This window comes from Bos javanicus, chromosome 8, assembly GCF_032452875.1.
Source record: "Bos javanicus breed banteng chromosome 8, ARS-OSU_banteng_1.0, whole genome shotgun sequence".
Taxonomy (NCBI): domain Eukaryota; kingdom Metazoa; phylum Chordata; class Mammalia; order Artiodactyla; family Bovidae; genus Bos; species Bos javanicus.
The window spans coordinates 23,413,614-23,485,702 of NC_083875.1; the positions used below are offsets into that span (position 1 = coordinate 23,413,614).

General features: G+C 41.9%; 2 protein-coding genes and 1 long non-coding RNA gene across 3 annotated transcripts; 2 read left to right on the forward strand and 1 right to left on the reverse strand.

Moving 5' to 3' along the window:
- Positions 1 to 6,111: 6,111 nt before the first annotated feature.
- LOC133253385 (interferon alpha-G-like) lies at positions 6,112 to 7,091 on the reverse strand. Its single transcript, XM_061427030.1, has one exon. The coding sequence runs from the start codon at positions 6,988 to 6,990 to the stop codon at positions 6,304 to 6,306; it is 687 nt and encodes a 228-aa protein (XP_061283014.1). The 5' UTR covers positions 6,991 to 7,091; the 3' UTR covers positions 6,112 to 6,303.
- Positions 7,092 to 17,146: 10,055 nt separating this feature from the next.
- On the forward strand, positions 17,147 to 47,712 carry LOC133252532 (uncharacterized). The gene is made up of 6 exons (XR_009737961.1): positions 17,147 to 17,286; positions 18,993 to 19,078; positions 22,772 to 23,087; positions 33,687 to 33,804; positions 33,985 to 34,110; positions 47,185 to 47,712. It is a non-coding gene; the product is annotated as an uncharacterized LOC133252532 (long non-coding RNA).
- Positions 47,713 to 49,950: 2,238 nt separating this feature from the next.
- KLHL9 (kelch like family member 9) lies at positions 49,951 to 52,008 on the forward strand. Its single transcript, XM_061425163.1, has one exon. The coding sequence runs from the start codon at positions 50,041 to 50,043 to the stop codon at positions 51,892 to 51,894; it is 1,854 nt and encodes a 617-aa protein (XP_061281147.1). The 5' UTR covers positions 49,951 to 50,040; the 3' UTR covers positions 51,895 to 52,008.
- The last annotated feature ends 20,081 nt before the right edge of the window (positions 52,009 to 72,089 follow it).

Consider the following 72,089-nt stretch of genomic DNA (forward strand, 5'->3'; position numbering starts at 1 on the left):
GGGAACATGGTAATTTTCATTTTCTAATTGTTTTAATACACTTTTACTTCCTTTTTTGATTTTCATTTGTGTATTCACAATATGATCAAAGAAAATGTCTTAAGTTTAAAGTAGTAAATTTACGTATTTCCCAATAACTTCAAATGTACCCATCCAATTGGATATTTGTCACTCAAATGAGAACGTTTTTATTATTCAAGACTTTTACTTAAACTGTTCAACACTTTTCTGCTCAGAGTTTCTGAGCTGGAGGAAGGAGATTCAGTGATGATGTCTCTCACTAGAAGCTTATGTCACAGAGTCTAGAGAGTTTCAGTCATTCATTCAGGCCATTGATTCCACTGGGTATGTTTGTTCCTCTATCTCTTTCTCCCTCTGAGAACGAAGGACGGTGAGAACCAGGCTACTGGTTCAGGGAGAAATAGCCTTCTTTCCTTTACTTGAGTATAATTTTTCACTTAGTTTCTACATTCTTTTAGTGACTTGTTGACCAGGCTTTTTCTTGCTGCTCCTGCTCTAGTTCTAATTCACCTTGAAGTAAGAACAATAAAGCGAAGGGAAGAAAGGCAGAGGGGCTGTATCTCTATCATATTTAAGACTTTAGTTTTTTTGTTGTTGTTGTTTCCCTTTGCTACTTTCCTATAAAATAAAACTGCACAGTTGTTTTGTGGGCAAAAAGAAAACTAATCTAAGTCTGAACGTCTGAATATGAATGAAGGGAAGTTGTTTTCCCCAACACAATGATATCTTCTGAGTTAGCAAACTTCAGCGCAGCACAGCTGGGGATGAGGCTGTGGCAGAGGGGAAGCATGAGGCCAGTGTGAACAACAGAAAGGCTGGGCCATGGCTGCTTCTGACAGAAGCTCACGAAGGTCAAGTCCAGGGTCAAGTGACTGTCTTTTGCTTTGCAAGATCAGCTACCTCATTTTTCTTTCAATTAATGCATGAGGATTAGTTTCAGGAGAGAAGGAAGAAGTCAAGCCCATCACCTAACAAGAGATGGACAACTAGAATGCCAGTTGCTGGAATACTAACCTTCGCTGTCAGTGTCTTGGAGACCAGCCTTACTGAGCATCTGTCTAGGTAGTAAGTCCACTCAGGCAATGAGAAGATGCTTTGAAAAAAACTAGAATGAAATAGAATTAAATGATTCCAAAACATCCTGAACTTAATCTGGATAATAGTAATTATGATATTAAAAATAATAGCTGAATTTTATTGCCTGCTACTAATGGAGTGTTCAAGCTGGTTTTAGAAAAGGCAGAGGAACCAGAGATCAAATTGCCAACATCCACTGGATCGTCAAAAAAGCAAGAGAGTTCCCGAAAAACATCTATTTCTGCTTTATTGACTATGCCAAAGCCTTTGACTGTGTGGATCACAATAAACTATAGAAAATTCTGAAAGAGATGGATATACCAGACCACCTGACCTGCCTCTTGAGAAACCTATATGCAGGTCAAGAAGCAACAGAATTGGATATGGAACAACAGACCGGTTCCAAATAGGAAAAGGAGTACATCAAGTCTGTATATTGTCACCCTGCTTGTTTAACTTCTATGAAGAGTACATTATGAGAAACGCCGGGCTGGAAGAAGCACAAGCTGGAATCAAGATTGCCAGGAGAAATATCAATAACCTCAGATATGCGGATGATACCACCCTTATGGCAGAAAGTGAAGAGGAACTAAAAAGCCTCTTGATGAAAGTGAAAGAGGAGAGTGAAAAAGTTGGCTTAAAACTCAACATTCAGAAAACAAAGATCATGGCATCTGGTCCCATCACTTCATGGGAAATAGATGGGGACACAGTGGAAACAGTGTCAGACTTTATTTTTCTGGGCTCCAAAATCACGACAGATGGTGATTGCAGCCATGAAATTAAAAGACGCGTACTCCTTGGAAGGAAAGTTATGACCAACCTAGATAGCATATTGGAAAGCAGAGACATTACTTTGCCAACAAAGGTCCATGTAGTCAAGGCTATGGTTTTTCCAGTGATCATGTATGGATGTGAGAGTTGGACTGTGAAGAAAGCTGAGTGCCGAAGAATTGATGCTTTTGAGCTGTGGTGTTGGAGAAGACTCCTGAGAGTCCCTTGGACTGCAAGGAGATCCAACCAGTCCATTCTGAAGGAGATGAGCCCTGGGTGTTGTTTGGAAGGAATGATGCTCAAGCTGAAACTCCAGTACTTTGGCCACCTCATGAGAAGAGCTGACTCATTGGAAAAGACTCTGATGCTGGGAGGGATTGGGGGCAGGAGGAGAAGGGGATGACAGAGTATGAGATGGCTGGATGGCATCACTGAGTTGATGGACATGGGTTTGGGTGAACTCTGGGAGTTGGTGATGGACAGGGAGGCCTGGCGTGCTGCGATTCATGGGGTTGAAAGGAGTCGGACACAACTAAGCGACTGAACTGAACTGAAGTGAATGGTCTAGTCATTTTCAAGCTCTTTATAATTTTAACTGAATCGTTTCATTAACTCTTAGGGTCCCACTTACTTATACTCCTGGAGAAAAATATAAATCTAGACAAATGAACTATTCCAATCATAGCAAAATTCAAGAGCAAACCTTGGGGGCTTTGATTTGTCTGAATGATCCAATTAAAAAATAAAAAGGAAGGATTCAAATGAACATGACATTAAGGAACCAGTGAAATAAGTGATAGGGGGAGAATGAGATGACAAAGACCCCTTAATCCATTTCAGATGCCAAAGGGTCACGACCTATTATTTTGTAGGGCCACAGTGTGTGGTCTGCAGTCTGCAAAATTGAGATCTAATTATAAACAGTCAAAATCACTATTAAGTAGTTGGAAGGGAGTAGATTGTTCTGCCAGCTAAAAGAAAAGCAGGAGTTTGCTCATTATCTAGTGGTTAGGATCCAGCACTTTCACTGCTGTGACCTGATTTCAATCCCTGGTTGGGAAGTCCGATCACACAAGCCTTGCTGAAGTCTAAGCTTTTATGAGTGGTTTCTTCCATGAAATATAGTAAAATGATTTTATTAACCCTATGAAAGGTAAGCCCTAGTTTCTATGTATTTTAATCTTTTGCCCTTCTTGTGAGCTTAAGAACAAACAAAAAGCATCTAACAGTTTCTTGCCACATGAGTTCTGATGTTTCTCCTTCAGGATGACAATTAAAACATCTTTCTGCATCAGGTTCTGCAGAATGAAGTCTCTACCCACTGCAGTCCCTGACCTCCAACATGTCCTGATAGGAGTTCAGGGTTGAGATCAGGAACAAGGCACTCTGTGCTCTGGGGAAACTGACACAACAGGCCTTCTGATAGTTAAATAATTTCTAGAGAAAATTGACTAACCCAATTTTACAACTTCTTATGGGTAGAAAAGCTCTAAAATCTTTCAGAGAGACATCTGTTCCTCCTGATTCTCAGCCACTTTCTCCCAAGATGTGAGCTTATCGGCAGGTCACCCCTTCACCACAGTCGCATGCATACTGACCTCCTCTACATCCGTGGAGCAGTTCCTCAGAGCTGGGGGGAGGCTGTCCTCTGGCCTGTAGTCCTCAGCAAGTCCTCCCAATAAAAAGAACTCTCGGGAGTCATGTTTTGGGGGTTTTTTTTTGGTTGACAAGGACCCCTTCCAAGAGACCTCCTCAGGTAACCTGCTGTTCTCATTCTAAAGGAAGACACCTGCGTTACTCACCTCCAATCCAGCTGGGTCATCCTGGTGTCTACTGATGGAGTTCAGTGAAGAACAGCTACTCTGTTTCCCAACTTCTGGTCAAGATGTGGGTGTTGAGGAGGCCTGTGTGCGACCAAGATGGAAGCGCATGTGTGCTTCCTGGACAGAAGCAGTGAACATTTTTCTCCTTGGCAGGGAGAAATGGGCTTGAATTGTGAAGTAAGTCTCAAGGCCTTGTATAGTTATCTTTTTAAAAAATTTCTAGCTCAACCTATTAAACATCATTAAGTAATACTATAGAACTGACATGAAAAGGTTATTTAGAAAATAATTTGTTAATGAAACGATATTTTTAGCAGTAATATCAGAATGTTTTTTACTTGTTTAGGACCCTAATCCTCAGGAAGGTTTCCAAACCTCTCAATGTACTTTACATGTTCCCTGAGGGGCTTCCATGGTGGCTCAGTGGTAAGGAGCCCACCTGCCAATAGGACCACATGCGGTCCTAGAGGATGCACATGCTGCAGAACAGCTGAGCCGTGTGCCGCAACTATTGCCCTGTGCTCTAGACCCCAGGACCCCCATTACTGAAGCCAAGTGCACCGGAGCTTGTGCTCCCCAACAAGAGGAGCTACCACAGTGAGAAGCCTGTGCACCACAACTAGAGAGGACCCACCTTTGCCACAACTAGAGGAAAGTCCAGGAGGCAATGAAGACACAGCACAGTGAAAAATGAATAAATAAATAAAATTATTTCAAAAGTCCCTCTGACTTTACATATAGCTACTGAGTGCTGTATGTCCCAACTGGAAAGAAGAGAAAGATGACTGATCCATCAATGTCCTGAAGATTGCCTACATTAAATACATGAATTTCCACAAAGATCTTTGTTACTTTGAGAAATTGTATTCTTCCAGTGTGCATGTTACTAACATACGTCCTACAAGGAAAGCTCTGTCCCACTGTTGCTAAATGTATTAAAATCCCTGCCTGTGCCCCTTCTATTCAATCTTGTTTGATCTTTTTTGTCTCTCAGAGATACAAAGACACCATGATGGAATTTAGGAACTTCCCTGGATTGCATTGTCCCCAGGCACCTCTTGCCCTGCTGTGTGATAACTTGCTGGGTCCTAAGGAAGAAACAAGTCTGCAGCTGTGATGGGAGTGGCCCTCGTGCCTTCCAGGACTCTGCAGGCTGCTGTGCTGTGAACGTCAGCCGTGCTGGGGACACAGCTGGTGGCCAGGCATTCATGCTCTGTCTCTGTGCTCTCAGCATTCACTTCAGTCTTCTCAGTCTCTGAAAAGGAATGTTGTGGAGAAGCACTTGCCTCGGTGTAGTTCATCTGTGTTGTTCTGTGTCCCGAGGACCCGCCGCTGCTCCACAAACACTTTAAACATCTCTGTTCTCCTTCCAAGTTCTCAAGCTGCTGCTGACTTTCAACCCCAAGTTTCCAGTGCTTTGGGCTTTTCTCAAATGAGATTCCTGAACCAGGTGAGTTCCTCCTGGTGCAACCAGTGCATGGAATAGCCTAGGTGGACGCTCAGAGGAGCCCCTGGTGTCTCCACCATTGTTCACTGTGGGGCAGGGTTCCCTCTATTTACTGTGTTTCTCTGGGAGGCTGGACAGTCTGGACCTGCAGTGCTTGGCAGGCAGAGCAGGTGAAGTCTTAGGAGAGTGTCTGACAGATCTAAAACTTTCACTCAAGTTCTGCTTTTAGTTGGTGGTTTGCAGTCATATGGGGAAATTGACAACCAGAAACCGTAATGGAGAAGGACACAGCTGTATAAATGGAGAGGACACTTTCATGCATAGTGAATGAGGAGAGAAATGGGGATTTCTACACTGGGAGGAAGTGAATGATGTGATATTTGAGTGTAAGGATAAGATATTCACCTCACCTCTCGCCAACTGAATACCATGTCTTCAAGCATACCTACAATTTTTTCCAAGGAAGAAAATTCCACCACAAACAAGAGGCAGAAAATCCTTCACAAGAATTCATCAAATCCTGAAGCATGGATTTTTTTTTTTTTTTTGATCGTTGTTGTTAGGTTACTTTTTTTGAAAAAAATCAGAATTACAAAAAGCGTTGGAGTGGTTGTGTTCCCTTCAAGGTCCTCAGAGCAACAAACAACATAGCTAGAGCTAGAGTATTTTTACTTCTAATGTGTAAATCCTAAAGACGGCTCAAGGAATCGTAAAATGCATTTTTTAATCAAGCTGCCATTTGGCTTGGTGTTTCTGTTTTAACGAAAAAACAAAGTAAGTCTTTTACATTAAGAATTTAATAAAGGAAGAAAAATCATAAACTGACTAAATACAAAAATACACATTTTCCCATAAGTATACATACATAATATTTTATCAACAAAATAATTTAAATATTTATAAATAGTTAAATAAATATTAAAATAAATAAATAAATGTCCAGGTAGTTAAATATGTAGATAGATCAGCTTCGGCATCTGTGAGGAACCAGTGCCTATAGAGTTGAACATGATGTTGCTTAATATTCCTGAAAACATTTGACATATTGATTCAGTTCAGTGCATGATGACAGCAGAAATGAGAGTCTTCCACATGGCAGTGCAGGAGGAAGTGTTGTCTGTTGGTCCATGAGAATCATTTCCGTGTTGAACCAGGTGTGTGTCAGTCCTTTCTCCTGAATCTCTCCTGCAAGTTTGTTGAGGAAGAGAAGGCTCTCATGACTTCTGCTCTGACAACCTCCCAGGCACAAGGGCTGTGTCTCTTCTCTTGCAGATAGAGAGTGAGTCTGTGGAAATATTTCCTCACAGCCAGGCTGGAGTCCTCCTTGAGCAGGGGAGCCCCTCGCAGCCCCTCCTCCTGCCTCAGACAGAATTGCAGGTCAGTGAGCTGCTGATCCAGTGCAGTGCGGAGCTTGTCCAGGAGGCTCTCGTCCCACGTGATGGCCGAGCCCTCTGTGCTGAAGAGCTGGAAGGTGTGCTGGGTCATCTCGTGGAGCACAGAGATGGCTTGAGCCTTCTGCAACTGGCTGCCACCCAGCGCCTCCTGGGGGAATGCGAAGTCATTTCTGTCCTGCAGGCAGGAGGAAGGGGAGACCCTCCTCAGTTGTCTCAGGAGCATCAGGACCCTCCTGTTGGCCAGGCTGTGGGTGTGAGGCAGGTGGCAGCCCAGAGAGCAGATGGCATTGCAGCTGAGCAGCAGCAGGGCCAGGAGGAAGGACCAGGCTGGGGCCATCGGGGACCTTGCAGATGCTTGTGGCCTGGGGAGGTGGGTGACTCTGAACCTGCTCTCTAGATTCTCTGAAGACCTTCCTTCAGGCCTGTGTCTTAAATAGAAGCCAATGGTTTCCATTTTCTGAAAGTTCCCTCTTATTTTCTACTTTTGTTTTTGCTTTTCAATTTGCACTCTCCAGTGGATTAGGGCAGCATTTCTCAATCATTTTTTTTTTTCAAGTTGCCCTTCTTTCTTCTGCCCACAGAGCCTTTTTAGATATTTTTTTCTTAATTGCTCTGCACTGTGAAATTTTGATAACACAGATATACTGTGTATGTATTTTTTTACTCTATGAATATCTTTTCTCTGTACATAGAAAAAGGAGGTGTAAATCTTACTCTTTGTATTCAGTGTAGTTTAGAATTACATAAAATTTTAACCTATAATATAAATGTAAAAGCTACTGAATTTTATTTTTTCTTTATAAACTCAGTTTTCAGAGTGACTTTTAATGTCATATGTTTACTTTTATAAGTAGGTATATATCCAATTACACATTGAAATAAAATTTACATAAATACTTTTAATAATACCAAGATATAGACATACTTAAATGTCATCAAAGCTGCTCAAATCATTGAATAACTTTAAAATAGTCCTTTAATATTTATTTTAAGTATTTATCATTGAATTTTCTTCATGTCAGAAAATAATTTTTAGTTTTACTGCCTGCTAGATATTCATCTGGATATTATCAACATTTTTTCTCTTTAATACTTTGACATGTTGAACCACCTTTGTAGAATTTTGTAAGAAAAGATAATATTTTTTGTATTTTATTTACAAATAAATTTTCCATTTTTATTTAATTTCTGGAGCCCAGATCACACTGACCTTCAAACGTAAGCAACATGCATGAGACGGACAATGGTTTCTCAGAAGTACAGAAAGGGCAACTCTCACAATATGACTTGGAGATCAAGCAAATGATGGAAAGTCCTCCCATGAACCATCTAGTCACCTTAGGTTGTAATACTGATCTTGTATACAATTTGATTATATTCCATAAACTCAATCTCAATGCTTCTCTTATGTATGATACACAGGAAAGGCCAAAGACAGAAATAAATACTAAGGGGTTAGATTTTGTTGTATCAGGTTGAGCTTTGACGTGTAATAACTAATCATTGTAATGACAAGATTTGTTCATATTCCAGAAAACTAATGTCTGCATGCGTGGAAGTAGCATTATCCCCAGTGAGAAAGCATGATTTAGGAATCACCATCCATGTGAATCTTTCTCTCTGTTCCTTTGCATTAAATTTCAGATTTCCCAAATGACTTTCAAGTTACAATCCAAGTCTATTGTTTTCAAAAAAAGGAAACCATCTTTGTAATTAATCCAGAATGGGATAAATATTTATTATTTCATGGGAAGATTTAACTTTTGGCTCTGCTCCTGAATTCTTCTGATTTTACAGTGGATTTTATGTTGTCTTGTCCCCTTATGTTCCAAACTTCAAATAAGAGATATGTGACCATCTTTGGCAAATCAGCTCTGTAGTGACTGAACTCTGTCTTCTTCTCTGTGGTATCTTCTGTACCAGGCCCAGTGTAATCACTCAACAAGTTGTTTTCTGGTTATTTATTTACTTATTCACTTCTGGATGCACCGGGTCTTCACTGCTTGCCCGGACTTTCATCAGCTGTGGCAAGTGGGGATCGCTCTTCCTCGAAGTACCCGCTTTACTTGCTGTGCGGTCCTCCTCAGGCTCTAGCGTGCAGGCTTCAGGAGTTGCAGCGTGTGGGCTCTAGAGCAGGGTCTCAGTAACAGGGGAGCACTGTCTTAGTTGTTCCGTGGCAGGTGGACACTTCCTGGACCAGGGATCGAATGTGTCTCTCCTGAGGAAAGATTCTTCTTCACTGCACCATCAGGGAAGTCCTCAACAAGTAATTGTAGCTAAAGCAGTTTCTCAGATTTCCTCCTACTACTGGAAGGCATTTACAAATGACCCAGCTATTTTTCTTCATCTGGGCCCTATTTCCTGTAACTATAATAGACAGCGTCTGGTATTTCCACTCTATTCCTGCTGGTACCAGTCATACTGAGCTTTTTGCTAAAACCACTAGGAGTCTCCTTCCTTGAAGGCACGTGTGGTCTGGGGATTCAAGTAGCAAGTGCAACACAGTTTTCAGCCTTTGCCCAGCACTATGTTAAACTCAGGAGGATGCCTCACCCCTAATTGTCCTCAACTAGGTCATGATTCCAGAAAACATCTACTTCTACTGCATTGACTGGGCTAAAGCTTTTGACCTTGTGAATCACAACAAACTGTGGAATATGCTTCAAGAGAGAGGAATACCAGGCCACCTTACCTGCCTCCTGAGAAACCTGTATGCAGGGCAAGAAGCAACAGTTAGAACCAGACATGGAACAAAAGACTGCTTCCAAACTGGGAAAAGAGTACACCAAGACTGTATACTGTCACCCTGCTTATTTAACTTATATCCAGAGTACATCATGTGAGATGCCACGCTGGATGAAGCAGAAACTGGAATCAAGATTGCCAGGAGAAATACCAATAACCTCAGATATGCAGATGACACCACCCTTAAGGCAGAAAGGGAAGAGGAGCTAAAGAGCCTCTTGATGAAAGTGAAAGAGGAGAGTGAAAAAGCTGGCTGAAAACTTAAAACATTCAAAAAATTAAGAACATGGCTTCCTGTACCATAGCTTCATGGCAAATAGATGGAGAAACAAAGGAAAGAGTGACAGACTTTATTTTCTTGGGCTCCAAAATCACTGCAGATGGTAACTGCAGACGTGAAACTAAAAGACACTCGCTCTTTGGAGGAAAAGCTATGGCCAATCTAGACAGCATATTAAAAAGCAGAGCTGTTACTTGGACCTAAAGGTCTGTATGGTCAAAGCTATGGTTTTTCTAGTAGTCATGTATGGATGTGAGAGCTGGACCAGAAAGCTGAGTGCCAAAGAATTGATGCTTTTGAACTGTGGCATTGGAGAAGACTCTTGAGAGTCCCTTGGATTGCAAAGAGAACAAACCAGTCCATCCTGAAGGAAATTAGTCCTCAATATGCACTGGAAGGACTGATGCTGAAATTCCAATTCTTTGGCCACCTGATGCGAAGAACTGACTCATTGGAAAAGACCCTGATGCTGGAAATGATTGAAGGCAGGAGGAGAAGGGGACAACAGAGGATAAGATGGTTGGATGGCATCACTGACTCAATGGACATGAGTTTAAGCAAGCTCCAGGAGTTGGTGATGGACAGGGAAGCCTGGTGTGCTGCGGTTCAGGGGTCATAAAGAGTCACCAATGACTGAATGACTGAACTGAACTGAGGTCCTGACAGAAAAGAACTTGCTGGGTGTCATACGCAGAGCCATGTATCTGAACTCAAACTCTCCTTGATGCTCATAGCGCATAGCAATGAGCAGGCAGTTTACCACAGTACTCTCTGGTGGATCTTTACCGATATGGCAATTACTACTACATTGACCTGAGATACTTCAGAGACTCCTCACAAGGAATGATGAATGATCACTTCCATGCTCTATTTTATTCCATTGCGTGGCTGGTGAGCTTCATTTTAGATTGGTTTCCTGTTTTTGACATGTAATAATTAAAGCCTTACAACAGGTTGAAAATCTAGAGTTTGGATATGAATCCCTGGTCTCCTTATTTTGCCTACTAACCTGCTCATTCTTTTTTGCTCAGTGTGACTATTTTCTTCCTTCTACATGCCAAGCATGTAGACTTTAAAGACCTTTATGTTCTGAATGGTTAGGACCCCACCAAAGTCATATCATGAGGTCTTAAACCCCAAAGTAATGATATCAGGTGACAGACCTTCTGGGAAGTGATTAGGGTGTGAGGATAGAGGCCTCACAAAAGGAAATAATGCCCTTATAAAAGAGGTGGATAAAAACTAGTCCCTCTCCTGCCCTGTGATGATACGAGAGAACTCTGCAGTGTGAGACCTGAAGCAGGCTCTGACCACGACTGGACCAAGCTGACACACAGTTCTTGGATATCCAGACTCGAGAACTAACTTTGAGTAATACATTTCTGGTCTTTGCAAACTACCTAGTCTATGCTATTTTGTATACATGCCCTGTTTTATCCTCAGAATACCTCCAGAGTCTGTAAAATTTCTGAAGGGAGAGAAATTATCTTACTGAACACCATTTCCTAGACGTCTAGTCTGGGCTCTAACATTTCTTGAGCTCAATCAATATTCAAGTAACATCAGTTCACAAGGATGGTAATGATAGGAGAAACAATAAACCCAATATCTATGAGATATATATGATGTGAGAACACAATGATTTAGAGATTCTTCATGTTTCTACAAGGGAAGATATGATGAAATATTGTGTGAGATACTTTTTAAAGATCATTTGCAGAAATATTTTATTCAAGTTTGCATTTTCAATATTTGGAAGGTATGGTGAGTGGAGGACTCAGTGTCCACTTTTCGTTCAGTGATTCTCAAGTGCTTGCAAGGGGCTGCCTGATCACTCTTTCCTTGTCTCCCTCAGGCAGCAAGGAAACACCTTGTCTACACTTGTAGATGTTTTCCTCATTGGCCTATGCCTTTGGGACTCAACCTGAATGCTTCTTTCAAATTGTCTATGATCCTGTGAACTCTGAGTGACAGCTCTGTCATCTTCCCCAAGCTGAAACTGTGAAATAAGAGTTTAAATTAGACTGTGTACAAGCAAGAACATTGGTTTTCTCCTTGCACACCCACCCAGAGCTCCATTAGGACAAATAGTGCAAAAATGAAAAAATGGTCTTGTGCACTGAACTTGTCTCCTTCTGTCTTAATCATCCAATTATTTCCAAATTTCCTTGCAATGAGACTGCCATGAGGATAAGCCTGGGCCGGGTAATGTGAGCAGAAGCGCTGTTACCCCCGTGTAGTCCTGGCCCTTGGAAACACCCCATGTGATCCACTAATCTTTTCCCTTTGCCTTCAAGGAGAATAGACTCAAGTACTACAGACAAAATAGAAGTCACGTGTTAATGATGGAAAAATTGCAAGACAAGGGGACCCATTTCCCTGACTCACTTTTTGGAGAAGAGCAAACTAGAAGATTCACTTGATCAAGAAGGCCTGCATTGTGCTCTTCAAAGAAGGAAAGAACGGTTTCCATTAGAATCAAATTCCTGACACTTTTCTGTTTACCTCTTACAGAGGCTAAACATTAGGCTAACTGACAAATACCTTTAACAACATACTCTCCTAAAAACTTCCATAAAAAAGTAAACTTCAGATGTTGAAAATAGTAAATACCCCCAAATACATAAAGATCTTTTACATTATGTTATAAAATCGTTTATTTAAGACAAGAGACTTTGTTTTTATGTCTAAATGTTTTTGTAAAACTATGATTTTTACTTCAGATATTTTTCAGCTTGTAAGCAAACAGAAGTCCAGATCCCTTTGGAGAGTTAAGAAAACAACAATCTGATTGAGTAGAGAGTTGTCACAAGTATAATTTTCATTTTATCTGTTGACTTTTCTTGAGGATTCTTACATGAGGGAAAGGCACTTTTCAATTTCCACTCTGACAACCTCCCAGGCACAGGAGCTGTATTCCTTTCCCTTCAGGTAGAAATGGATTCCTCAGAAATACTCCCAGACAGTAATTTCCAAATCGGGAAAATCCAGAGTCACTTCTTCCAGCTGTTCCAGGCTCTGACCCAGGCTGGAGAGTAGTTTGTCGAGGAGGGTGTTGTTCAAGTGGCATAGCTACTCTCCATGGTAAAGAGGTTGAAGATTGCTGGAGCATCAATTGGTGATAACAAGTGCCTTGAGTCATCTGGATTGGGCTGATATTCTCTCTTTTCCAAGGAAACGTGAAGTCATGTCTGTGCTCTAGGCATGACTGGGAGGGGATCGTTTTCATCTGTCTCAAATGTATGAAGATTTCTTTGTTGTCAAGAGGACAAGCAGGGATGGAGCAGAGCATCACTCCTGCCACTAGCAAATAGATCTTCGCCATAGAGAGTTTCCGTGATTCACTGGAAGGCCAACAGGGGGCGCGCGGACACCACTAATCAGTGAGCGAAAGGTTTCTTGGCCAGGTTCTGGGAGAGCGGTTCTCTAGGAAGCCGCAAGAAGGCGGAGGATGACTTCTTACCGGTTTTCTTGGAGTTTTGCTAGTTCTGAGACTTCGTTTCAGCGGGTTTGGCAGCCAGAGAGGAAGAGCGTCGCTGCTCAGAGACCAAGCTGGTGCGGCTTTAATAGTGCACTAAGGAACTTTCAGCAGCAAGAAACTTTGGTTTCCGAACCCTCGCCAGAGGCATTTTTGTGCCCGGAACCTTGCGTCTTCTGCCTTCCCCTGAGGTTTTTTTTGTGCTTTCTTCTCGCCCAGAAACTTGAGCGAGGCCATTTTTACAAAGGTTTTTCTTTCATGGTGACTCAGACGGTAAAGAATTGGCCTGCAATGTGGGAGACCTGGGTTCGATCCCTGGTTTGGGAAGGTCCCCTGGAGCAAGAAATAGCACCCACTCCAGCATTCTTGCCTGCGGAATCCCCATGGACAGAGACGTCTGGTGGGCTACAATCCATGGAGATTTCAGAGTCAGACAGAACTGAGCAACTTGGCACGTCGTTACAAAGAAAATACTTTTACTAAGGGGTTTGAGGCAGAGAAACAGAGCGAGTTAGGGCCGATTTTACAGATTCCGCCTCGTTTCTGGCGCGATGAAGGGGCAGCTCAGGGAATGGGGAACTTGGCGGCGGCGATGGGACGACTGGACCGTGTTGGGGACGCCCTGGAGGTGAGTCGGAGTGCGGTCCCCACCCGGCCGAGGACGGGGGAGCTGTGCGCCCCTGGAGATGCTTTGGGACTTTCAGGGTGTCTTTTAAGGTATCGGCCTTGAGGTGGGGGAGTAAGTATTAATTAACTGAAAAATGGGACTATTAAAACACTCATAGCACTGTATTTATATATATATATGAATTTATTAATATTTAGATACAATTAATACTAATCGTATTTAACTTGTTTAAAATGTTTATATTTTGAATTATTTTAATGAATATATTTAAATATTTGCTATATGGTATTAAGCAATCGTGAACCGTGAACTTCCAGATGCTCAAGCTGGTTTTAGAAAAGACAGAGGAACCAGAGTTCAAATTGCCAACATCCGCTGGATCATCGAAAAAGCAAGAGAGTTCCAGAAAAACATCTATTTCTGCTTTATTGACTATGTCAAAGCCTTTGTCTGTGTGGATCACAATAAACTGTGGACAATTCTGAAAGAGATGGGAATACCAGACCACCTGACCTGCCTCTTGAGAAACCTATATGCAGGTCAGGAAGCAACAGTTAGAACTGGACATGGAAAAACAGACTGGCTCAAAATAGGAAAAGGAGTCCATCAAGGCTGTATATTGTCACCCTGCTTATTTCACTTATATGCAGAGTACATCATGAGAAACACTGGACTGGAAGAAGCACAAGCTGAAATCAAGATTGCCGGGAGAAATATCAATAACCTCAGATATGCAGATGACACCACCCTTATGGCAGAAAGTGAAGAGGAACTCAAAAGCCTCTTGATGAAAGTGAAAGTGGAGAGTGAAAAAGTTGGCTTAAAGCTCAACATTCAGAAAACGAAGATCATGGCATCTGGTCCCATTATTTCATGGGAAATAGATGGGGAAACAGTGTCAGACTTTATCTTTGAGGGCTCCAAAATCACTGCAGATGGTGATTGCAGCCATGAAATTAAAAGACGCTTACTCCTTGGAAGGAAAGTTATGACAAACCTAGATAGCATATTGGAAAGCAGAGACATTACTTTGCCAACAAAGGTCCATGTAGTCAAGGCTATGGTTTTTCCAGTGGTCACGTATGGATGTGAGAGTTGGACTGTGAAGAAAGCTGAGTGCCGAAGAATTGATGCTTTTGAGCTGTGGTGTTGGAGAAGACTCTTGAGAGTCCCTTGGACTGCAAGGAGATCCAACCAGTCCATTCTAAAGGAGATCAGCCCTGGGTGTTCTTTGGAAGGAATGATGCTAAAGCTGAAACTCCAGTACTTTGGCCACCTCATGTGAAGAGTTGACTCATTGGAAAAGACTGATGCTGGGAGGGATTGGGGGCAGGAGGAAAAGGGGACGACAGAGGATGAGATGGCTGGATGGCATCACCGACTTGATGGACTTGAGTTTGAGTGAACTCTGGGAGTTGGTGATGGACAGGGAGGCCTGGAGTGCTGCGATTCATGGGGTCGCAAAGAATCGATCACGACTGAGGGACTGAACTGAACTGAACTGACTGACATTTCATACTTAAGAAAAGTCCTTTCTTAGTTTACCCGAATACTAACCCAAGAAATAGCTTTAGAAGTCCTGTTGCCATCTTCCCTGGATGAAAGTATAGGAATGTCCCGTTTCTTGTCATCCTCTCCCCTGGCTCATTACATTGTATAACTGATTTCCTGATCTCTTTAACCCTTAAAAAAAACTTTGTCTGAAAATAATATTACCAGAGGTGGTCTGAGACTAACTGAGGATGAGGTAAGGGACAGTTTATCTCATTTGTATTCTTCACAGAGCAGCCATGGTTTTTTTTTGTTGTTGTTTGTTTGTTTTGTTTTTTGTGGGTTTTTTTTTTTTTTTTTGACAATTTTCTGAGGTGCTGGTTCTCTGCAAAAGGATTCAAGTGCTGTAAGATTTTTTTCCAGAATGTTCCAGGCACTTCTCTAAGACTGGAATCTTGGGCTCTGGTTCTTCACAATCCTATGGGCAGCCCCCTCTCCTAGAGTTTGCACTGCACTCAACGTGCAGACCCCTGACAGTGTTAAGGGCCTTACAGTCAGAGCTTCTCCTGTTTGAACTGAGAATGGACTAAGGACCTTACTGTTGATTATATTGATATGAAAGGCTACTATCATTCATTAAGTTCAGATTCTCGGCCTGTAATTTGCAAACTTTATATTTGATGAACATGATATCCTCTGTGACCACTACTGAAGTTGTCTTGGTTTTTTAGAAGAGGAAGTGAAAGTTTGATGTCAGTTACACTCAGGAGTCCCAGATTGTCTGAAAGTAGAGCTTTCTGCTGCTCCCAGTCCCTCCTCTTCATCAGCTTTGAGTACTGGCCCTCAGATGCTCTGACCTCCTTCTGCCTCATTCCTCTCATCCTGCCTCCGATGTCCTCGCCCCTGCTCCCAGAAGGGCAGTCACCATCCCTGCCTGACTGTCCTGGAATCCACATGGATATTTATGCAGTCAGCACACTTTGGTGACAGAATGAAGAGAATTGTATGAATTAACCCATGTTCAATATTATGCAACTATTATCTGTAGACCATCAGAAAATGAGAGCTATGGTCCTGTGAATAATTGTGGAAGAATTCAAACCTTATGTATTAGATCTTAAAAAGGAAATACAGAGAGTTGTGGCTAGATATATTTTGGTGCGGAAACTCCAGTACTTTGGCCACCTCATGCCAAGAGTTGACTCATTGGAAAAGCCTCTGATGCTTGGAGGGATTAGGGGCAGGAGGAGAAGGGGACAACAGAGGATGAGATGGCTAGATGGAATCACTAACTCGATGGAAGTGAGTCTGAGTGAACTCTGGGAGTTGGTGATGGACAGGGAGGCCTGGTGTGCTGCGATTCATGGGGTCGCAAAGAGTCGGACACGACTGAGCGGAACTGAACTGAAAAACTGTCAAAATAGAGTACGGGGTCACACCTCTTAAGTTTTTTTATTAGACTTAAATAAGAGAGTTAGATTGAGCTTTGGGTTTTATTTCAACCTGAGTTGACTCATTCAGATGCATACATCCTGTTGGACTGAGACTTTTCCATGAGTGTATTTCATTTCCAGTGTAATAACACAAAAGAAGCATCGAAGTTGTGACATTCTCTGATGCCAGAAATAGACAGGGAAAGTTTTTAGGTGCAAACAAAAATGAGAAAAGTGCCGAAAATGACAATTCTGGCCTAATTAAGCATCTCATTTGCAGGAAGTTCCTCAGAGCAGCTGGATAAATATGCAGCATAATCAACACCCCCCCCCCCGGGGGGGGGGCGCTGCCAACCCCTTCACAACAAGAACAACAAGACAAGATGTTCTCCAGCCCTGGAGAATGGTGATCATCACCATTGCCATCCTCTGAGAGACCAGGAATCCCCAAACTCAGCGCTTTAGTGAAATTGAGTCGCAGGCATACAACTCAACAAGGCTCTGAAAACTGCCCTCGCTGCGCCCCAGCGGCCGGGAGGGGGCGCCCGAACTCGCCATAACGCACTAACGACAGCGCCCACCCCGCGCGACCCGCCTCCAGTGACGCGAACTGGAGCGCCTGATCCACCCGGAGATCCCGGGAGCCCGGGCGAGGCGCCGCCGGGGCTTAGGGAGCGCGTGGGGCCGTGGGAACCGTGAGTAAACTTCGTTTTCCCACCCGACTGCCCAGGGGAACTTTGCCGCGGCTTCGCTCAGAGCCTTGCATTTTCTGCGTCCACCCTCCCCTTCCTGGGAGGACATTTTGGCCAGACCGGTTTACACCGGTGCCTGTTTATGCTACGATTGATGGCTGGAAATCAGAGCATGCTGTGATGTGTTTTCAGATTAAGGATTATTTCTGGGAGAAAGGGGAAGACATCTCCAATCTGGAGATGAATATTATTACAATGATTTTATTAAATTTTAATGATTAATTTGGCTTCCCTGGTGGCTGAGCGGTCAAGAGTCGGCCTGCAATGCAGGAGACCCGGGTTCTATCTCTGGGTTGGGAAGTTCCCCTGGAGAAGGGAATGGCTACCCTCTCCAGTATTCTTCACTGGACAATCCCATGGACAGACGAGCCTGGTGGGCTGCAGTCCATGGGGTCGCAAACAGCTGGACAGGACTGAGAGACGAACACTTTCACTTGGGGCTTCCCTGGTAACTCATAAAGAATCCTACGGCCTTATAGTAGTTAAAAAGTGTTAAAACGTGTATTAAAATTCAGATTATTTTAACTTTAACATTTTATTTATACCCAAACCAGAATTTGTTATAATTTACTGACCTTTTGAAGACAAATTGAACAATAATTTTGTCAGAATTAAGTTCAGTTCAGTTGCTCAGTTGTGTCCAACTCTTTGCAACCCCATGAATCACAGCACGCCAGGCCTCCCTGTCCATCACCAACTCCCGGAGTTTACTCAAACTTATGTCCATCGAGTCGGTGATGCCATCCAGCCATCTCATCCTCTGTCGTCCCCTTCTCCTCCTGCCCCCAATCCCTCCCAGCATCAGAGTCTTTTCCAATGAGTCGACTCTTCGCATGAGGTGGCCAAAATACTGGAGTTTCAGCTTTAGCATCATTCCTTCCAAAGAAATCCCAGGGCTGATCTCCTTTAGAATGGACTGGTTGGATCTTCTTGCAGTCCAAGGGACTCTCAAGAGTCTTCTCCAACACCACAGTTCAAAAGCATCAGTTCTTTGGCAGTCAGCTTTCTTCACAGTCCAACTCTCACATCCATACATGACCACTGGAAAAACCATAGCCTTGACTAGACAGACCTTTGTTGGCAAAGTAATGTCTCTGCTTTTGAATATACTATCTAGGTTGGTCATAACTTTCCTTCCAAGGAGTAAGCGTCTTTTAATTTCATGGCTGCAATCACCATCTGCAGTGATTGTGGAGCCCTCAAAGATAAAGTCTGACACTGTTTCCACTGTTTCCCCATCTATTTCCCATGAAGTAATGGGACCAGATGCCATGATCTTCGTTTTCTGAATGTTGAGCTTTAAGCCAACTTTTTCACTCTCCTCTTTCACTTTCATCAAGAGGCTTTTTAGTTCTTCTTCACTTTCGAATTACTTCTTTGCTTATCTCACTTTCAGTCAAGAGAATTATCTTAATTTAATTTAGGTTGCTGAAAGTTTTGGAGAGACAGCATATGAATTTCTGATTCATATTAGTTCTTTTCTCCATCTCATGCATAATGTATTTCCAAATTATAGGACATATTTTTCTTGTCCCCTAGTTGCAATTACAATTCTATGGCAGTCCAGTGTTTTGATATCTTTTTTTGACAACAGTGTTAACCATCTTGTTGGCACATTTTTATGGGGCTGTCTTTTTTTCTTTTGACAGGATCAAAGTTTTCATCAAGTTCTTCTGTATGTATTGAGACTGAAAAGTGACCGAAACTTTTCATTATAAAAGCTTCAGTATCTCAGGTAAACACATCACACCACTTTTTACCAATATTATGTGAAAAGTGTCCAATTATTTAACAAGGACATTTAGATTTCTTTGCTGAGTAATATATAGAATGCATGAAATTTGTCACAATTTAACTTTGTGCCACAAGCCCCTCCCAGCACCCCCTCCCCCCCACTTGTACACCTCTTAGACTTTTTAAGTTGTGGGGCCAGATCTTGTCTTTATTTATAATTTTTATATATTGTTCATCAAGACTTTTATTATTAATTTTAATTTTTTTTAATATTGCACGAATGTATATTTTTTCCACATTACAAAGTCACTTGTCACCTCCTCTCTGTATTTGAGGCAACTTTCTAACTTGCCTAAACCTAATCCCAACACTGGGAGGAAGTTTTGACGTGAAGTGTTGTGAAAATTATGTCTGAAAATCTGGAAACATCCCCTTCTCCCATCCCTTACTGTATTTTTTCCTTACAAGTTATCTTTGTCTTTATAATATTGTTTTACCTATACTGTCACCAGAGGTAGTCTGAAGTTAAGTGAAATGAACATTGGAATTATTTGTATCATTTATTTATATATTTCATAGAGTAGTTTTGATCTGCCAAACAACTTGCTAAGATTTAGGGGCTCCAGAAAAAGCTTCAAGAATGCTGTGCGATTTCTTCTCTGTGCTAGACACAGCCTTAGCATCAGAGCCTGGGCACTGCTCCTTCATATGCCTGCAGACATCCCTTTGTCCAGGAGCCCCCATCAGAGATGCTAACTTCTCTGATCCTTAAGTTTAAAAACATCTGAAAAAAGCATCAAGTAGCCAGTTAAACTATATCACACCCCAAATACAAAATTAGGACAATCTATGTGAACTTCCCTGAAAAGATTTCCATGATAAATATATAGAAATAAACTGTACAGTGTTACCTTTGGTATAATTATATAAAAGCATATCCAAAAAGAATATTGATCCTATAGAGACAGTTTGAGATGCCAACCCCTCAACTTTAGTGGACAGGGGCCTTGTTGAGGTCTCCCTGGGCCAGTCTTGATATTTCCATGGCACTGGGACTCGGGGTCATGGGGTTGGGTGATTCTGGACAGTGTTATTTGCCAAGTCTATGTGGCAACTCTAACCAGGCCAGGCCTTAAATTTGTGTAAAGTGCTTGCCTATTTATTCTGTTCTTCACAACTACATTATTAGGATATATGAATATTCCCCAGTTAGTAGATGAGACTTGGGGATTGTATGCAGTTTTCTGTGTTAAATATCATTACCATGGTTATCTCCATGGACCTGCAGCAGAGAAGGGAGGTGCCTGCTCCAGCAGGCCCAAACCACAAGCAGCCCTTTGAAGAAGGCTGCTTCTGTGCTGAGGCTGAGGCTGAGCACAGGGGTGTTGAGATTCCAAGGCTTCCCCTGGGTGGAGTGGCTTCAGAGGCTGCGGAGCTGAGCCCTGGCTGCAGAGCCGTGATAGAGGAACTGAGAGCAGCAGCCCCCTGACTGGGGGCACAGCAGGCTTCCCCATGTGTCCAGAGAGCTGTGCCTGAACCTCATCTATAAGGCCGAGTCTCCAGCACTTGTCTTCCAGAAGCCACAGAGGCAGAGCATGGTTCCTGAGGAGAAAGCTGTGGTGGCCTCTGGTAGACAGCCTGAGGGAGCATCCCTCAGAGTCTGGTCCTTTCTGGGGGCTCTGTCCCAGGACATGCTGTGGGGGCCCTCCCTCCAACAAGCCCCCTCATTCCTCATTAATTTCCCAAATGCCTCTTGAGTACCAAGTAAATCCTAAGCGCCTGACACTGGTAATAGAGCGGTGATGCATGTTCTGGAAGAAAATAGATAATTCAGCTAGAAGTCACAACATAGATAAAATGTACGTGCCTGCGGCAATAAAAGCACCTTCCCAGCTGGAAACTCAAAGAAGGACTGCCGTCTGGGAAACTTCTATCACTCTAACGGAAGGAGGACGGAGAAGAAAGGTGGTAAATGTTTTTGATTTTGGTGACAAAAAAGTTCTCTTCTAGTGGCTTTTACTTCCTTTATGAAATGGCATCCAGCACATCTGAGATTGGGGGGATGGAAGTTTGTCAAAGAGGAGAATGTTTGAAATTGTTTGTGAAGAATAAGAGAGTTGATGGTGGAACCAATGATATAAGCTCCAAAAAACCAGGGAGCCTTATCACTGTGTTCACTTACGTAGCCTAGGCGCACCTGTGTGTGCTCGCTGCGTCATGCCTCACTCTCTGTGACCCGTGGACTGTAGCCCACCAGGCTCCTCTGTCCATGGGATTTTGCAGGCAAGAATACTGGAGTGGGTTGCTTCTCCAGGGGGTCTTCCTGACCCAGGGATGGAACCCGCATCTTCTGCATTGGCAGGCAGATTCTTCATCACTACACCATCTGGGAAGCCTTCAGTGCACACAGAAGGAACTTACCAAAGATACAGGGTGAATGAAATTATGAATTCCATGTAGTACTGGAGAGGCCCATTAGTCGTCGACCATAGAGCTATGGTAGCATGATATACTCGTTTGCCTGATTTTATCTAATAGGTCTCCACTGCGTACTTGACATCAGGTGTGGAAGAGGCAGAGGGTTTGACTTCTGCCAGACAGGAGTGATGACACAAGGGTGACGTGAGGGCCTGAAAAATGTTGCTCAACTGATGGACCAGGAAGTCCGCTCTGTTAATTTCCAGGAGCTGCCATAACAAAATGCCACAGTCTGGATGGCTTAGACAACAGAGAAGTATTTTCTCACGGTTCTGGAGGCTAGAAATCCGAGCTTGAGGCCTAGGCAGATTTGGTTTCTCCGGAGGCCTGTCTTCCTGGCTTGCAGATGGCTGCCTTCTTGCTGTGTCCTCACATGGCCTTTTCTCTGTGTGTACCCATCCCTGGTCTCTCTTCCTTTTATGAGGACACCAGGGAGACACCAGGTGGTCCAGTTGTTAGGACTCTGCACTTCCACTTCAAGGGGCATGGGTTCAGTCCCTGGTAGGGGGACTAAGATCCAGCAGGGGTGAGAGAGGTGGGGAGATACTAGTCATATTGGATTAGGACCCCACCCTAAGGGTCTCATTTTAACTTAATCACCTCTTTAAAGGCCTTACCTCCAAATCCCATTGCATTCTTAGGTACTGGATGTTGAGACTTTAATAAACAAATGTGTATGGAGTACACATTTCAGCTCATAACATCTACGTGGAGAGAGAGAACAGATCAGAGGCTGGTGATGAAGAAGAAGAAACTAAAGACCCACAGACTGTAATTCCTTGACTAATTGGCTGCTGGAGGGCAATCTAGACAATTTGGAGAAACTGAAGGTGGAGGTCAGAGGGTGGGATGCTAGGCTGTATTAGTGTATGACTTCAAATTGCAGACCAGCTCCTAAGGAAAAGCAAAGATCTGTGAGTCAGGTGTAACTTGTCATGTGACCCACGGCCAGCCATGGGCACTCTAAGCCACCGCCTCTCTTGGTGAGTAGTCTTCGTCAATAGGAGCAAAACGAAGGTCACTGTCCTGAGACACTTCTCCTCCAAGTTCCCTAGTCCTGGGTCTTCTGCATGTGTGGTTACTCATCTTGTCCGAACTTCAAGTTAGAAGAATCAGATTGTTTTTGAATGAATGAGAAGTGTTATTAATTGTATAATAAAAAAGCAGGTAGTAAATCTCCCCAGGCTTTAATTGCTCTGTGTGAACTTATCTGTAGGCAATAAAGGCTGATTCTCACAGCTGAGATCTGGGAGCCAAGGCAGCTGAAGAGATTGGTGTAGCTATACTGACCCCGACCTCCTCTCTCCTCCAGGTGGAAATGGCACCACAGGTAGCTCAGTGGCTCTGTTTTCTATCTCATGGGGACTACTTTTAGGTGACTCCACTTCTTTGTGGCTCTTCTTTTTCAGCCATAATGCACTCTGCCCTTCATTGGTGTTAACCCAGATCATATGGATGGAGAGGGATGTGGAAAGTCTTTAGAATCTTTGGTCACCTTGGCTTCAGTGGGTTGAGTAGTGTGTGTGTCCAAGGTAAGCCCAGAAAAATTGCACTCTTGTCATAAATTGCAGAACCACCTGTGGTGCATGTGCTTTCTGTGTCCTGAAGAAGATATCCCATGACTGTATAAAGCATATAACTAACTATCCCAGCTGGTGCATGCTAAGTCACTTCAGTCATGTCTGACTCTGCAACCCTACGGGCTGTAGCCTGTCAGGCTCCTCTGTCCATGGGATTCTCAAGGCAAGAATAGTGGAGTGAACCCAGGTCTCTTATGTCTCCTGCATTGGCAGGCGGGTTCTTTACCACTAACACTATCTGGGAAGCCCACCATCTCTTATGTCTCCTGCGTTGGCAGGTGGGTCCTTTACTGCTAATGCCAACTGGGAAGCCCACAGAGGACACTTCAACCCTGATTGGCCAGGTGTTGGCATTGAGTACAAGATCCTGCACGATATCAGAAAGAATGGCTGTAAGGAAGGCCAAAAAGGAGTTTGGGAGGCCTTAGAACAGTCCTGATTGTGCTCAAAGGTTGGCTTTCCCTCTTCCACTCTCTGTTCCCAGGCTATATTCACACACTTGTCAGGGTGGCACAAGTCCATCGCACTTTGTCAGTGTTATAATCAGTCACCAGCAGGTGGCGCCCGGAGAAGGCAATGGCACCCCACTCCAGTACTCTTGCCTGGAAAATCCCATGGACGGAGGAGCCTGGTAGGCTGCAGTCCATGGGGCTGCTAAGAGTCGGACATGACTGAGGGACTTCACTTTCACTTTTTACTTTCATGCATTGGAGAAGGAAATGGCAACCCACTCCAGTATTCTTGCCTGGAGAATCAGGGGACAGAGGGACAGAGGAGCCTAATGGGCTGCTGTCTATGGGGTTGCACAGAGTCGGACACGACTGAAGCGACTTAGCAGCAGTAGCAGCAGCAGGTGGCGCCAGCATCATATAGTTGGGAAGGGAGTCAGGGAGTGGGAGAGGCTTGATTCAGTTCAGTTCGGTGGCTCAGTCGTGTCCAACTCTTTGCGACCCCATGGACTGCAGCACGCCAGGGTTGATTAGTGATAAATTATAGGGATACTCCTGTTCCTTCCCACCCAGGGGGTCTTCTTTCCCTGCTTTGTTAGTTTCCCTTCTTCCCACTCACTCAATCCCTAACCCTTTCCGCATTCTCTCTTCATTTTCCTGCAGACCCTGTGTGGCTGCTCTGTGAACATTTCCATCATTGATGGCTGTTTGACCCCAAGTCAGGTCACGTGCAGTCTCAGTGAGGCGTTAAATCCTTGTGCAAGGTCACCAGCCAGTGGGAGAGTTTATCTGAGTTCAAAGTTTGTGTCAAAACAGATGAATATCACAGTTATAGTAGACCTTTAAGAAGCTCGTATCATTTTATTGGGCCTTAGCAGGCCCATCTCAGTCTCCAAGCATGGCAACGTTCCCATCCTCCATCCAGTTTTCGCTCAGTTCTGCATCCACTACACAGTGGGTACTTTTATAACATTCTGACGTCTTAAAAAGCCACTTTTAAGACAGAAGTTCTCCTGCTTCTGAACCCCTTCAGAGCTTGCCTGCCTGGAGATTGGGAGGTGGAATGACCCAACTCATGGGTCCATCTTCAGGTCCCTAGCTTTGAATCCAGTCCCCTTCTCATGGCTGGAGAGTGACATGAGTATTACTTGGAAGATACGTGGAGATTTCTTTCCTGAGCGTGTACACGCTATATTCCCCTTCCCCTCCAGTTTTGCTGAGGTCTTTAGGGCTCTCCTTTCCCTTTATTTCTATTTTTTTAACTGCGTGTTTTTTAAAGTATTTGTCTTTGGCTCTTCATTGCTGTGTGCGGTCTTTATGTAGTTGTGCTGCATGGGTTTCTCATTGCGGTGGCTTCTCTTGTTGCAGAACACAGGCTCTGGGGCACATGGGCTTCCGTACTTATGGTGCACAGCCTTAGTTGCCCCAAGGCAGGTGGGATCCTAGTTTCTGGATCAGGGATCGAACCCATGTCCCCTGAATTGGCCGGTGGAGTCTTAACCGCTGGGCCACCTCAGAAGTCCCTCTCCCTTCCCTTTAGCTACCTCCTGTCTGCAGGAGAAAGAGCAGAGGACTCCTGTTTTAGCAGCCCCACTAGACCCTGGGTCTGCAGTGCCCAGCAGTCAGAGAGAGGTGTCTACGCACGTTCGTGCCCTTGTACCACCCACTCAGGGCTTTCTATAACCCCTCTGGAGTAGAGGTAGGAAAGAAAAGTAACTATGGTAAAGCTAAAGTTGGGAAAGTGGTAGGCTATGAACGCTTTCTGCATGAGCAAGGAGGTGAACTATTGCCCACAGCAGCCTTGCTGAGAGCTCCAATCCCTGCCTTCACTGTCACCACCACTTACTAAACCACAGAGCCAGGGTTCTGTGTTTTCTACTGGCTCAGAGCAGGTCACGTGGGGAGAGGAGATGAGATGTGGTGTGATCAACTGTGTGTTTTAAGTTGCTTCAGTCGTGTCCGACTCTTTTTGACCCTATGGACCATAGCCTGCCAGGCTTCACTGTCCATGAGATTTTCCAGGCAATACCAGAGTGGGTTGCCATTTCCTTCTTCTGAGGATCTTCCTGACCGAGGGATCGAACCCATACCTCTTATGTCTTCTGCACTGGCAGGTGGGTTCTTTAGCATCACCTGATCAGCTGTATGTTTTCCTTAAGGCTGAGAGTAGAGTAGAGTGCCCGGCACTGCAGTTTTCATCAGGGAGGGTGCATTGTCTTTGGTGCAGATGGAAGCTCTGCCCCACCATGGTCACAGGTTTTTTTTTTTCCCCCTCACACTTCTGAACTCAGGGCCTTGCTACTTCCAAATCTTGAGTTCCACTTTGGGGATGTGTAAAGTTCATTTTCTCTAACTATTTCCTAGATGCCCAGTTGGGAATCTTTGCCCCATGAGGCAGGTGCAACCTGATCCACTCCCTGCCATGACTCCATAATGTGCAGGGTGCTGAGGGGGCAAAGGAAAGGGCTGACTGGTCCGTCTAATTTGCTGTGGTCTTTGTTACAGTTTCTCACTTTTGCAAGCATCAAATGATTGTTTAGTGGTTACTTGTTTTTCTAATAACAGTATTATGGAAAAATTAATTTTTAAAGTGGGCTATCTTCACAAATACAGATGAAGGAAACCAGGACGGTGGTGTGTCAGCAACTCCATTGTCTACTTCCCTAGCAGTTGTCTCATTTTATAAGCCAAAGCCAGCTCTCCAATAAAGGCTAGAGGGATCCCTTCCTTTCCCTAAATCTGAGCTCATAGGATACTCTATTTCCCCCTGAACATAGCAGAGACAGGTGACACCATTCTCCTTTAGGAAAAAACAAGTATATATGGGGAACAATAAATATCCTTTCCAGAGGAAAGGTCTCAAGAGAGACCATCCTTTTCCAAAGAATGTGATATAAGAGCTAACTGATATTCTCTAAATAATAAAAACAGGGGACGTTTCCTCCCAGGAGGTTATTGAAGAGCACTTTCTGCCTGATTAGAAGTGTCACCCCCTCCCCCGATATGCAAAGCCTAGGGCAGAGTTAAGGACATCCAGGGACCTGGCCCAGGCAGATGGGATCTGGCCAGGACATAGACTCCGTGGAGAGTCTTCAAATGCAGATCAGTTAGAGGGGGTAAAGCATGGCACTTTGCAGATGGTTTCACAGTATTGTTTTTTCTCTTTCTTGTAGCTTAGAAAGGTGTGGAGAGCCATGAGGCTCAAGAAGGGAGGGGATGGAGAAGGAAATGACAACCCACTACTGTATCGTTGCCTGGGAAATCCCATGGACAAGGGAGCCTGGTGGGCTACAGACCAGGGTTCACAAAAGAGCAGACACGAATTAGCGTCTAAACAAGAACAACAACAACATAGCCATTTCTGGTATTTTTTGAATGTAGAACTACATATTGAGAGGTTGGAGAGGGGGTATTCTTATCATCAGCAAAATCCCCATTGACCTTGCCTGCCTGAAATTAGATGTTCTCTCTTCCACTTGAATAGTCACCTGTGCTTAAATTCTGGTGTTATATAAATGAACTTGGCCTCAGGGCAGACATACGTGCGTTGGAATGTTCCATACCCACACACATCACGCATGCCATTGCAAACAGAAAGAAGTGGAGAAAATACACAGTGGGCCACACTGTTCACACTTGATTAATTGAAGGTCCTTTCAAAAATGTGTCCTTCTTCAGCAGCTAAAGCATATTTTGGGGAGAGCTTAGTGTATATTTATATAACAGTGGTTTGCAAATAAATGTCAAGCTATACATTTTAAGAAAGAAGAAGAGAAGGGATTGCTCTGGGGCCACAGCTGGTAAGAGGCAGAGTCAGCTTTGAGCAGTCAGCTTGGGGAACATTATTTTCTTCTCTATTTCACAGATGACAGGTGGTAACTGAGGCCAGGTGGTTTGTAAGAGTCCCTTCTTTTCAGTGGATACCGCCACTTTGCAAGTGATTGGTATGAAGTCCTACTGAAAGTGTCTACCTTAGATTAGGACTTGAACCCACATGGCTAGGACTCAAACCCAGCCAAAACCCAGTTTGGGACTAACCCACATGAACAGGATTTAAATCCAGCCAAAACCCATGGTACCTGGTTTCAGGACCTAATGAAGGTCAGGTTCTTGATGTCTCTTCACAGAAAGAATCCAGTGAGAGAGGAAGTCATAGATAAGAAGTGGATTTATTTACAGAGGAAATGCACCCCACAGGCAGGGTGTGGGCATCACAGAGGGAGAGTTTAGAGGCCTCAAAATGTGGTGTGGTGAGCTTTTATAGGCTGGGTAATTTCATAGGCTAATGAGTGGGAGGTTATTCCAACTATTTTGGGAAAGGGGTGGAGATATGTAGTAGTTGGGCCACTGCCCAGCTTTTGGTCTTTTGATGGTGCCTTGGAGCTGTCATTCAGACTTAAATTGAAGAAGGTGGGGAAAACCACTAGACCATTGAGGTATGACCTAAATCAAATCCCTTATGACTATACAGTGGAAGTAAGAAATAGATTTAAGGGCCTAGATTTGATAGAGTGCCTGATAAACTATGGACAGAGGTTCATGACATTGTACAGGAGACAGGAATCAAGAACATCCCCAAGAAAAAGAAATGCAAAAAAGCAAAACAGCTGCCTGAGGAGACCTTATAAATAGCTGTGAAAAGAAGGGAAGTGAAAAGCAAAGGAGAAAAGGGAAGATATACCCATTTGAATGCAGAATTCCAAAGAATAACAAGGAGAGATAAGAAAGCCTTCTTCAGCAATCAATGCAAAGAAATAGAGGAAAACAATAGAATGGGAAAGACTAGAGATCTCTTCAAGAAAATGAGAGATACCAAGGGAACGTTTCATGCAAAGATGGGCTCGATAAAGGACAGAAATGGTATGGACCTAACAGAAGCAGAAGATATCAAGAAGAGGTGGCAATAATACACAGAAGAATTGGACCAAAAAAGAGCTTCACAACCCAGATAATCATGATGGTGTGATCACTCACCTAGAGCAAGACATCCTGGAATGTGAGGTCAAGAGGGCCTTAGGAAGCGTAACTATGAACAAAGCTAGTGGGAATGATAAAATTCCAGGTGAGCTATTTCAAATCCTGCAAGATGATGCTGTTAAAGTGCTGCACTCAATATGTCAGCAAATTTGGAAAACTCAGCAGTGGCCACAGGACTGGAAAAGGTCAGTTTTCATCCCATACCCAAAGAAAGGCAATGCCAAAGAATGCTCAAACTACCACACAATTGCACTCATCTCACACGCTAGTAAAGTAATGCTCAAAATTCTCCAAGCCAGGCTTCAGCAATACGTGAACCGTGAACTTCCATATGTTCAGGCTGGTTTTTGAAAAGGCAGAGGAACCAGAGATCAAATTGCCAACATCCACTGAATCATCGAAAAAGCAAGAGTGTTCCAGAAAAACATCTATTTCTGCTTTATTGACTATGCCAAAGCCTTGGACTGTGTGGATCACAATAAACTGTGGAAAATTCTGAAAGAGATGGAAATACCAGACCACCTGACCTGCCTCTTGAGCAACCTGTATGCCGGTCAGGAAGCAACAGTTAGAACTGGACATGGAACAACAGACTGGTTCCAAATAAGAAAAAGAGTACGTCAAGGCTGTATATTGTCACCCTGCTTATTTAACTTATATGCAGTGTAGGTCATGAGAAACGCTGGGCTGGATGAAGCAAAAAGCAAGCAAAAACAAGCAAAAATCAAGATTGCCAGGAGAAATATCAATAACCTCAGATACGCAGATGACACCACCCTTATGGCAGAAAATGAAGAAGTAAAGAGCCTCTTGATGAAAGTGAAAGAGGAGAGTGGAAAAGTTGGCTTAAAGCTCAACATTCAGAAAACTAAGATCATGGCATCTGGTCCCATCACTTCATGGCAAATAGATGGGGAAACAGTGGCTAATTTTATTTTGGGGGCTCCAAAATCACTGCAGATGGTGATTGCAGCCATGAAATTAAAAGACGCTTACTCCTTGGAAGGAAAGTTATGACCAACCTAGACAGCATATTCAAAAGCAGAGACATTACTTTGTCAACAGAGGTCCTTCTAGTCAAGGCAATGGTTTTTCCAGTGGTCATGTTGGATGTGAGAGTTGGACTATAAAAAAAGAAAGCTGAGTGCCGAAAAATTGATGCTTTTGAACTGTGGTGTTGGAGAAGACTCTGGAGATTCCCTTGGACTGCAAGGAAATCCAGCCAGTCCATCCTAAAGGAGATCAGTCCTGGGTGTTCATTGGAAAGACTGATGTTGAAACTGAAACTCCAGTACTTTGGCCACATGATGTGAAGAGCTGACTCATTTGAAAAGACCCTGATGCTGGGAAAGATTGAGGGCAGGAGGAGAAGGAGACGACAGAGGATAAGATGGTTGGATGACATCACTGACTCAATGGACATGGGTTTGGGTGGACTCCAGGAGTTGGTGATGGACTGGGAGGCCTGGCGTGCTGTGGTTCATGGGGTTGCAAAGAGTCAGACACGACTGAGTGACTGAATTGAACTGGAGCTGTCATGGCTTTTGGTTGTGTCATTTTCCTTGCTGACTGAGGGTCAAGGTCTAGTCAAAGTTTACTTGTCTGCCATCTTGGACCCATTTGATTCTAATAAGTTTATGTTGTATCTTTGGGCTATGTCATTCTTTTAAGAGTTGTGCCCTGCCCCGTTCCCTCCTGTTTCACTATCAAGGCCTTGACTCAGCACTGAATATTTATATGCTACTTGAACCTTGAGACTCAAGGGAACCTGAGATCTTACTGCACTTTCACTGGTGATAGATTAGCTAGTTACCCAGGCAGATACTGTAGGAGGATGAGAGGAATATTAGGAGTGAGGCACAGGGTGAGCAGGGGAGGGGCTCCCTGTGAACCCAAGTTCTAGAAGGGGTGACTGGGGGTGTTAGGTAGTTGGATAGGAAAAAGGAGTCCAAATTGGCGGGGCTAAAAGACAAAGAAGGGAAAAGCCCAAGAAAATGGAACAAAGGAAGAGTGAGAACCTCAGATAAAACAAATAGCCCTCCTGGCTAGCCCAATTTACATAGGGCAGGCTCAGGGGGAGGAGAAAAAGCAAACAAAAAGAGGAGCCAAAATTTAGGGCTGGGGAGAGGGGGCTTCTCTTCTCTTCATGTTCTTTGGGTCGACCCACCCTCATGCCTCGAGGATGTATTTTCCTTTGCTTTCTAAATAAAACTGAGCTGAAACATAGAGCTGTAACACTGGTCCATCCATCGCTGCAAATTTTTGCTGCAGTGAGACAGAACTTAGGAAATTACAAACTCCCCCAACAGGGGCACTTGAGTTTTCCGAACAGCCCACTGCCATCTTCGGTACAGTTCAATCGCTCAGTCGTGTCTGACTCTTTGCAACCCCATGAACCACAGCACACCAGGCGTCCCTGTCAAACACCAACTCCCAGGGTCCACCCAAACCCATGTCCATTGAGTCAGTGATGCCATCCAACCATCTCATCCTCTGTCGTTCCCTTCTCCTCCTGCCCTCAATCTTTCCCGGCATCAGGGTCTTTCAAATGAGTCAGCTCTTCACATCACGTGGCCAAAGTATTGGAGTTTCAGCTTCAACATCAGTCCTTCCAATGAACACCCAGGACTGATCTCCTTTAGGATGGACTGGTTGGATCTCCTTGTAGTCCAAGGGACTCTCAAGAGTCTTCTCCAACACCACAGTTCAAAAGCATCAATTCTTTGGCACTCAACTTTCTTTATTGTCCAGCTCTCACATCCATACATGACCACTGGAAAACCATAGCTTTGACTAGACAGACCTTTGTTGACAAAGCAATGTCTCTGCTTTTGGATATGCTGTCTAGGTTGGTCATAACTTTCCTTCCAAGGAGTAAGCGTCTTTTAATTTCATGGCTGCAATCACCATCTGCAGTGATTTTGGAGCCCCCAAAAATAAAATCAGGCACTTTTCCACTGTTTCCCCATCTATTTGCCATGAAGTGATGGGACCAGATGCCATGATCTTAGTTTTCTGAATGTTGAGCTTTAAGCCAACTTTTCCACTCTCCACTTTCACTTGCATCAAGAGGCTCTTTACTTCTTCACTTCTGCCATCTGCATATCTGAGGTTATTGATATTTCTCCCGGCAATCTTGACTCCAACTTGTGCTTCATCCAATCCAGCGTTTCTCATGACCTGTTCTGCATATAAGTTAAATAAGCAGGGTGACAATATACAGCCTTGACATACTCTTTTTCCTATTTGGAACCACTCTGTTCCATGTCCAGTTCTAACTGTTGCTTCCTGACCTGCATATAGGTTGCTCAAGTGGCAGGTCAGGTGGTCTGGTATTCCCATCTCTTTCAGAATTTTCCACAGTTTATTGTGATCCACACAGTCAAAGTCTTTGGCATAGTCAATAAAGCAGAAATAGATGTTTTTCCGGAACACTCTTGCTTTTTCAATGATCCAGCAGATGTTGGCAATTTGATCTCTGGTTCCTCTGCCTTTTCAAAAACCAGCCTGAACATATGGAAGTTCACGGTTCACGTATTGCTGAAGCCTGGCTTGGAGAATTTTAAGCATTACTTTACTAGCGTGTGAGATGAGTGCAATTGTGTGGTAGTTTGAGCATTCTTTGGCATTGCTTTTCTTTGGGTATGGGATGAAAACTGACCTTTTCCAGTCCTGTGGCCACTGCTGAGTTTTCCAAATTTGCTGACATATTGAGTGCAGCACTTTCACAGCATCATCTTTCAGGATTTGGAATAGCTCAGCTGGAATTCCATCACCTCCACTAGCTTTGTTCATAGTGATGCTTCCTAAGGCCCTCTTGACCTCACATTCCAGGATGTCTTGCGCTAGGTGAGTGATCACACCATCGTGATTATCTGGGTCATGAAGCTCCTTTTTGTCCAGTTCTTCTGTGTATTCTTGCCACCTCTTCTTAATATCTTCTGCTTCTGTTAGGTCCATACCATTTCTGTCCTTCATCGAGCCCATCTTTGCATGAAACGTTCCCTTGGTATCTCTCATTTTCTTGAAGAGATCTCTAGTCTTTCCCATTCTATTGTTTTCCTCTATTTCTTTGCATTGATTGCTGAAGAAGGCTTTCTTATCTCTCCTTCCTATTCTTTGGAACTCTGCATTCAGATGCTTATATCTTTCCTTTTTTTTTTTTTTGCTTTTCACTTCTCTTCACAGCTATCTGTAAGACCTCCTCAGACAACCATTTTGCTTTTTGTATTTCTTTTCCATGGGGATAATCTTGATTCCTGTCTCCTGTACAATGTCAGGAACCTCTGTCCAGAGTTCATCAGGGACTCTGTCTATCAGATCTAGTCCCTTAAATCTATTTCTCACTTCCACTGTATAGTCATAAGGGATTTGATTTAGGTCATACCTGAATGGTCTAGTGGTTTTCCCCACTTTCTTCAATTTAAGTCTGAATTTCACAATAAGAAGTTCATGATCTGAGCCACAGTCAGCTCCTGGTCTTGTTTTTGCTGACTGTATAGAGCTTCTCCATCTTTGGCTGCAAAGAATATAATCAATCTGATTTTGGTGTTGACCATCTGGTGATGTCCATGTGTAGAGTCTTCTCTTGTGTTGTTGGAAGAGGGTGTTTGCTATGACTAGTGCGGTCTCTTGGCAGAACTCTATTAGCCTTTGCCCTTCTTCATTCTGTACTCCAAGGCCAAATTTGCCTGTTACTCAGATTAGAGGAAGGGATTGTTACATTTACTCAGTGCTATGGGCATGCAATCACACAATCTATCTCTCCTTGGTACACTTAGTGTGTCCAAAAAATTGTATGTATATAAATCTTGTTCTGTTCCTTGTGACCCAAACAAAATTCAAATTTTGATAAATGTGTGGAATTGCAGAGAATGTCCACCCATGTTTTTAAGTGGGGTCCCCAGGAGTATGGAGATACAAGTGCTCTGTATTTTTCCTTCCACTATGACTGGAAAAAATGTTGAGCTCACACCTCCAATATATTTATTTTTATTGATAATATACATGTGTACTGCAGTTATAAAGTATTATGCCTATTATAAAGTATATATTTGTAATAAAAGTTTTTAGGTGGATAATCTATGATAAAACATTTAAGAATTGTATCTTTTTATCATTAAAGGGACATCATGACTTGTCCTCAAAAAATACATGCACTTCTAAGAAGATATGACAGTCTGCATTGATATGAGCTGCCAGGTCATTATTCTAGGAATACTGTGGTATCTCAAAGAATCCAGGTAAGAGTTAAACAATAAAGCCTGAGAAGAGGTAAGAACTTTGTAAACTCCAGCAACCTTAGACCATTCTCACTCATGTGACTCAGCTCCTAAGTCTTAGCTTCTGGCTTCCTTGAGTCAAATTTTTAAGATTAGCTTCCTGATTTTTTTCACACTGGTTTTATCATTCATGGCTTCCAGGTCCTGAAAACATGGCTGGAAGGCAGTTCTTAAGAAGTTCTGTGAAGACAGATAAGGTGTCCTCCTCCACCTGGATTCCATCCTTTGTTTCCCAATCTCAGCATCCTTATCAACACGGTTTTGGAGGTACCCAATCCAGTTGTCCCATTCCATCTGTCACTGTAACGCCCTCTCGTGGAGCCAACAAGTATCACATCCATAAACTGCTTATAATTAACATCAGAAGGCCACTGTTCTCAGAGTGTCCTTTGTCCATCACAGTCTTTTTTTTTTTGGCTGTGCTGGATCTTCATTGCTCTCACTGTGGAGAGCAGGGTCTACTCTTCACTGGGGTGCATGGGCTTCTCATTATGATAGCTTGTCTTGTTGTGAAACACAGGCTCTAGGCACAGAGACTTCAGTTGTTGTTCTGTGACATGTGGAATCTTCCTGGACCAGAGATCAAACCTATGTCCCCTGCTTTGGCAGGCAAATTGTTAACCACTGGACCACTAGGAAAGTCCTGTCCATCACAATCTTATTAGACTTTTCTCCAGATTATGAACCCAGTTAAAAATTTGAGCAATGGCTGCGCTTTGCTGGAGCAGCCATGAAGAGATACCCCATGCCCAAGGTAAGAGAAACCTAAGTAAGATGGTAGGTGTTGCAAGAGAGCATCAGAGGGCAAACACTGAAACCATATTCACAGAAAACTAGTCATTCTAATCACACTAGGACCACAGCCTTGTCTAACTCAATGAAACTAAGCCATGCCCATGGGGCAACCCAAGACGGACAGGTCATGGTGGAAAGATTTGACAGAATGTGGTCCACTGGAGAAGGGAATGGCAAACCACTTCAGTATTCTTGCCTTGAGAACCCCATGAACAGTATGAAAAGGCAAAATGATAGGATACTGAAAGAGAAACTCCCCAGGTCAGTAGGTGCCCAGTATGCTACTGGAGATCAGTGGAGAAATAACTCCAGAAAGAATAAGTGGATGGAGCCAAAGCAAAAAGAATACCCAGCTGTGGATGTGACTGGTGACAGAAGCAAGGTCCGATGCTGTAAAGAGCAATATTGCATAGGAACCTGGAATGTCAGGTCCATGAATCAAGGCAAATTGGAAGTGGTCAAACAAGAGATGGCAAGAGTGAATGTCGACATTCTAGGAATCTGCGAACTGAAATGGACTGAAATGGGTGAATTTAACTCAGATGACCATTATATCTACTACTGCAGGCAAGAATCCCTCAGAAGAAATGGAGTGGCCATCATGGTCAACAAAAGAATCCAAAATGCAGTACTTAGATGCAATCTCAAAAATGACAGAATGATCTCTGTTCATTTCCAAGGCAACCATTCAGTATCACAGTAATCCAAGTCTGTGTCCCAACCAGTAACGCTGAAGAAGCTGAAGTTGAACAGCTCTATGAAGACCTATAAGACCTTTTAGAACTAACACCCAAAAAAGATGTCCTTTTCATTATAGGGGACTGGAATGCAAAAGTAGGAAGTCAAGAAACACCTGGAGTAACAGGCAAATTTGGCCTTGGAATACGGAATGAAGCAGGGCAAAGACTGATAGAGTTTTGCCAAGAAAATGCACTGGTCACAACAAACACCCTCTTCCAACAACACAAGAGAAGACTCTATACGTGGACATCACCAGATGGTCAACACCAAAATCAGATTGATTGTATTCTTTGCAGCCAAAGATGGAGAAGCTCTATACAGTCAGCAAAAATATGCCAGCAAATTTGGACAACTCAGCAGTGGCCACAGGACTGGAAAAGGTCAGTTTTCATTCCAATCCCAAAGAAAGGCAATGCCAAAGAGTGCTCAAACTACCGCACAATTGCACTCATCTCACACGCTAGTAAAGTAATGCTCAAAATTCTCCAAGCCAGGCTTCAGCAATATGTAAACCGTGAACTTCCTGATGTTCAAGCTGGTTTTAGAAAAGGCAGAGGAACCAGAGATCAAATTGCCAACATCCGCTGGATCATGGAAAGAGCAAGAGAGTTCCAGAAAAACATCTATTTCTGATTTATTGACTATGCCAAAGCCTTTGACTGTGTGGATCACAATAAACTGTGGAAAATTCTGAAAGAGATGGGAATACCAGACCACCTGATCTGCCTCTTGAGAAACCTATATGCAGGTCAGGAAGCAACAGTTAGAACTGGACATGGAACAACAGACTGGTTCCAAATAGGAAAAGGAGTTCGTCAAGGCTGTATATTGTCACCCTGTTTATTTAACTTATATGCAGAATAGGTCATGAGAAACGCTGGGCTGGAAGAAACACAAGCTGGAATCAAGATTGCCGGGAGAAATATCAATAACCTCAGATATGCAGATGACACCACCCTTATGGCAGAAAGTGAAGAGGAACTCAAAAGCCTCTTGATGAAAGTGAAAGTGGAGAGTAAAAAAGTTGGCTTAAAGCTCAACATTCAGAAAACGAAGATCATGGCATCCGGTCCCATCACTTCATGGGAAATAGATGGGGACACAGTGGAAACAGTGTCAGACTTTATTTTTCTGGGCTCCAAAATCACTGCAGATGGTGACTGCAGCCATGAAATTAAAAGACGCTTACTCCTTGGAAGGAAAGTTATGACCAACCTAGATAGCATATTGGAAAGCAGAGACGTTACTTTGCCAACAAAGGTTCGTCTAGTCAAGGCTATGGTTTTTCCAGTGGTCATGTATGGATGTGAGAGTTGGACTGTGAAGAAAGCTGAGCACCGAAGAATTGATGCTTTTGAGCTGTGGTGTTGGAGAAGACTCTTGAGAGTCCCTTGGACTGCAAGGAGATCCAACCAGTCCATTCTAAAGGAGATCAGCCCTGGGATTTCTTTGGAAGGAATGATGCTAAAGCTGAAACTCCAGTATTTTGGCTACCTCATGCGAAGAGTCGACTCATTGGAAAAGACTCTGATGCTGGGAGGGATTGGGGGCAGGAGGAGAAGGGGACAACAGAGAATGAGATGGCTGGATGGCATCACTGACTCGATGGACGTGAGTTTCAGTGAACTCCGGGAGTTGGTGATGGACAGGGAGGCCTCGCATCTGGGATTCATGGGGTCGCAGAGTCGGACACAACTGAGCGACTGATCTGATCAGATCCATACAAGAGAAGAAAAAGAAAGAGAGAGAAAAACAAACAAAAAACAAAAATAACTTTTTAAAAAAGAATAATAAAATGGTGCATGCTAAGTTGCTTCAATTGTGTCTGACTCTTTGCAACCCTATGGACTGTCACCCATCAGGCTCCTCTGTCCATGAGATTCTCCAGGCAAGAATACTGCAATGTGTTACCATACCCTCCTCCAGGGGGTCTTTTGACTCAGGGATCGAACCTGTGTCTCTTTTCTCTCCTTCTTTGGCAGGCAGGTTCTTTACCACTAGCACCATCTGAGAAACCCAAAGTAAAGGTACAGTTACTCAATTTTTGTACTTTTGGAAAACAAAGAACAATACCTATAGAGACTGCCGAACTGATTTCTGCCACTGATAATGAGGCAATAATTGAATAGTATGATATTCTTTTCCTCCCATTACATTCCCTTCCAGGGTTATTCGCCTCCTCAGTTAACTAGTTTTTTGCAGTCATGTCTCTTGAAGATCTTTCTATGCTTTCCAAAGGGACCTGAAATCTCTTACTTGGGTAACAAGACTTGGAAAGATGGCACTGTTTTTGCAGATGACTAAGAAATTTAGAGACAGGAAGAAGACTACAGGAAATACTATGAATTATTTTGTTGAACCATCCTATCCAACATCTATGGTACATTCTTAAGGAAACTAACGGGAAGAATTGAACAAGGATTCAATTCTTATTCAATTCTTGTTTAATTCTTCTTGAATAAGAACAAGTGGTCTTGTTCTTGAACAAGAACACTGCTCTTGTTCAAAGCAGTGCATGGTCCAAAATGGAGCCAACAATATTTAGTTTACAAATCAAGTCTAGTAATATTATTTCTACAGTTCAGTTGTTTCCTATAATCCTATGAATACAATCTAGCACTTTGGCATTTATAATAGATATTTGATGCACCATTCAAATCTCTCTTAAAGACCTAAGAACTAATTCTTTATAGCTACTGATAGAGTGTCATGCTTCATGCATGCAGATCTTCTCTGGAAACTGCTCTTGGCTAAGGTGAGTCATTTAGCCCAAAGGTATTTCCCCCTCCTGGGGCAGCCTTCATCCAATTCTCAGTCTGCTTTCCCAGACTGAGAATATAGTAGCATAACATAATAGCATAACATACGGAGAAGGCGATGGCACCACACTCCAGTACTCTTGCCTGGAAAATCCCATGGACGGAGGAGCTTGGTGGGCTGCAGTCCATGGGGTTGCGAAGAGTCCGACACGACTGAGCAACTTCACTTTCACTTTTCACTTTCATGCATTGGAGAAGGAAATGGCAACCCACTCCAGTGTTCTTGCCTGGAGAATCCCAGGGACTCAAGAGCCTGGTGGGCTGCCATCTATGGGGTCGCACAGAGTCGGACACGACTGAAGTGACTTAGCAGCAGTAGCAGCAGCAGCATAACATATGAGATCTATTTTTAACCTGGTCCAGACATAAAAAATCATGAATGAGCCCTGCTCATATGGCTCTGTTAAGAGATTGAGTTGCTGCTGCTGCTGCTGCTAAGTCTCTTCAGTCGTGTCCCAGTCTTAGCGACCCCATGGACTGCAGCCCACCAGGCTCCTCCATCCATGGGATTTTCTAGGCAAAAGTACTGGAGTGGGGTACCAGTGCCTTCTCCGAGAGATTAAGTTACTTTTTAAAAAATCACTCTTCCCAGATGGACCATTTGGATCAGCTATTTCTTGGAGTTAAAAATAAGGTACTTCTCTTTCTCTTGTCGACTTAAAAAGATGCACAACGAGAGAGTTGTGAGTTAAGTTTTATTGGGAGCAAAACGATGACTGCAGCCTGGGAGGTGGCACCTCAAATAACTCCAAGAAGCTGCTCCAGAAAGGTAGGTAGGGGGAGGCAAATACATGTGGTTTTTGTGAAGGGAGAGTTCATGCCACCTAGCACTTATCTTAGGAAAGGTTTTCTGCTAGTCACAAGGAGCTGATGTCACCAGGAAAAGATTTAGTGCTTTTCTAGATGTGAGGGTTTCCCTGGTGGCTCAGATGGTAAAGAATCTACACTTTCACTTTCTCTTAGATGTGAGGAGATGCAAGGGTTGGGATCATGAAATCAGTTCCTGAAAATAGCTAGCTAAAGACCTGTTCCACCAGTTTTCCTGGATCACAGAGTGCCCCATTCCTGTTCTCCACCCTGAACTCCCGTCAGGCGTGTCAGCAGCTGCAGCAGCAAAGGATTCAGCCCCCACGGAAAAAAGTGAAAGTCACTCAATTGTATCCAACTCTTTGTGACCCCATGGACTATACAGTCCATGGAATTCTCCAGGCCAGAATACTGAAGTGTGTAGCCTGTCCCTTCTCCAGGGGATCTTCCCGACCCAGGGATCAAACTGGGGTCTTCTGCATTGCATGCAGGTGGATTCTTTACCAGCTGAGCTACCTGGGAAGCCCACTCCCTGCAGAGGCAAATGGCAAATGCCCTTGGCAAGCATCCATTTGTAGTTAACATTCTGATGAAAAGTTAGTTTATCATTAGATAGTAAGGGCACAATAACATAATGACCAGAGGTATAGGGCAGAAGACCAGGTGGAGTATCTCTTCTGATTGTTCTGGTCTACTGGGACAATCATTTCTGAATATACAATTTTTTTTTTTTTTTTTTGCCTTGTGTCCCATTCAAGTTAAGGTCTGAAGAAAAAAGGAAAGTAAAGTCGCTCAGTTGTGTCCAACTCTTTGCAACCCCGTGGACTGTAGCCTACCAGGCTCCTCTGTCCATGGGATTCTACAGGCAAGAATACTGGAGTGGGTTGCCATTTCCTTCTCCAGGGGATCTTCCTGACTCAGGGATCGAACCCAGGTCTCCCGCATTGCAGGCAGATGCTTAACCCTCTGAACCACCAGGGAAGCCCCAACCTCTGACTCAGGAGTAAAGAATTCTCCTGTGGTGCAGGGGACCAGGGTTTGACCTCTGGTTCAGGAAGATCCCCGGAGCAGGGAATGGCTACCCACTCCAGTATTCTTGCCTAGAGAATCCCATGGAAAGAGGAGCCTGGAGGGCTACAGTCCATGGGGTCATAAAGAGTCAAACACAACTGAGTGACTATCTCTTCACTATGGAATTAATTAAAGCCAGTCAGGTTGGTGGAAGCTGCTCACCTCTTCACCTGACAGATAGTATAGAAACTACTGGTACTACCTTAAGTGGCTACAATGGGACACATTGTAACTTATTAAACAGAATTTTTTGAAAAGTATATAACAGAAATACATGTAAAAGGTGTAAATGATTCAATTTATGGTCTTACAATGTTTAACTGTCTCTCCAGCAGTCTAATCTAAGATCACTTGTCTTTTCCTTGCCTAGCATGGAAGCTTGCTGGCTAGCATAGTCTTTCTATGAGAACACTATTAAATTTTTGTGGCAGTTTTCCTCCTTTTTCTTGGATTGTGCTTGAAACATTCCAGGTTGGCAGAAGACAGCCAGCATGTAGCAAGTGTATTTAAGGTTAAATATAACCAGTATTCAGGGAATTGGCCAAAAGGCAAAAACCGTTCATAAGTTTACCTTCAGTATAAGAGAAATCCAGCTTCTTAGAGATATGAAGTTTTAGGCAGCAGAGGTAGAGGTATGTACCTCTTGGAAAATATGTAGTGAAGTTTGGATAGAACAAAGGACGTGGATGCCCGGTGCACTCGGGCCCTCACAGGGAGGCTGCAGGACGTGACACTCGGCCCTTACCTTTCCTTGGGGGAGGAGGGGTCCTGCCATTATACGAATTTCTTTTTTTTAATTAGTTAATTATTTTATTTTTGGCTGCTAGGTCTTTGTTGCTGCATGTGGGCTTTCTCTAGTTGTGGCAAGTGGGGGCTGTTCTCTAATTGCAGTACACAGGCTTCTTGCTGCAGTGGCTTCTCCTGTTGGGGAGCATGGGGTCTAGGGTACACAGGCTTCAGTAGTTGTGGCTAATGGGCTTAGTTGCTCTGAGGCATGTGGGGTCTTCCTGGACCAGATATCGAATCTGTGTCCCCTGCATTAACAAGCAGACTTTTAACCACTGGACCATCAGGGAAGTCCAGGAATTTCTATCTTTGGACTCTGTTGGTCCTTGAGTTCTTCCATGGATGGGTTGTCTTTTCTTTCCTTAATTCATGCATAAGCCACAGTTTCCTCTCTAGGATCTGGCCAATATCTGACTTGTCCTTCTGAGTGTCACAACCCCCTTTATCCATAAAAGCTGCTCTGATTTCTACTAGGTTTAGGCTCCCAACAGAGGCTGATGTCCCTACGGATTTGTGCTGTGGATCTTCCTGTACCTTCCCAGTTTCTTGTGGATGAAGCATCTGACACACACACTTCATCTGGCTTTTAAAGTTACTCTTTCATGGAGTCTGTTACAGGAACTGGGGCAACTTGCTTGCAGGGATCTCTGCTAATTCCCTGTCCTGGGCAAAATGATCTAATCTGTAATGTAGAAGGACCCATTTTCCCACACCCCCTCTTTAATACTCTCCTTCTAAGAGTCTCCTGGGTCTTCTCACTTCTGAGTTGATCATAGATTCTTGTCCTGTTTGCTGTTCTTCCCAGTCCAAAGGACTAATTATGAAAGCCCAGGAGAAGAATTAGAGTGGGCCCCTCTCATGGTCCTCTGGTTTCCCTTTGTCCCAGTGGAGGGCCCAGGGAAAAAGCTGTCCACACTGGGGACTGAATTTCTTCCCCAGAAGCAAATGGCAACACACTCCAGTATTCTTGCCTGGAAAATCCCATGGACAGAGGAGCCTGGTGGGCCACTGTCCATGGCATCACAAGAGTCGGACATGACTGAGTGACTAAACAGCAGCAGCCATCTGCTTGATGATTTCTTCCAAGGAGCTTTGCAACCTTGTCCATGGAGTTAGTCTTTGAAACATGGGTAATGGAGTAGGAAAAGAGGGACTTGGGGAGTGTAGGTCAAGTGAGGAGGTAGTATTGAAAGACAAAGTGAGGCATAGGTTCCAGTGTCTTTTCATACTCTGTGGGTTGAAAGTAAAAGGCAAGCGGTGAGGTAAAAATGATCCTTGAGTATTGTGGCATCCAGTGATAAAAGGGATTTTGAGGCTGGCATGGAGCAGACTGCAACCTTTTACTATTGTGTCAGGGATACAAAGGGCTACTGCAATCCTTATGCAAAGTTATGATGGGCATATTTTTCTAATTATAAAGATAAAAGATCTATTATAAAAAATGAGTGTGAAACTGGGAATTACCATTAATAAAGAAATTGAATGCACCCTCAAACATGAAGTTATACTCAAAATACTGTTGTAGTTTTAAAATATTTGTTTGTTTATTTATTATTTATAATGTTTGGCTGTGCTGGGTCTTTGTTGCTGCATGCGGGCTTTCTGTGGTCGTGGAGTGAAGGCTCAGTAGTTGGGGCACACAGGCTTAGTTGCCTGATGGCAGGTGAAATCTTCCCGGACCAGGGTGAAACCCGTGTCCCCAGCATTGGCAGCAGAGTCTTTACTACTGGACCACCAGGGAAGCCCGTTATGGTTTTTACCCTGAGATTTTCAGGGCCTATCCACCTCCCACTGTCAGACAGTATGTGGAAAGTGAAAGTCACTCAGTTGTGTCTGACTCTTTTAGACCCCATGGACTGTAGCCTGCCAGGCTCTTCTGTCCATGGAATTCTCCAGACCAGAATACTGGAGTGGTTAGCCATTCTCTTCTCTAGGGAATCTTCCCAACCCAGGGATCAAATTCAGGTCTCCCGCATTGCAGGTGGATTCTGTACCATCTGAGCCTCCAAGGAAGACCAGACAGTATGTGGTTCAGATCATTAATCAGAAGCCCTGGGTCTGCCCAGCAGGTTGGAGGAAAGAACCATATTTTGGCTCCTTTTTCTCTTACCTGCTCCTAGGTCAAAGGAGCCATGCCTGAAGCTAAAGACTCGTTCTCTTTGTAACAAAGACTATGGCAAGATGCTTCCTATAATAGGGTCAGTTCCTGCCACGAAGGAACCTCTGATGAGCTCTGGACAAAAATTACCTAAAAGGAGCACATTGACACAGACCAGAAGCCTGTCCTCCACAGACTTGTTCTCTGGCCCTGTCACCCATGGCTGGGGTGGGGCTTCTTTTCCTGGGAGGCCTTTGTAGACCCCTCAGTTATTGGACTCTGCTTTCTGCTTCCTTTGAACTCTGTGGGCCCTCATGTTTTCGAAAGTACTCAACATAAAGAAGGAAGATTTCTCTTACGTGTGTTCACAAAATCTGAAAATATCATGCAACTTTAACTTTCTATTTGTGTCCACCTGAGAAAACTTAAAGCTGGAAATCACAACAGAACAGGAAGTGACTGTGCAAATAGGAAAGGGCAGTGAAAGTAAAGGGAGTGAAAGCTGAGGGCCCCCTGGGGATTTCAGCCCTGAAGGATAAGGAAAGTCCTGCAATATGGAAGCAAAGGAATTGATCCAGAAAAGCAGGCAGACGTGCCAAGAGAAGTGGACCAGGCTCCAGAATCAGCAAACGAATACAGGATTTTTTGCCATTCCAGCCTAGGAGATTCCCTTCTCAATTTCAGATATTGGTTTAAGCCATTGTGCTGAATGAATACAAATCAAATATGTCTTTGATATGATCGTATCTATTTTTTAAAAAAGCTTTTTATATTTTATTGGAGTATAGCCGATTAACAGTGTTGTGAGTTTCAGAAGAGCAACAAAAGGACTCAGCCATACATAAACGTGTATCCATTCGCCCCCAAAACTGCCCTCCCATCTAGGCTGCCACATAACATTGAACAGAGTTTCATGTGCTATACAGTAGGTCCTTCTTGGTTATCCATTTTAAATATAGCAGTGTGTACATGACCATATCTATTTTTCTCTCTTCAAGGTTCTTACCAATTCAGTTGACTTTGTCAGTCAGCTGTCAAAAGTGAAATGGAACAGTTTCAAACCAGTTTATCAAAAAAGACATAAAATATTCTCATATAGGTTTATATGGAGAAAATGAAGAAAAGAGTTACCACTTGTTGTTAACTCCAAGAAGGGGGCTTTCTAAGAGCTTTAAAATGTACTTACATCAGCTTTACAAATATTTTTCATTCCAGTTGAGAAAACTGAGACTCAAAGAAATTGAGTTGCCTCCAAGCAGAATAAGGTTTCATGCAGAAACTCAGATGGTGAATTAGATTCTTTAAGCAATATGTTGGATTTCTGTGGGTTTTTAATTTTTTTTTTTTTTTTACTTGCAGAAATATTCTTTTTCTTTTTCCCTGGGCTTCACTTTTTGGTGGCTACATTTTTACTTTCTGATGATTTTAGTCTATTTTTTGTGATATGATTTTAATCTATTTTTTCTTTACCTTAGATTTTTGGGGAAGAGAAATTCTCTGATCCAGTTTCATTTTTCCATCTAATGAAAGAAAATCCTCAGAATTTTATATCTACTGCAGTATGATTATTTTTGAGTCCACAAAATTTCCTGATTTTATAAAGCCAATGCTGACCTCTGTAGAACAATTCCAAAGTTAATTAAGAAAGATCACCAAACAAAAATATCAAACTATAGATAAGAGAAAAAATTCTTATATATATATAGCTTTACCAGAAAATGGACTGTATTATAAAGCAGCAATGGTATAAACACAGTAACAGGAAAGTTAAGTGATCAGAGTAATAGAGAAAATAAATCTCTGGGGAGTTCCCAGGCACTCCAGTGGTTACAACTCTGTGCTTTCACTGCTGTGGCCTGGGGTTCAATCCCTGGTCTAGGAACTAAGATTCCACGTGCTGCATGGTATAGGAAAAAAAAACCAAAATCTCAGAAATTGTTATATAATCTGTAGTAATTAAGTTTGAAAGTAACATCTTAGATGTTAATATGGAAGAAAAAAAGTTTCAAAAAATGGTTACAATATAAATGCCTGGTAATCTAGACACAAATCAGTTTATAGCATCATCTCATAGATGAAAAAAAAAATCCTAATGTACTATAAAAATAAATGTGAAAGATTTAAAACATAAAGAGAATTGATAATCCATAAGATCAATAGAAGAATAAAAATGGGCGAGGATTGGTTCTACATGTTCAGTATTCTGACATTAGAAGAAAATATAAAGAAAATGAGCTGGTGTTTATAAAGATAAAGTTGACAAATATTTGCACCATAGAAATATAGTTACTATCTGCATAAAAGGTTTATATGTACTTTCAAGAATTAAGGATATGTAAAAACATAATTCCCTATTAGCTTAGATGGTAAAGAATCCTCCCTTAATGCCAGAGACCTGGGTTCAATCTCTGGGTTGGGAAGATCCCCTAGAGAAGGAAAAGGCAACCCACTCCAGTATTCTTTCCTGGAAAATTCCATGGACAGAGGAGCCTGGTGGGCTGTAGTCCATGTAGTTACAAAGAGTCAGACATGACTGAGCATCTAACAAACAACACAAAAACATAATTCACAAGGACAGTATACAACTAGTTAATGTTTTAAAATGAAACACAAATAAAAGAACTAAAAATAGCAAACAGAGCATATGAAAAGGCATTCTGGCCCACTAGTCTTTACAAATGGTTTAACAATGATGCTTAATATTTTAACCTGTTTATATAAGCAGTTTTTAAAAAAATATTATGTGGTTTGTGCTACCACATATATTTCTTGAACTCTATCCCTAAAAATGTTTGTAAAAAATTTTTTTAATTATATCAAATAATAGAAACATACATTTTTATTCTCCCGGTGCTACCCTAGTTCTCTTCCTCTGTTCACAGATAAATCTCAGAAGAGGTTTCTATTTATTCTGTCTCCAAAACCTTTTCCTCCTATTTAAACTTAGTTGGTATACTCCAGTCTGGATTCTGCAGAATTAACTCTGCCAAACCAGCCCTCATTTTCCTTTAATATAAGATACCATGTTTTAAATGTATTTCTTCCTGAAACATTCTCTCATCACCATTTGTCTCCAGGTTGTCATCCTGTTGTGTTGCATTCCATTCCGGGGTTCTTTTCAGGCTCCTTTTTCTTTCTCTTCACTACATTAAAACATGAAGGTTTCTAAGCTTCAGTTTTTGGTCCTCCTCTTCGCTACTCTATTCCTAAAAGTCCTCATTCCTTTCTGGGCTTTCTGGAACCAGGATAAGCCAATTCCCAGGTTACCACTTCTAGCCATGCTGCTGCTGCTAAGTCGCTTCAGCTGTGTCCGACTCTGTGCGACCCCACAGATGGCAGCCCACCAGGCTCCGCCGTCCCTGGGATTCTCCAGGCAAGAACACTGGAGTGGGTTGCCATTGCCTTCTCCGGCCATAGCACTCTGCTAAGTTCTACAACTGTACATCCAGCGTCAAGTCTTAGATTCTTGAAACTGCATCCTCCAGTTTCTGGTGACAGGAGCTTTTTCTTTTGCCTATGGTGTTGTATATAATGTAGTTGAAATGAATTAACAAATTGATTAATACTTTTATGTTTCCTTCTAGCAAAAAAGGAAGTTCCAAGAGGGCTGGCACTTTATTTTTTTCCTTCATCCTCACCTTTTAATCCTTCAAAGGCATAAAACCTGTGATTTAGATACATAACTTTAATGAAATGAATGAATGAAACTGCAATTCCACCCTTTAGTTTGTGAAATCAGTCTTAACATTAATTTAAGAGAAACAAATGCAAAAAGATTTGAAAGTAAAACTTTAAATAATAAATAATTTTAAAATAAAAAGATGAACACTTGTGTAATTAGCACAAAACAAAAATACTGAAATATAAGAGATATAGTAAAATAGATATTTAAGTATATAAGTACATTAGTAAGATTATCTGCAATTGTCTGGTGCCTGCTATGAACTAAATGCTTTTACTTATAGTTGTTTAATACTACCAATAAATGTTTTGACAAATTTAACCCATTAATTTTATGATGAAGGCAGAAAGAAAGAGGCTTTTGAAATTACTAACATGTGGGGGTATGATGAGTTGTATCCATCCATAGTAATTGTTTAAGAGCATACCTCTAATTCCTCAGCTCTTAGACTCTCTTGCAAGCTTGATAATAAAGAGAAGGATTTCATGATTTCTTGCTCTGACAACTTCCCAGGTATTGCAGCTCTGTTCTTTCTTTTCCAGAGAGAAACTGTTTCCTTGGAAGTGCTTTTTCACAACCATTCTGGAATTTTCCCAGTGAAGAATTCCTCCATGCTGGTCTCATTCCAGCCAACCTCTTCTGCTGAACAGTTTGAAGATTTGCTGAAGCCTTTGATGGAACATAGCAGTGACCTGAGCCTTTTGGACCTTGCTGCCATCTGCCAATAACAACAGAAGACCATTGGAACCAGCTGAATGTCCATCTTTAGGGGACTAATCAAATAATGTAGGACTCATCCATTCAGTAGGAAACAATACAGCTATTTAAAAAGATAAAGAAGTTCTCTATAAATGACTAAGATCTCCAGGTTAAAAAAGATAGGTGCAGAACAGTGAGTATAGTATGTTATCTTCTATATAAAAACAAGGGAGAGTGTAATAAAAGAATATATCTATATTTTCATCAGTTAGCTTATACATAAAGAAACTAGAAGGATGTAAAAAACAGTAATAACTTCAAACTGTGGAAAATGTTGGAAGCAGTTGTCAAAGTATACATTTATTCATATACCCAAAGTTAAATTGACTAGTAATTTTTATGGAGAAGGCAATGGCACCCCACTCCAGTACTCTTGCCTGGAAAATCCCATGGACGGAGGAGCCTGGTGGGCTGCAGTCCATGGGGTTGCTAAGGGTCAGACACAACTGAGCGACTTCACTTTCACTTTTCACTTTCATGCATTGGAGAAGGAAATGGCAACCCACTTCAGTGTTCTTGCCTGGAGAATCCCAGGGACTCAGAAGCCTGGTGGGGTGCCGTCTATGGGGTCGCACAGAGTCGGACACAACTGAAGCAACTTAGCAGCAGTAATTTTTAAAATATAAGTTAATCAACTATATTTGAATTTTTTAAAATGTAAATTTTTAAAATAACCATTAAGGGAAATATCAGTAGCGGGATACATATACACTCAAAGTGTCGACTTAAAAAAAGTACTTAAAAAGAGTTGCGAGTTAAGTTTTATTGGGGGCAAAATGAGGACTATAGCCCTGGAGATAGCATTTCAAATACTCTGGGAAGCTGCTCCAAAGAGGTAGAGGGAAGGTTGGTATATATGTGATTTTGGTGAAGAGAGAAGTATATGCAATCAAGCACTTGTTTTTGCAGAAGATTTTGCTAGTCACGAGGGAACAGGTATCACCATGAAGGAATTTAGTGCTTTTCTAGATATGAGGAGATGCAAGAATTGTGCTCCTAAAATCTGCTCCTGAAAATATCTATCTGAAGACCTGTTCTGCCAGTTTTTCCAGAGCACGAGTGCCTCCTTTGGATCTCCACTCTGAATACCCATCAGGTGGTATTGAAGGCCAGCAGCCACAACAGCAGGAGTGATTTATTTAATCCTTGTAGGTAGATGGCAAGTGCCAATGGAAAGTGCCAATCTGTCGTTTTTCAAAACATCTCTGGTGACAATATTTTGGAAAAAAAAAACTTTGTATGTCTTCAAGCAGCATTCTAACGTTAGGATTTATCCCAAAACGGGAAGTTTTGTGCTCAGAGTCTGTAACACTGGAGAACAAGGAAGTATATATTCAGGAACAAATGACAATTGTCTATCCATTTAAAAACTTGTGAGTGGAAAACAAAAGCACGAAAAATTTACTGATGGAATTCTGCTGCATGGGAAAAATTCAGCCTATACTATTTACATAGCATGGTCATAATTTGGTATTTTAAGAGAAGCAAATGACCTGTTTTAAATGATTAAAATTTGAAAATATGTACCCAGAGTTATAAATGAACTGTCTATTAAATTGTGTGGGATAGGATTTTTTTGTTTTTCTTTTTTTTTTTTGGTTGAGGAGTTTGAGGGATCTTGGTTCTGCAGCCAGGGTTTGAACCCTGGCCACAGCAGTGAAAATGCCGAGTCCCAACCGCTGACCTGCCAGAACATTCCCAGTGTGGGATAAGAATTAACAAAGTTTTTTTTATAGAGGAAAACTAAAAGCATCTTCCCCCTAAGGAAGCCTTCTGCCAGGTTTCAGCTTCCAGAAAAGCTGCATTTCAGTTATTCAAAAGGGAGAAGCCAAGAAATGTAAATCTCGAAGTATTCATTTAGAGGAACAGCTCAGCTGCAGTGAAAGATTTATATTAAAAATAACATCCGCGCACCCATTCCTATTTAATAATACCACATACAAAGTACCCCGAAGACACCCCGCTGGCCCACCCAGCACAACCCTGCCGGACCCAAACCCCGCCTGCTCGAGGCACCGCCCACATCCTCCCATCCCCCACATGCCCGCCTACTGGCGAGGTCTGGCGGCTGCGCAGCCGCAGTAGCTGCCACGGCCGCTCCTAGCCCGGGGGATCCTGGGACGAGGCCTTTCCGGAAGGACCGGCTCGGCGTTGGGGCCTCGGCCCGTGTTCCAGGCCCAGGCTCGTGTTCCAGGTCCTTGCTCCAGGACGGGCCGGTAGCCGCGGCGACGCTCAAAGGGCGGCGGAGGGCGCGGCGGGCCGCTCTCTGAGGTGCCGGCCCTCGCCGTCGAGCGAGACGCCGGGCCGCAGGACGTGGCGGCACCTCCCCCTTGGCCCGGAGCAGAACTGCGGGAAGAAGAGCGGCGCAGGCCGGACCAAGTGAACCGGGTCACTTAACTGCCTCAGGTGATGAATCATCTACACAGTAGTCAGATTTGAGGTCCACAGCCCTCTGGGGCCAGCTGCAGAACAATTTTCAATGTGGGACTGTTGTGTTCTGAGGCGTGCTGCAGTGACAGTTTGCCCTTGATAAGGAAAGCGAACTCTCTTGCTCTTGGGACATCCTCGTTCCCTTTAAAGCTTTCCAGTCGTAACGTCTTTGTCCGGCATACATCTTTGTGCAAGAGGAAGGCGTTCACATGAAAGTGTCTCTTGGTAACGGTGAAATGGGCGTCTCCGCCCATTTACAGCCTTGCAAGGCAGGAACCACACGTTTTTTTACCAGCAATACTCACAGTTCGGTGGTATTGCAAGGTTTTGATCAACTTAGAATAGAAGGATTGCTTTGTGATGTGACTCTGGTACCAGGTGATGGAGATGAAATCTTCCCTGTTCATAGAGCTATGATGGCGTCCGCTAGTGATTACTTCAAGGCTATGTTCACAGGTGGAATGAAAGAACAGGATTTAATGTGCATTAAGCTTCACGGGGTGAACAAAGTTGGTCTGAAGAAAATTATTGATTTTATTTATACTGCAAAGCTTTCTCTTAATATGGACAATCTTCAGGACACTCTTGAAGCTGCCAGCTTTTTGCAAATCTTGCCTGTTTTAGACTTCTGTAAAGTGTTTCTTATTTCAGGAGTCTCTTTAGATAACTGTGTTGAAGTTGGACGGATTGCTAACACCTACAATCTTATAGAAGTAGATAAATATGTCAATAATTTCATTCTGAAGAATTTTCCTGCCTTACTGAGCACTGGAGAGTTTCTAAAACTCCCTTTTGAACGGCTTGCCTTTGTGCTTTCTAGCAATAGCCTTAAGCACTGTACTGAACTTGAGCTCTTTAAGGCTGCCTGTCGCTGGCTAAGGTTGGAAGATCCTCGGATGGATTATGCTGCAAAATTAATGAAGAATATTCGATTTCCACTGATGACACCACAGGATCTCATCAATTATGTGCAGACAGTAGATTTTATGAGAACAGACAATACGTGTGTGAATTTGCTTTTGGAAGCTAGCAATTACCAAATGATGCCGTATATGCAGCCAGTGATGCAGTCAGATAGAACCGCCATTCGATCTGATTCGACACACTTGGTTACCTTAGGAGGCGTTTTGAGGCAGCAGCTGGTTGTCAGTAAAGAATTACGGATGTATGATGAGAGGGCTCAAGAGTGGAGATCTTTAGCCCCCATGGATGCTCCTCGTTATCAGCACGGCATTGCTGTCATTGGAAACTTTCTTTATGTAGTTGGTGGTCAAAGTAATTATGATACAAAAGGAAAAACTGCTGTTGATACAGTTTTCAGATTTGATCCTCGATATAATAAATGGATGCAGGTTGCATCATTAAATGAAAAGCGCACGTTTTTTCACTTGAGCGCCCTCAAAGGACATTTGTATGCTGTTGGTGGGCGAAGTGCAGCTGGTGAGCTGGCCACTGTAGAATGTTACAATCCAAGAATGAATGAGTGGAGCTATGTTGCGAAAATGAGTGAACCCCACTATGGCCATGCTGGAACAGTGTATGGAGGCTTAATGTATATTTCAGGAGGAATTACTCATGACACTTTCCAAAATGAGCTCATGTGTTTTGACCCTGATACAGACAAATGGACACAGAAGGCTCCAATGACTACAGTCAGAGGTCTGCATTGCATGTGTACAGTTGGAGACAAGCTCTATGTCATTGGTGGCAATCACTTCAGAGGAACAAGTGATTATGATGATGTTCTAAGCTGTGAATACTATTCGCCAACCCTTGACCAGTGGACACCAATTGCTGCCATGTTAAGAGGTCAAAGTGATGTTGGAGTTGCTGTCTTTGAAAATAAAATCTATGTTGTAGGTGGATATTCTTGGAATAATCGTTGTATGGTAGAAATTGTCCAGAAATATGACCCAGAAAAGGATGAGTGGCACAAAGTTTTTGACCTTCCAGAGTCACTTGGTGGCATTCGAGCTTGTACTCTCACAGTTTTTCCACCTGAAGAAAATCCTGGGTCACCTTCCAGAGAATCACCTCTTTCAGCACCTTCAGATCATTCTTAGGACCAAGGTGTAAAACCTTTGCAGTGCATCAAGGATGATCCCGTAATTCCCCTTCAGTTGTATCTTCTTACAATGATTGGTACAGTTATTAGATTAAAAAGGTAATTGATGTTATTTGTATTGTTTGGCTTAGTATGTTTATCAAATGGTTAACAAATGTATTCTGCAAATGTATGTATTCAACATAGCTACTTTAACAAATGTAAAAAGCAGAAAAATGATAGATATCTTTTTGTGGTGTTGTGTAAGGCAAAGTGTAGGTGATTGAAGTAAATGTATAATTATGTTCATTATGCTTCAAAGTTGAAAGTTTTCATCTTTGACTACAAAACATCAAAGGGAGGATGCCTGCTATAACCTGAAATAATAAACAAAAAAGGTCACCAAGCCTTATTAGCTGCTTCCCTCTTTTCATGGTTTGTGACATAGCTGCTGACTCACCAAATTGTGTGGGTACATTCAGAATATGTGACAATTCTTTGGCAGACTGGAGGAATATTAACTCAAAAAATAGTATAACCCCAAGTCAGGGTTTCATATCTCTTTCTGGGGAGAGGAAGAGAGAAAATACATTACCACACACATACATATGTATATACATGCATATACATATATAATTTTTAAATTGATTGGCACTTCAGCTATAGTAAAATTGTAAATTTAAACTCTTCTACGTAGCAGCTATTTCTGTTCAAATGGGAATTCACTACTAGAGAATAAATGTCTATGTAGTCTTACTGCAGTGATGTAGATAAGGACTTAAACATTAAATTATTAATAACAACCAAATATGTCATTTGACTGAATTGTTACTATGATGAAACTTAACTTTTCCTGCTTGTATGTTGTTTTCTGTAGAGTTGCCTTTATACAGATTATTTAGCAGAGTTCAAGTCTCAGAGAATTGCTTTTGCTCAGTAAATTTAGGCTCTGCTACTTTTCACCTTTGTGTTCAGTAAAACTTACGAAAAAGACAAAAGCATGCTCAACAAAGCTGTAGGTTTTTAAGTTCAGTCTCTCAACTTAGTCATTCTGACATAACTATTTGATTGATTTGAGGTGGTTGCTGTGGTGCTGCTCCAGCCCATGTGCATCCTGAGCTTTGTGTGATCAGTCTTGAGGCTGTGATCTGAGCAAGTGGAAGATGTACTTTTGGCATCACATCAGAAAATGTCCTTTTGGCTATGTCTGAAGGACAGGACCAACTTCAGATTCCCTAAGAAGCCAGCCATAGAAAGCCTAGGACACCATTGTCTTGCAGGCAGTACTAAAGTATATCTTCAGCCTCTTCAATACCAGAGGCATCCCTACTGGTTGAGAACGACAAGGGGAGACCTTAATGGGACCTTATCAGAAATGGAATCATATGAGTCCTCTGAAGTGAGTGATTCTGAAGAATCTGAAGAGGTACTTCCCTGGAATAATTGCCTGCCTGAAGAAAAAATTTACATATATATTTATATCCCTGTCATAGTGTAAAGAGATTGTCATAGTGTAAATCAGAAACAACCTTGTTATTGACCATCTCAGGAACCAGAACGAAAGGAATTGGCTTCAAGGGATCTGAGCCTCACTGCCCTTTTCATTTTAATGCTTTAATGATTTCTGCATTGGCAGAAAATTTCATACTTCCTATTTTTTTTAATGACTCAATTTTTTATTACTAAATATAGCACATTTGAGTACATTTAGAAAATAGAAAAAGTAGAAATTATAATAACTTTGTGCATCAAATAAGCAAGAAAGAGCATCTCAGTTATTTCCTTAATTACTAATTAGGTTAAATATTTGCATTTTTCAGTAGCTGTGTTCCTCTTATAATCAAATGTTAATGTCCTTTGCTCTTGTAATACCTATTGGAGTTGCTTTCTTTTTCATATCAAGTTATAGCATCTCTTTATATAATAAATATAATTTAACTGGCATTTGCTTGCATTGACTTTTTTCTCTGTCTGTTAGAAGTTTACAAGACAGGGCATTCAGTTAATTTTTGAGATCAAATTTGTCCATCTTTTGTATTTTGACCTTTTGGGTATAATTTTGCCAAGTTTCCTTTATTTTTTATGTCATTTTGATATATTACTTTTTTGGTGCTAATTCTGACATGCTGAAATGGTACTGTTCTGCATAAGCTTTTCTCTTTTCTTTGTTGAGAAAAGGTTTCTGCCTTCTATTACATTTGACCCTATTGTTTTGTAATTAAATATTATTTATCCAGGTAAGTTAACTGTTCCACCTATACCCCCTACCTCCAGCCTCACACATCCCACCTCTCATCCTTTTACTTTATAATTTTCTGCAGTTTACAGGTCTCTTGATAATCATAAAACAACTCACTGGTGCTTTGCTAATTAAATATATTAAATCTGGCATTCCTTCCTTACAGATATGGAAATTTTAAGTGACTGAAATGATTGGGATGATACCTGTTTTAACAAGCTGATAGTTTTGGTTTTTTAAACAGAAAATTTAGACTGTAGAAAAATATTTCAAAGAGGATAAAAACTGTAAGCATATAAAACATTTTGTTAAATTTTAATTTCTTGTTTTAGTTTTTCTGATAGGGTCAAAAGTTGACTTTTGTTAAGTCTTCTGATTATAAAAATAATTTGTCTGTTACAGTAAGTTGTTTAGTCCCTAAGTTGTGTTTGATTCTTTGCGACCCTATGGACTGTAGCCCACCAGGCTCCTCTACCCGTGGGATTTCCCAGGCAAGAATACTGCAATGGGTGGCCGTTTCCTTCTCCAGAGGATCTTCCCAGTCCAGGGATCAAACCCACGTCTACTGCACTGGTAGGTGGATTCTTTACCACTGAGCCACCAGGGAAGCCCTATGTAAGTGTAAGTACAGGAAAATAAAAATGACCAGAAGGTATAAATTATCAATGATTCCACATTCAAAGGTAACATGTTAATACAAGATACATTGTGAATTTACCTATGTACAAAGTGAAAGTTGCTCAGTTGTGTCTGACTCTTTGCAACCTCATGGACTTACAGGTCATGGACTTATCCAGGCCAGAATACTGGAGTGGTAGCCAGCCGTTCCCTTTTCCAGGCGATCTTCCCAACCCAGGGGTCAAACCCAGGTCTCCTGCATAGCGGGTAGATTCCTTACCAGCTGAGCCACCAGGTAAGCCCAGGAATACTGGAGTAGGTAGCCTATCCCTTCTCCAGCAGATCTCCCCGATCCAGGAATCAAATCAGGGTCTCCTGCCTGCATTGCAGGGACTCTACAGACATTTGTCAAATATATTGCAAATATGCCAAACCTTAAGCTAAAATCTGGATGATGAAGTAAGTTCAACTTCCAGAGACACACACTGCTATTATTATGGCTTTCTCCAAGTTTTCTGAAATCTATATGTAATTAAATATATTTTAAAAATCTATATGTATTAGAAAGTAGTATATAAGATGTTTTTTCCTTAATTATCAAATGCATGTGCATTAAGAAAAACATTGCATTTATAAACCAGATTAATGTCCATACCTAATTTTTTTCCCATTTGCCTAGAGTAGTATTTCTGTACTTTACCTGCAAAGTAAACATATTTAATCATGTTCCAATTTTTCTGGTTTCTAATTAAAATTATCTTGTTCTGATTATAAAGATAAAATATACACCTTCAGAAAATTTCACTCAAAACTACCAAAACATACTATTGAGAATTCAAAGCAACATTCTGTCCACAGCTCAACTGAAAGACCTTAGGGTAAGTTAACCTCTCAAGGTTCATCTTCCAGTTTGTCCATGGGATGGATGGTACATGTTAATAAATGTATCTATATTAGAATTATAAGGAGATAATAATATAAAGTGATTAGCATAAAACATATACAGAGAAGCATTAGGATAGTTATTACTAATTGACCTTGTACTACATCATGTTTTACTTTAATTTTGTCTTAATGATTTTCACAGATTCTTTTCTTTGAAAGTGTTAAATATCTATACCATATTTTATCCATGAATATGCTTTCATATATTTCCTTATGGGTTATATTTAAATATCTAACCCTAATTTTTTATCATAAATTAAGCAAGATTTAATACTCTTTCATAAAACTTTTTCCATCTCTATTGCCCTGTGATAAATTCTAAGTAAAATCTGAGTGAAATAGTGTAGGCTCTTTTACGCTTTTGAAAAATATTTCCAGGAGTGTGTGAATATGTGTTTTCACCAGAATGTGTTTAGTGACTATTTCAAAGGAAATCTTTGCAGTTCTGATTATTTACAGTTTGTACTTGTATTTAATTATTGAAAACTGTGAATTTTTGTTTATTGAGCCTGTGCATTTTTTTTCATATGTGAATTATTTATTCCTTTCTATTGTTTTAAATGTTCTATTAGCTACAACGACTTTTCTCCTCAGTGTCATTTTTATGGGAACAGGGCTGTTCAATTTTTAAAATTCAGTTATAACTGGCATTTTATTATATTAGTTTCAGGCATACAACATAATGATTCGATGAAAGTGAAAGTGTTAGTCTCTTAGCCATTTCCTACTCTTTACAACCAACCCCTTGGACTTTGGCCCACCAGGCTCCTCTATCCATGGAATTCTCCAGGCAAGAACACTGGAGCCATTTCCTTCTCTAGGGGATCTTCTGGACTCAGGGATTGAACCCAGGTCTCCTGCATTACAGGCAGATTCTCTATCATCTGAGCCATGAGGGAAGCCCAAAACATCACAGCTAGCAGAGGATGGTTATAGTATATATTATGAAATGATCACAAGCCTAATTAACTTCCATTACCACACATAGTTATACACTTTTTTCTTGTAATGAGAACTTTTTATCATCTGTGCTCTTAGCAACTTTCAAATATTTAGTACAGTATTACTAATAGCCACCATGCTGAACATTATACTCTTGGGACTTATTTGTACCTTTTGATCGCCATCTTCAATTTAATAGTCAAGTATGTCTGTCTTTTTTGTATTTTGACCTTTTAGTGATAATATTGTAGTTTTTGTCCATAGTTCTCATGTCACATTCCTTGTCCTTTATTTTATTGCTTTGTCAGTGCTTATTTTTAATGTGCTCAGGTAGCATTTACTGCTTGTTTCTTGTTCAAATAGCTTTTCTCTTTTCTGGTTGAAATGAAGATGAATTTTGAAAATTCTTTTATATTAAGAATATTATCTTATTCCCATCTTTTTTCTCTGAGTATGTCTTACACAAGGTATTTCTTATATTGTAGTGAAATTAGTTTTTCCTTTGTCATTTTTTTTTTTTTTTGGAGTATCTCCTAGTACTTTTATTTTATTTTTTAAATTTTATTTTTAAACTTTACAAAATGGTATTAGTTTTGCCAAATATCGAAATGAATCCACCACAGGTATACATGTGTTCCCCATCCTGAACCCTCCTCCCTCCTCCCTCCCCATACCATCCCTCTGGGTCGTCCCAGTGCACCAGCCCCAAGCATCCAGTATCATGCATGGAACCTGGACTGGTAACTCGTTTCATACATGATATTATACATGTTTCAATGCCATTCTCCCAAATCTTCCCACCCTCTCCCTCATTTTTTTAATGCTTTCTTTGCATAATTTTCCTCATCATGTGATGATGTAATTACCCTGGTATTTGATGTCATTGTTATGGATATGGCTTTTTAGCTTTTCACTAGTTTTCTGTTTCCAAGTTGTTATCCAGTTGTTTTACAACAACATTTTGAATAATCTTTACTTTCTCACTGAATTTTTATGCTTTTTAAAATCATGTAGTAGAATCTTATTTATAATATGGGCACACTGGGGTCTTTTTCTTCAGTTATAGTGATCTTTTATTCACGTTGTCTTTGGCATGTAGATTGCTCTTTTGAATGGAATTTTGTTTTTATTTTGTTTGTTTCATAACTTAAAGCACTGGTTAATACTTTCAGCAGATTTTAGGTGTAATACAAGGCATTGTGCCTTGTAGGTAATTTTAACAGGGATAACTCTAGAATTAGAATTTAGAATTCCTTTGTTAAAGACAGATATTCTTGGTCTTGTTTTTGAAATATCTATCTTGCATTAACTGGTAGTCTTTAAAATGAGGGAATAATATTTGCATCACAAATACCAAAATTTATTGAGGGGGGCACCTTGTTTTCATATCAGATACTGAAAAAGAGTGTTTTTTGTTTTCCACTGTTGGATTAGAAAATACTCTCCTCGATCACTGATTATCAATTGGCATAGTTTAGAAAGCAGTTTGGCACGAGTAGTAAAAGATTGTCTTCCAACTTTCTCATATCTTTTGAACATTAAATGTATTTCCAAATTAGTAATAATAAATAAGCCCCCAAATGATAATCTCAGCATGATACTATTATTATTGATATTTCCTTTCTAATGTGACCCCCCTCAGACCTTCCATAAATACTTTTAAAAATGAATTTTTTGGAGTTTATCCTCCCTGATTTTGATACATTATATCTGTTGCTGGTATTCGCCGTTAAAGCATATATTTAAATGGTGGAGTGATGGTTAAAAAAGACTTAGATATTCACTAAAGATGATTGCATACACTGCAGAACTGTTGATGTTGTGGTCCTTAAATGTACTAATAATAGATCAGTCAGTTCAGTTGCTCAGTCGTGTCTGATTGTTTGCGACCCTGTGAATTGCAACACACCAGGCCTCCCTGTCCATCACCAATTCCCAGAGTTCACTCAGACTCAACATCCATCAAGTCAGTAATGCCATCCAGCCATCTAATCCTCTGTTGTCCCCTTCTCCTCCTGCCCCCAATCCCTCCCAGTATCAGGTCTCTTCCGATGAGTCAGCTCTTCACATGAGGTGGCCAGAGTACTGGAGTTTCAGCTTTAGCATCATTCCTTCCAAAGAATACCAAGGGCTGATCTCCTTTAGAATGGACTGGTTGGATCTCCTTGCAGTTCAAGGGACTCTCAAGAGTCTTCTCCAACACCACAGCTCAAAAGCATCAATTCTTCGGTGCTCAGCTTTCTTCACAATCCAACTCTCACATCCATACGTGACCACAGGAAAAACCATAGCCTTGACTAGATGGACCTTTGTTGGCAAAGTAATGTCTCTGCTTTTCAATATGATGTCTAGATTGGTCATAACTTTTCTTCCAAGGAGTAAGCGTCTTTTAATTTCATGGCTGCAGTCACCATCTGCAGTGATTTTGGAGCCCAAAAAAATAAAGTCTGACAACTGTTTCCACTGTTTCCCCATCTATTTCCCATGAAGTGATGGGACCAGATGCCATGATCTTCGTTTTCTGAATGTTGAGCTTTAAGCCAACTTTTTCACTCTCCTCTTTCACTTTCATCAAGAGGCTTTTGAGTTCCTCTTCACTTTCTGCCATAAGGGTGGTGTCATCTGCATATCTGAGGTTATTGATATTTCTCCCGGCAATCTTGATTCCAGCTTGTGCTTCTTCCAGCCCAGCATTTCTCATGATGTACTCTGCATAGAAGTTAAATAAGCACGGTGACAATAGACAGCCTTGACATCCTCCTTTTCCTATTTGGAACCAGTCTGTTGTTCCATGTCCAGTTCTAACTGTTGCTTCCTGACCTGCATATAGGTTTCTCAAGAGGCAGGTCAGGTGGCCTGGTATTCCCATCTCTTTCAAAATTTTCCACAGTTTATTGTGATCCACACAGTCCAAGGCTTTGACATAGTCAATAAGGCTGAAATAGATGCTTTTCTGGAACTCTTTTGCTTTTTCCATGATCCACTGGATGTTGGCAATTTGATCTCTGGTTCTTCTGCCTTTTCTAAAACCAGCTTGAACATCTGGAAGTTCACAGTTCATGTATTGCTGAAGCCTGGCTTAGAGAATTTTGAGCATTACTTTACTAGCGTGTGAGATGAGTGCATTTGAGCGGTAGTTTGAGCATTCTTTGGCATTGCCTTTCTTTGGGATTGGAATGAAAACTGACCTTTTCCACTCCTGTGGCCACTGCTGAGTTTTCCAAATTTGCTGACATAATGAGTGCAGCACTTTCACAGCATCATCTTTCAGGATTTGAAATAGCTCAACTGGAATTCCATCACCTCCACTAGCTTTGTTCGTAGTGATGCTTTCTAAGGCCCACTTGACTTCACATTCCAGGATGTCTGGCTCTAGGTGAGTGATCACACTCTCGTGATTATCTGTGTCATGAAGCTCCTTTTTGTCCAGTTCTTCTGTGTATTCTTGCCACCTCTTCTTAATATCTTCTGCTTCTGTTAGTTCCATACCATTTCTGACCTTTATCAAGCCCATCTTTGCATGAAATGTTCCCTTGGTATCTCTAATTTTCTTGAAGAGATCTCTACTCTTTCCCATTCTGTTATTTTCCTCTCTTTCTTTGCATTGATCGCTGAAGAAGGCTTTCTTACCTCTTCTTGCTATTTGGAACTCTGCATTCAGATGCTTCTGTCTTTCCTTTTCAACAAGAGTCTGAAATGCAGTACTTGGATGCAATCTCAAAAACAACAGTATGATCTCTGTTCATTTCCAAGTCAAATCATTAAATTTCACAGTAATCCAAGTCTATGCCCCAACCAGTAACACTGAAGAAGCTGAAGTTGAACAGTTCTATGAAGACCTACAAGACCTTTTAGAACTAACACCCAAAAAAGATGTCCTTTTCATTATAGGGGACTGGAATGCAAAAGTAGGAAGTCAAACACCTGGAGTAACAAGCAAATTTGGCCTTGGAATATGGAATGAAGCAGGGCAAAGACTAATAGAGTTTTGCCAAGAAAATGCACTGGTCATGGCAAACACCCTCTTCCAACAACACAAGATAAGACTCTACACATGGACATCACCAGATGGTCAACACCGAAATCAGATTGATTATATTCTTTGCAGCCAAAGATGGAGAAGCTCTATGCTGCTACTGCTGCTGTGTCACTTCAGTCGTGTCCAACTCTGTGCAACTCCATAGACGGCAGCCCACCAGGCTCCCCCATCCCTGGGATTCTCCAGGCAAGAACACTGGAGTGGGTTGCCATTTCCTTCTCCAATGCATGAAAGTAAAAACTGAAAGTGAAGTCGCTAAGTCATGTCCAACTCTTAGCGACCCCATGGACTGCAGCCTACCAGGCTCCTCGTCCATGGGATTTTCCAGGCAAGAGTACTCGAGTGGGGTGGGAGAATCTCTATACAGTCAACAAAAACAAGACCAGGAGCTGACTGTGGCTCAGATCATGAACTCCTTATTGCCAAATTCAGACTTAAATTGAAGAAAGTAGGGAAAACCACTAGACCATTCAGGTATGACCTAAATCATATCCCTTATGATTATACAGTGGAAGTAAGAAATAGATTTAAGGGACTAGATCTGATAGACAGAGTGCCTGATGAACCATGGACGGAGGTTTGTGACATTGTATAGGAGACAGGGATTAAGACCATCCCCATGGAAAAGGAATGCAAAAAAGCAAAATGGCTGTCTGAGGAGGCCTTACAAATAGCTGTGAAAAGAAGAGAAGTGAAAAGCAAAGGAGAAAAGGAAAGATATAAGCATCTGAATGCAGAGTTCCAAGGAATAGCAAGAAGAGATAAGAAAGCCTTCCTCAGCAATCAATGCAAAGAATAAAAGATAGTTCCTCTATTTTCTTGGTAACAGTTTTGAACAACCATTTTCCGGGGGTTTTGATGTTATTCTGCCATCTACTGGTTGAAATTTTAAATCCTTATGTAGATAGATGACAGAATATGTAGGCTTTTTTAAAAAACAGTAATGACAGAACTCAGCAGATGATTTTATAGTGTATATGAAAGTTCAGAGTCTTCAGGTCATACTTAAATAAATGAATACGAAATCCCTATGGTAACCTTGGTGTACAGAGAGGGTCAGATAATCAGAGAATACATATTTCCCCACCCCCTCCATGGTCTCATTAAAATTTTTTTCGATTGAAATATAGTTGATGCTATTATATAAAGTGTACACAATTATATAGTGACTCACAATTTTAAAGGTTCAGTTCAGTCGCTCAGTTGTGTCTATTTGCGACCCCATGAATCGCAGCACGCCAGGCATCCCTGTCCATCACCAGCTCCCTGAGTTCACTCAAACTCACGTCTATGGAGTCGGTGATGCCATCCAGCCATCTCATCCTCTGTTGTCCCCTTCTCCTCCTGCCCCCAATCCCTCTCAGCATCAGAGTCTTTTCCAGTTAGTCAAGTCTTCACGTGAGGTGGTGAAGTATTGGAGTATTGGAGTTTCAGCTTTAGCATCATTCCCTCCAAAGAAATCCCAGGACTCATCTCCTTCAGAATGGACTGGTTGGATCTCATTGCAGTCCAAGGGACTCTCAAGAGTCTTCTCCAACACCACAGTTCAAAAGCATCAATTCTTTGGCACTCAGCTTTCTTCACAGTCCAACTCTCACATCCATACATGACTACTGGAAAAACCATAGCCTTGACTAGATGGACCTTTGTTGGCAAAGTAATGTCTCTGCCCTTGAATATGCTATCTAGGTTGGTCATAACTTTCCTTCCAAGGAGTAAGCGTCTTTTAATTTCATGGCTGCAATCACCATCTGGTGTACTCCATTTATTTATATAAAATATTGCCCATATTCCCTGCATTGTATGTCCTTGTGGCTTCTTTATACATAATAGTTTGTACCTATCCTTTAATCCCCTATCCCTTGTATTACCCCTTCCCCCTTCCCTCTCCCCACTGGTAACCACTAGTTTGTCTTCAGTATCTGTGAGTCTGCTTTTTTTGTGTTATATTCTCTAGTTTGTTGTGTTTGTTAGATTCCACGTGTAAGTGATATGCACTCTGTCTGACTTCACTTAGCATAATGCCATCCAAGTCCATCCATGTTGCTGTAAATGGCAACATTTTCATTCTTTTTATTGGCTGAGCAGTATTCCATTATATATAGATATCACATCTTTATCCATTCAACCCTTGATGGACTTAGGTTGTTTCCATATCTTGTCAGTCATAAAACTGCTATCTACATTGGGATGCATATATTATCTTTTTGAATTGATGTTTTTGTTTTTTCTGGATATGTAATGCTGGGTCATATGATAATTCTATTCGTAGTTTCTTGCATTTTGTAGTATTTTGAGAAACCTCCATACTGTTTTTTCCTGTGGCTGCACCCATTTACATTCCCACCAACAGTGTACAAGGATTCCATTTTTTTCCACATCCTCACCAACATTTGTTATTTGTATTCTTTTTAATGATAGCCATTCTGACAGGGTTGAGGTGACATTTCATTTTGGCTTTGATTTCCTTTTCCCTGATGATTAGCAATGTTGAATATCTTTTCTTGTGCCTATTAGCCATCTGCATTTCCTATTTAGGAAAAATATCTGTTCAGTTCTGCCCATTTTTTAATCAGGCTGTTTTTTGATGCCAAGTTTTATGAACTGTTTATGTATGTTGGATATTAACCCCTTATAGGCCTTAAGGGGTTAAGGAATTAACCCCATATCATTTGTAAATATCTTCTACCAATCAGTAGGTTATCTTTTCATTTTGTTGATGGTTTCCTTTGCTGTGCTACATCTTTTAAGTTTTATTAGGTCACATTTGTTTATTTTTCCTTTTATTTACTTTGTTTTAGGAGACAGATAAAATACTGCTACAATTTATGTCAAAGGGTATTCTGCCAGTGTTTTCCTCTAGGAACTTTATACATTTAGGTCTTTAATCCACTTTGAGTTTATTTTTGTATATGATGTTAGAGAATGTTCTAATTTTGTTTTTTTATGCATAGCTGTCCAGTTTTTCCCACTCCGCTTATTGAAAAGACTGTCTTTTTGCTAATGTATATTCTTGCCTCTTTTATCAGATTAATTGACTGTAAGTACTTCAGTTTATTTCTGGGCTCTCAATACTTTTCCATTGATCCATGTGTCTTGTTTTTGTGCCAGTACTATTCTATTTTGATTACTGGAGGTTTGTAATACACTGTGAAGTCAGGGAACATAATTCCTCTAACTCCATTCTTCTTTCTCAAGATTGTTTTGGCTGTTTGGGGTCTTTTGTTTTCATACAAGTTTTAAAATTATTTGTTGTAGGTCTGAAAAATGCCCTTGGTATTTTGATAGCGATCACACTGAATTGTAGATTCCCTTGGATAGTTTGGTCATTCCAACAGTATTAAATCATCCAGTCTAAGAACACGGTACCATCTTTCCATCTGTGGGTCTTCAGTTTCTTTCACCAGTGTCTTATTAATAAGTTTCTGAGTACAGATCTTTTACCTCCTTAGATAGGTTTCAGTTCAGTCCAGTTGCTCAGTTGTGTCCGACTCTTTGCGACCCCATGAATCGCAGCACGCCAGGCCTCCCTGTCTATCACCAACTCCCGGAGTTCACTCAGACTCACGTCCATCGAGTCAGTGATTCCATCCAGCCATCTCATCCTCTGTCGTCCCCTTCTCCTCCTGCCCCCAATCCCTCCCAGCATCAGAGTCTTTTCCAATGAGTCAACTCTTCGCATGAGGTGGCCAAACTACTGGAGTTTCAGCTTTAGCATCATTCCCTCCAAAGAAATCCCAGGGCTCATATCCTTCAGAATGGACTGGTTGGATCTCCTTGCAGTTCAAGGGACTCTCAAGAGTCTTCTCCAACACCACAGCTCAAAAGCATCAATTCTTTGGCACTCAGCTTTCTTCACAGTCCAACTCTCACATCCATACATGACCACAGGAAAAACCATAGCCTTGACTAGATGGACCTTTGTTGGCAAAGCAATGTCTCTGCTTTTCAATATGCTGTCTAGGTTTGTCATAACTTTTCTTCCAAGGAACAAGTGCCTTTTAATTTCATGGCTGCAGTCACCATCTGCACTGATTTTGGAGCCCCCCCAAAAAAAGTCTGACACTGTTTCCACTGTTTCCCCATCTATTTCCCATGAAGTGATGGGACCAGATGCCATGATCTTCGTTTTCTGAATGTTGAGTTTTAAGCCAACTTTTTCACTCTCCTGTTTCACCTTCATCAAGAGGCTTTTTAGTTCCTCTTCACTTTCTGCCATAAGAGTGGTGTCATCTGCATATCTGAGGTTATTGATATTTCTCCCGGCAATCTTGATTTCAGTTTGTGCTTCTTCCAGCCCAGCGTTTCTCATGATGTACTCTGCATAGATAAGTTTATTCCTAGGTATTTTATTTGTTTTGATATGGTAAATGGGATTGTTCCCTAAGTTTGTTGTTCTGATAGTTCATTGTTAGTATACAGAAATGCAAGAGGTTTCTGTGTATTAATTTTGTATCCTGCAGCTTTACCAAATACATTGATTAGCTCTAATAGTTTTCGGTGGCATCTTTAGGATCTATGAATAGTATTGTGTCATCTGCCAACAGTGACAATTTCAATTCTTTTCCAATTCAGGTTCCTTTTATTTCTTTTTCTTTTGCTGTGGCTAGGACTTCCAAGACCGTTAAATAAAAACAGTAAGAGTGGGCATCCTTGTTTTGTTTCTTCTGATCTTAGAGGAAATTCTTTTAGCTTCTCACCATTGAGTATGATGTTAGGTGTCAGTTTGGCATATATGGCTTGTATTATCTTATGTTCCCTCTATGTGCATTTTCTGGAGAGTTTTTTTTTTTTTTTTTCATAAATGGGTGTGAATTTTGTCAAAAGATTTTACTATCTCTACTAAGATGATCATATGGTTTTAATTCTTCAGTTTTTTTAATGTGGTATATCACATTGATTTGTGGGTATCGGAAAGTCCTTGCATCTCTGAGATAAAATCCTACTTGATCATGGTGAATGATCCTTTTACTGTATTGGATTCAGTTTGCTAGTATTTTTTGAATATTTTTGCAACTATGTTCATCAGTAATACTGGCCTGTAATTTTATTTTTCTGTGGTGTCTTTCTTTGGTTTTGGTATCAGGGTAATGCTGGCTCCATAGAATGAATATGGAAATGTTCCTCTGAAATTTTTGAGAATAGTTTGAGAAGGATAGGTGTTAACTCTTCAGATGTTTGGTAGAGTTCACCTGTGAAGCCACCTGGTCCTGGACTTTTGTTTGTTGTGAATTTTTAAAATTATTAGCTTAATTTCACTACTGGTAATTGGTCCGTTCATATTTTCTCTTTCTCCCTGATTTGGTCTTGGGATATGGTACTCTTATAAGAATTTGTCCATTTCTTCTAGCATTTCTTCTAGGTTGTCCATTTTACTGGCATATAGTTTGTAGCTGTCTCTTAAGATCCTTTGTATTTCTGTGGTCTGGGTTGTAACATCTCGTTTTTCATTTCTCAGTTTATTGATTTAACCGCCGCGCCACCCCCCCCTTTTTCTTAATGAGGCTGGCTAAAGTTTTTCAGTCTTGTTTATTCAAAGCACCAACTCAGTTTCATTGGTCTTTCCTTTGTTTTTTAGTCTTTATTTCTACTCTGATCTTTTGCTTCTACTAACATTGGGTTTTTGTTCTTCCTCTAGTTCCGTTAGGTGTAAAGTTAGGTTGTTAAGATTTTTCTGTTTCCTGAGGTAAGTTTGTATTGCTGTAAATTTCCCTGTTAAAACTGCTTTTACTTCATCTCATAGGTTTTGGAGTATCATGTTTTCATTTTCATTTACCTTTAAATATATATTTTTTTAATTTCCTCTTTGATTTCTTCAATAATCCACTGGTTGTTTAGAGTGTCTTGTTTAGCTTCCACAAGCTTTGTTTGTGTGTTTCTGCTTTTTTGCAGTTGACCTCTAGTCTCATTTTGTCTAATAAGTATTGCTACTGTAGCTTTCTTCTGACTTCCACTTGCATGGAATAACTTTATCCATCCCCCCACTTTGACTGTGTGTCTGTAGATCTGAATGAAGTCTCTTATAGGCAGCGTATATGTACAGGTCTTATTGTGTCCATTCAGCCACTGTATGTCTTTTGATTGGAGCATTTAGTCCATTTGCATTTAAGATTATTATCAACATGATATCCTTATTGCCATTTTGTTAATTGTTGGGGAGTTTTGTATGTCTTTTTTTCCCTTTTGTTTTCATGATTTGATGATCTTAAATGTTGTTTGGTTTTCCGTTTTGTGTGTGCATTATGGATGTTTAATTTTGTGGTTCCCATGAGGTTTGTATATAGCAATTTATATATTATAGCAGTCCCCAGGTGACTCAGCAGTAAAAAGCCTGCCTGCCAAGGCCAGAGACACAAGAGACCCAGGTTTGATCCCTGGGTCAGAAAGACCCCCTGGAGGAGGAAATGGCAACCCCCTCCAGTATTCTTGCCTGGAGAATCCCATGGACAGAGGAGCCTGGTGGGCTACAGTTCATGGGATCCCAAAGAGTCAGACATGACTCTTTTATACAGCAATCTATATATTATATACATACATGATTATTTTGAGTTGCTGGTCTCTATTTCAAATGCATTGTACTTTCCTCCTCTCAGTTACTGTTTTTGGTATGTTTTATATAGTTATTTTGTGTATCCCTTAACTGCTTATTTGTAGATATAGATGATTTGACTACCTTTGTCTTTTAACATTCCTACTAGCTTTGTGCTTGGATGATTTTCTACATTTACTGCATGCTTGCCTTTACTAGTGAGCTTTTTCATTGCATAATTTTGTTTCTAGTTGTGGCATTTATTGTGTTTTTTTTGGCATAGAAAAGTTTCTTTATTGTTGGTAAAGCTGGTTTGGTGGTGCTGTATTCTTTCAGCTTTTGCTCATCCATGATGCTTCACCAAATCTGAAGGAGAGCCTTGCTGTGTATTCTTGGTTGGAGCTTGTTCCCTTTCATCACTTTAAATATATTGTGCCACTCCCTTCTGGCCTGCAGAATTTCTGCTGAAAAATTACCTGACAGTCTTAGGGGATTCCCTTGTATGTTTATTGTTTTTCTCTTGCTGCTGTTAATATTCTCTTTAATTTTTCTCATTTAAATTACAATGTCTTGGTGTTAATCCTCTCTGGGACTCTGCTTCCTGAACTTACATGACTGTTTCCATCCCCAGGTTAGGGAAGTTTTCAATTAGGATATCTTCAAATATGTTCTCAGCTCCTTTTTCCCCTCTCCTCATTCTGGGACCCCTATGATGCAAATAATTAGTGTGCTTATTGTAGTCCTAGAGGTCTCCAGCTCACTGGTTCATTTCTCTGTGTCACTTGGTCTGTTTTTGATTCCTTCATGTATATTTTCCATTTCAGTTATTATGTTCTTTATATTTATTCTTACTGTTAAAAAATTTCTAACTTCTCTGTGCATTCATTCTTATCCCAAATTCTTTGATCATCTTTACCATCATTACCCTGAACTCTCCTTGGTTAAGCTGTATATCTACTTCATTCTTCCTTCGTCTGGAATATATTTCTCATTTTGTCTGTTCCTTGCAGAAGTGGCCTTCTCTAGGAAACATCTTATGCATTCTAGCAGTGCAGTCCCCTCTCATTTCCTATGCTATATGCTCTAGGCATTCCCCTCCACCCCCCACAAGGGTGGTGTGGGTCCTTGATTCTGGCAGGCGGGCTATGTGGGGAGTCTGGTAAGCTTAGTTAGCTCCTATTATGGTTGGTTGCCATGCCTTGCCTGGTTCACAGGCTGCCAGCTGCTAGTTGATGGGGCCTTGTCTCTTTTCAGGACCCCAGGGGCTGCAGGGCTAGTGCTGGCTCACTGGTAAGCGGAGCCAAGGTCCAGAAGACTGGGGCTGTTGCCTGCCCACTGGTGATGGGCTTCATGCCAGGTCTCAGGGTAGGTCCTCAAATTAGTTCCAGACTACTGGCAGGCAAAGCCAGATCCTGGAGTCAGGCTGCAGGGCCCAGAGATCCCAGAGCTGGTGTCATGGGGGATGGGGGTGTGGTTCCTGACACAGTTGGGTATGCGGTGTCCCTAAGCTTGTTTTGACATGCTGGTGGGCAGGGCCAGGGCCCAGCTTGTCCCAGGGCATGGTGTGGCTAGCTGTGGGTAGGCTGGTCCACTGGCTGCAAGATTGTGGTTTTGAGTCTGAGGTCTGGTACCCCTCTCCCCCACCTCCCCTTATACAACCTGTCCACTGTAATCCTACCTAGTAAGTTGTATGGCCTGAGGTATCCCAGCACTGGCCCCTAACAGCTGTTGGGTGGGGCCAGGTCTTGGCACTGATGAGCTAGAGAGAGGATCCCACAACAATGCCTGCCCATCCAGTGTCCATGTGGTAGAAGGAACTCCTAAGTATGGCTGCTGCTGATGCCTGTGTCCCCAGGGTCAGCTGCAGCCACCCACTCCGCTACCTCTCTGAGAGACTCCCTAAGACCAACAGGTAGGTCTGGCCCAAGGTCCTGTCAATTTTCTGCGTTTACCCTGGGTCTCATTGCAGAGAGATTGTGTGCCCTTTAAAAGGGGAGTCAATTTTGTGAGTCCCAAAGGACTGGGAGAAATAAGCCCCACTGACCTTCAAAGCCAAATGCTCTGGGGACTCAACTTCTTGGTGCAGGACCCTCAGGCTGAGGAGCCCAACGTAGGGCTCAAAACTTACTCCTATGAGAGAACCTCTGCAATAGAACTGTACCAGTTTGTGGGTCTCCCATCCCAGGAGGGGCGGTATGGAACATGACTATATCCAAGTCTGCCCCTCCTTCCCAGTCACACTGTAGTTTCTTTTTTATGTCTTTAGTTGTAGAAGATCTCTTCTGGTTGGTTCTGGTCTTTTTCATTGACCAGGTTGTTCTGCAGGTAGCTGATTTTGGCATGCTCGTAAGACAAGGTCTGTCTACTCCACCTTCTTGGCTGTAGCACAAAAATACAGATTTAAATTGCCTTGGCTTTTATCTTATTGATAAATTCATATAACTTGAGTTTGATACAATTCTGAAACATATCATCTGGATTTTGAGTATTCACACCCATTACTATGTGGCTTTTTTTTTTAAAAAAATGAAGCTTCAGCTTATGAAGTATCACACTAAGAGTAAATCTTTTAATTGCAGAAAGGATTTAATGTGCAAATATCCAGGTATAAGTAAACTTGGTAAACTTATACTATCATAAGGGCTTTTTATATTGCTTTGCCCATGCAAATGCTAGGATCAGGTCACTGCTCTAGCCACAAAGCTTTCATCCAGCCCAGACAGCAACATGTACATAAGAACTCATGTGTGATAGAGAGTGGCTTCTGGACCAACTGATCCAAATTCTTTTTAGTACCATCCCTGGGCTCCAAGGGAGAAGGCAGTGGCACCCCACTCCAGTACTCTTGCCTGGAGAATCCCATGGATGGAGGAGCCTGGTAGGCTGGAGTCCACGGGGTCACTAAGAGTCGGACACGACTGAGCGACTTCACTTTCACTTTTCACTTTCCTGCATTGGAGAAGGAAATGGCAACCCACTCCAGTATTCTTGCCTGGAGAATCCCAGGGACTGCGGAGCCTGGTGGGCTGCTATCCACGGGGTCGCACGGAGTTGGACACGACTGAATCGACTTAGCAGCAGCAGCTGGGCTCCAAGAAAGCCTATTTTTTGGCTAGGGAACTACCCACTTCCCAGGTGGCGATAGTGGTAAAGAACTCACCTGTCAATGCAGGAGAGGAGTGTTTGATCTTCCTGGGTCAGGAAGATTCCCTGGAGGAGGGTGTGCCAGTCCACTCCAAAACTCTTGCCTAGGGAATCCCATGGACAGAGGAGTCTGGCGGGCTACAGTCCATAGGGTCCCAAAGAGTTGGACATGGAACAACAGACTGGTTCCAAATTGGGAAAGCAGTACATCAAGCCTGTGTATTGTCACTCTGCTTATTTAAACTATGCAGAGTACATCATGTGAAATGCTGGGCTGGATGAAGCACAAGCTGGAATCAAGATTGCCAGGAGAAATATCAATAACCTCAGATATGCAGATGACACCACCCTTATGGCAGAAAGTGAAAAGGAACCAAAGAGCCTCTTGATGAAAGAGGGGAGTGAAAAAGTTGGCTTAAAAGTCAACATTCAGAAACTAAGATCATGGCATCTGGTTCCATCACTTCATGGCAAAGAGATGCGGAAACAGTGACAGACTTTATTTTGGGGGGCTCCAAAATCACTGCAGATGGTGACTGCAGCCATGAAATTAAAAGACACTTGCTCCTTGGAAGAAAAGCTATGACCAACCTAGACAGCATATTAAAAAGCAGAGGCATTACTTTGCCAACAAAGGTCCGTATGGTCAAAGCTGTGGTTTTTCCAGTAGTTATTTATGAATGTGAGAATTGGACTATAAAGAAAGCTGAGCACCAAAGAATTGATGCTTTTGAACTGCGGTGTTGGACAAGACTCTTGAGAGTCCCTTGGACTGCAAGGAGATCCAACCAGTCCATCCTAAAGGAAGTCAGTTCTGAATATTCATTGGAGGGACTGATTCTGAAGCTGAAACCCCAATACTTTGGCCACCTGATGCAAAGAACTGACTCATTGGAAAAGACCCTGGTGCAGGGAAAGATTGAAGGTGGGAGGAAAAGGGGGACGACAGAGGATGGTTGGCATGGCATCACTGACTCAATGGACATGAGTTTGAGTAGGCTCCAGGAATTGGTGATGGACAGGGAAGCCTGGCATGCTGCAGTCCATGGGGTCACAGAGTCGGACATGACTGAATGACTGAAGTGACTTAGCATACACGCAGGGAACTATCCATTTCATTTGTCTCCAAAACATTGTCTCAGAGCAAAATGTTCTAGTACTGAGCATTCTCTCCCTCAAGTGACCTCTTAATTGTGCCTCCTGAAGGCTGTCAAGAATGCACTTAGCTCATAGATCTTTGCGAGATATAAGCTTGTCCTCCTGTTCTATTTAATACAGTATTAGAACAAGATGAATATAAAGCTGCTGGTGGCAGTTAAAGTCTGTTACCTGAGCTCAGTTGTTTCACTGTATATACAGGCCCTTCTCAGTTTTAAGTTCACGTATTTCTAGCTCTTTACTAGTCTGTCTTCCAGAAGGCTCTGACTGTAGTGGTAGTTTCTCATTCTTTGCCTCATTTCACGCAACAGCCTATCAGCAGACTCTATATGTGTGAGTGAGGGACAGGTCTAATTTCTACTGACTGAACTTTTATTGAGAAGGACTGTTTATCACTTAGAAGCCAACACATTCCAGTCAGGGATTAGTGATCAATAAAACACATTTCTTCATACTAAGCAGAGTGTTTGGTTATTGAGCTCTCCATCCTTCTCCTGATAACACTGTTCACAAACCTTCCATGTATGCTCAAAGGTATCACTTACACTCGGAGAATGGGAAAAAAGGGTTTTCTGACCTTCCAAGCTGACTTTCCATTAG

Bases quoted from the DNA above. Each gene is read 5' to 3' on its own strand.
- LOC133253385 (XM_061427030.1), bottom strand. From the start codon at position 6,990: ATGGAAACCATTGGCTTCTATTTAAGACACAGGCCTGAAGGAAGGTCT.
- KLHL9 (XM_061425163.1), top strand. From the start codon at position 50,041: ATGAAAGTGTCTCTTGGTAACGGTGAAATGGGCGTCTCCGCCCATTTA.